General features: G+C 39.3%; 7 protein-coding genes across 9 annotated transcripts; 1 reads left to right on the top strand and 6 right to left on the bottom strand.

The window, feature by feature from the left end:
* Positions 1 to 6,124: 6,124 nt before the first annotated feature.
* LOC122651090 (pentatricopeptide repeat-containing protein At3g22690-like) lies at positions 6,125 to 8,122 on the bottom strand. The gene has a single exon (XM_043844424.1). The coding sequence runs from the start codon at positions 8,120 to 8,122 to the stop codon at positions 6,125 to 6,127; it is 1,998 nt and encodes a 665-aa protein (XP_043700359.1).
* A 685-nt stretch (positions 8,123 to 8,807) lies between these two features.
* LOC122649578 (trichohyalin-like) lies at positions 8,808 to 12,246 on the bottom strand. The gene is made up of 7 exons (XM_043842780.1): positions 11,973 to 12,246; positions 11,546 to 11,661; positions 11,311 to 11,429; positions 11,041 to 11,203; positions 10,734 to 10,960; positions 10,273 to 10,639; positions 8,808 to 10,182 (listed from the first exon to the last, which is right to left on the bottom strand). Exons 1-7 carry the CDS (start codon positions 12,129 to 12,131, stop codon positions 9,000 to 9,002), a joined length of 2,334 nt encoding a protein of 777 aa, XP_043698715.1. The 5' UTR covers positions 12,132 to 12,246; the 3' UTR covers positions 8,808 to 8,999.
* A 6,251-nt stretch (positions 12,247 to 18,497) lies between these two features.
* LOC122650291 (molybdate transporter 2-like) lies at positions 18,498 to 19,933 on the bottom strand. The gene has a single exon (XM_043843677.1). It carries the CDS (start codon positions 19,902 to 19,904, stop codon positions 18,501 to 18,503), a length of 1,404 nt encoding a protein of 467 aa, XP_043699612.1. The 5' UTR covers positions 19,905 to 19,933; the 3' UTR covers positions 18,498 to 18,500.
* Positions 19,934 to 30,444: 10,511 nt separating this feature from the next.
* On the bottom strand, positions 30,445 to 53,241 carry LOC122650293 (molybdate transporter 2-like). The gene is made up of 3 exons (XM_043843679.1): positions 53,236 to 53,241; positions 43,611 to 43,621; positions 30,445 to 31,200 (listed from the first exon to the last, which is right to left on the bottom strand). Exon 3 carries the CDS (start codon positions 31,038 to 31,040, stop codon positions 30,450 to 30,452), a length of 591 nt encoding a protein of 196 aa, XP_043699614.1. The 5' UTR covers positions 31,041 to 31,200; positions 43,611 to 43,621; positions 53,236 to 53,241; the 3' UTR covers positions 30,445 to 30,449.
* LOC122650292 (protein PARTING DANCERS) lies at positions 35,003 to 40,222 on the bottom strand. Its single transcript, XM_043843678.1, has 8 exons — positions 40,061 to 40,222; positions 37,218 to 37,342; positions 36,836 to 36,924; positions 36,658 to 36,753; positions 36,471 to 36,565; positions 36,345 to 36,385; positions 36,139 to 36,222; positions 35,003 to 35,260 (listed from the first exon to the last, which is right to left on the bottom strand). Exons 1-8 carry the CDS (start codon positions 40,125 to 40,127, stop codon positions 35,111 to 35,113), a joined length of 747 nt encoding a protein of 248 aa, XP_043699613.1. The 5' UTR covers positions 40,128 to 40,222; the 3' UTR covers positions 35,003 to 35,110.
* Positions 40,575 to 58,975, top strand: LOC122650290 (myb family transcription factor EFM-like). Of its 3 annotated transcripts, none has more exons than XM_043843674.1 (5): positions 40,575 to 40,579; positions 51,612 to 51,814; positions 52,027 to 52,731; positions 52,833 to 52,909; positions 53,343 to 54,083. In XM_043843674.1, exons 2-5 carry the CDS (start codon positions 51,619 to 51,621, stop codon positions 53,871 to 53,873), a joined length of 1,509 nt encoding a protein of 502 aa, XP_043699609.1. In that variant the 5' UTR covers positions 40,575 to 40,579; positions 51,612 to 51,618; the 3' UTR covers positions 53,874 to 54,083. The 3 variants fall into 3 exon arrangements, with proteins under 3 accessions (XP_043699609.1, XP_043699610.1, XP_043699611.1); XM_043843675.1 differs by lacking the exon at positions 40,575 to 40,579 and adding an exon at positions 58,965 to 58,975 and having other exon boundaries at positions 51,491 to 51,814; positions 53,343 to 53,872; XM_043843676.1 differs by lacking the exon at positions 40,575 to 40,579 and having other exon boundaries at positions 51,491 to 51,814; positions 52,027 to 52,224; positions 52,273 to 52,731.
* LOC122650294 (serine/threonine-protein kinase fray2) lies at positions 56,583 to 66,527 on the bottom strand. The gene is made up of 10 exons (XM_043843680.1): positions 66,350 to 66,527; positions 65,810 to 65,908; positions 65,210 to 65,643; positions 64,881 to 64,892; positions 64,026 to 64,080; positions 63,853 to 63,906; positions 62,609 to 62,677; positions 62,428 to 62,493; positions 62,267 to 62,335; positions 56,583 to 56,790 (listed from the first exon to the last, which is right to left on the bottom strand). Exons 1-10 carry the CDS (start codon positions 66,458 to 66,460, stop codon positions 56,737 to 56,739), a joined length of 1,023 nt encoding a protein of 340 aa, XP_043699615.1. The 5' UTR covers positions 66,461 to 66,527; the 3' UTR covers positions 56,583 to 56,736.
* Between the last annotated feature and the right edge of the window lie 4,197 nt (positions 66,528 to 70,724).

The following is a 70,724-nucleotide window of genomic DNA, read 5'->3' as shown; positions in this document are numbered from 1 at the left end:
GCAGCACCAAGAACATTCTCCCTTTTTTTATTTGTATCTACGATACTAATACCTTCAAACATGCCGCCCACCCAAAACTTTTTTTTCTCACCAAAAGATTGATTTGACGTAAATTGAATCAGGCAACACAATACTTGTAGTTGCTGCTTTACAAAAATTATTGTGGGTTGGTTATATTCCTCATGTCAATTCGTGTTTCAACATGGGTTGCTATCAATGTGTTTGACATGCAACATGGGAGCGTAACCCTTGGTTCGATAAATTGATGTAAATGTCTATGCACACATTCTCTGTTCTGGAGCACATCTGAGTGTAAGTTGCAACGAGACACATGGGGCAGAACATGGGCGGGGTTTAGGTCATTCAGGGGGTGGGGGTTGATCATTTCACCCACCCCATGTGTCAAAACATACCCTATGCCCCCAATGTAGAGAACTTTATCCTAATATTTTATTTTCGTACGATTAAGTAATATAAAAATTTAAAATCAAACAATAGAAATGCATTGTGCAAGTTTTCAAGAGTAAAACTGACAAAGAATCCTTCGATACTCTACCGTGGAAACTTACCACATGAGTAATTTAGGTAATTAGAAGTGTTTTAAATGTTGACATGGACATCATGTAAGGGTGTCAAACAGAAGAGTTCTAGGTAATTGGAAGTGTTCTTTCCAGGTTCTGGTCTGATCCAAAAGTTTTAATCCCAGAATACTCCCATATGTACTAAACAGTCCCAATTAAAACTAGGATCCAGTCACGTTTAATAATGTGATGATCTGGTTTCGATTCTTTAACGGTTCTCGATACTCAAGGCTCAAACATTCAAATATGAGTGTTTCTTCGTAACTACGATATTACACAGTTCTAGTTCCCTAATTGTTTTGGATCCTCAAAGTCTCAAACACTCAAATATAATTGTTTCTTCTCATAAAAAAAAAAGGGGAAAAGGAACCCTAACCTGTGCTGCAGAGCGACGTGTACCTGTGCCAAGACACAATCGCACACAAAATGACTGGCATACTCCTGGTTCTTTCCACCTTTCCAGGGGGTGAGCCAATTATTTCACATGCGGTCTCCCCCCCCCCCCGCGCATTGCAACACCGGTTTAGCACTCTTTCTCCCTAAAAAATATAATTGCATGTTTATTTGACACAAAACCATTCTTTTTTTCTTCTTTGTAATTTTGTCATACCCCTTATATAAGTTAGGGAAAAGGTTGGAACACTGCCCGTTATTCTTTTCTCCTGCCCACCCCCCTTCCCCCTTGAAATGATCTTTCTACCCCTCCTGTAGGGAGGCCCTTTTCCGCGCCATGCCTCCATTATAATGCCAGTCGCTAGCTTAGTGCACACGGGTGGTGTGCCTCTCCCACTGTCTTTCCCAATAAATTATAACTATCAAGTATAAACTAACCCTAAATAAGTAATATGCATCTTAAATGATCCTAATGGTTTCGGTTCAACTGGTTCCTAAATTGTCTTTCGGTTATGTGACAAGTTTTGTTTTGAACGAGTTTTTCAACTCGTTTCAAATTTTCAATACTATTTTTTTCCATTCAATAATTGATCCCAAAATCAGCTCCCAAAATTGTCCCATTCAATAACAAGATGGTCCCGATTTCAGTCCCAAATTGACTGCCGATTAAGATCTCACATGATAAAGAAATGTTATTTATCGTTTAAGGAAGATAGGTCATTGCTGCATAATTTCTTGGGGCCACCCGCCTGAGGCTCACTAGGGCCCAGAAGCTCCCGGTTTGTGCGTGGCGTGGGGGTCATGTACGAGTCCAGGGGGGATTTAGTCGGCCTAAAGTCGGATACCCCTCCTGTATCCAAAAAAAAAAAAAAACGATAGGTCATTGCTTAGTGAAATGGTAAAATTAAAATACTATGAACAAATAAAATAAAATTTTAATTTGGTAAAAGGTTTCATATAAGGCGGTACATGGTGCACGATCGATCTGCAACTATTGGATGAGGATGGCCATGTACCTGATCATACCTATCTAATTGTTGAAAGTATGACCGTGCACCATGCATCATGCATAGTCATATACGAAACTTTTCCCCTTTTAATTTTATATAATTATACTTATAAAAAAAATCCAAAAAATTATAGTCTCTGTCAATTGGTTAAAAAATATTAACTCAGGCTCTCTTTTTTGTTGATATTTATATTATTATTTAGTGATATATATATAATCTTGAAGGTGGTGGGGTCCATTCTTCTGTTGGTCCTGATTCTATGAACAACATGTGAAAGTGAGACAGGGCAGGTGACTGGGCCCCCACCCAAACTTCCAATATCTTGTAGCCTGGAAACCCCAATCATTTTACATATTTAATATTATTTTTGGTACTACTTATGGGCAAGATATTATTTGCAAACACTTACTTAAATTTAAGTTTTTAAGTATAAGAATAGTTCTTCGGATCCTTTTTGAAGGGGAAAAAAAAAAAAAAAAAAACTCTTTAAAACGGGTGTGGACCTCAGAAGCGGGTTAGAGGAGTAGTAGGCCCGCTTAAGTGGGCACAAAAAAAGGGACCCACCCGGAAACTGGAGAGACTGATGGGTCAGAACCGAAATAGAGGAAGTGAGGAAAGGAAGGGAAGGGAAACAGGATATATCATAGGATTGAAGAGACCCTTTTGATTCCTCACTTTCACGTGCACGCCTTCCCAGATGGGCATATCTTCTGACACGGTGGGGCCCATCAAATCGCACAAATCCGAATTATGGGACTAGGCCCACAACCTCACTGTCTCAAGTGGTTAGGACTTAGGTCTTAGGAGTTGGACATCTGTTCAATCCTAAACCTTTGCCTGCTTCAACTTTGAAGACGTTGATCGGTTGAGATGTCACATGAACTACTAGAGATTCTTGCCTTTTCCGATTGTTTCCTGATCAGACACCTCACACCCATGTTTGGCTGCGTGGATAGTCTAATTAAGGATCTATCTTAATTACATGATTAATCACTTTTGAGTTTCTCATTACAAAACTAACCACCCTGTTTTAAGTTTAGGTTTACAAAACTATCCAAATCAGTGTTTTATCCCTCTTCTTAAGATTTTCTTTTTGACAATTTTACTTAGGGTTGGGCGATAATTTTGTGCACTCCTATGTCTCGCATAGCGACCACGACTAGACAATGTTCTTTTCTCCATATTTCTATTTGAAAAAAAAAAATGATTGACACATTGTTGGTAATGTAGACCATAATTTTAGTTCATATTATTCGATCCTATATCAATCACTGTCGATACTAATGACCAATGGCAACAATACGAATTAGTATTATATTGATATTGATCACAATCGATACGCCTATCTATTACAAATTCCGAAAACTATTGTGGAAACTCTCTTACAAATTTTTACACTCTACAAGAATCATGAGCCACTGATTAATTACTTTGCCACCCAAATTTAAAGATGAATATTTATTTCATTGATGGCCCACTTAGGAAAGACTTATTAGAGGTCCTAATATCTATCATATGTCAGGGAGCACGGGGGCCCAACTTTGTGGGAAAGTAGGGCTACATCTCCTATACATCAAATTTCAAATTTTCTTTGATAAAGATAGGCCATGATTTGGACAATATTAGAAAATATTATAAAAAAAATGCACCTCCTTTCCTTACAATTTGTATACTTTTTTTTTTTTTTTTTTTTGTGAGGCCCACAATGGGTCAGAGAAGCATACACAAGGGGTCAGATAAAGACCCAAAATGGGGCCAACAAGGGGCCATAGGGCCACTTATTATTACACTACTACTACTATCTACAACTATTAGTTAGAGAGGGTAGAGGGTAGGAGGATCAAACACTTGACCTCTCTTTGAACTTAGACTGGACCTCCAATGGCTAGCTGCCGTCACTGAGCTAGAAGCTCATTCCCTATTCGGCTATTCGTATGCCGTTTGGGTTAGGTCAATCCTTACATTCCTATTCATCTAGGGCAATTATAATTTTGGCAATCAATGGGATTGGCACATTATTGGTGTATAATGAAATCTCCCATGCTGACATAATATTGACTATGATAGGGCGAGAGGCATCCCTACTATTCAGGCACCATCGTTGCATCACCCGCGATCCACTGCCACTCCTCATCCATCCACTGCTGCACTTAGAACTCACCATCGTTGTCTTCCGCTACGATAACTAGGATGAGCTGCACGAGCCCAAACCAAAAGCAAGGCCTGCTTTGGCAGAAATGTGTCAATTTCCTACCCTGATTTGCCAGGCTGCATGGCGTCTGTGTTCAGATACAGACCCTTGTGAAATGAAAAATTCCACCCGTGTTGGATGCCCCTTACACACTCTCATTAGCCTCCATGTTGATGCAGGTGCCATGCAGCCTGACAGCGATCCCCCTCCATTCTTTTAATTATAGCTATGTAGTGGGTGGGCTGTGTTAATCATAGAATTGACATCCCATAGAATAAAATTTTCAGCTTTATATGTAAATAGTAACCTCTATACCTAAAGCAAAGGGTGCCATCAATTTTAGCCTATTTATTCTCTGTTCTGTACTCTATAAGGCCTGTGTTTGGTCATTAGTCTATTATTTGAGATAAGAATCAGAAGATCAACATATATGAAAGATGTAAGACTGCTAACAGTAGTTGGCGTTTCCGTATAAGAGTTCTCATCAACTTTTCTTCTTGATATAACAGAAGGTGTAAACATGGCAATTAGGATTGATGGGAGAAGGTTCTGTTACTTTTGTAGTGGAAAAAGAACTGCCAATACAAGAGCTTGAAGCAGTATCTCAGGGTATTATGGCTTACCCTGAGATGCTTTCTGCAGTTCTTATGTTACTGTATCGATGGCTCCTCCTTGCACACAATAACATCGGGAATTTTATGTTGCTTTGATTGGGAACAGGGACAGAATTGACGGGCCACCAACTAATCTGATCAAAGTTTCTATATGTACGTATAATCGCTGTCTCTGATTAGAGCAGCACTTCTCCTTGAAAAAGATTAACCATACTTTTGAGGGTTTGTTTCCCTGAAAATGTTTGGTAACATAAATATAATCCAAATGCAACTTTAGGGGGTTTGTGTGATATCACTATCTAAACAAAAAAAAAATTTACTGTTGTGCGTTGGGTGAGTGGGTTAGTCCCACATCGGGTGTGTGTTGTGTATATCCGCCATTCCACTGTCCTAAAAGTCGGTTAACATTTTGGGATTGATGTATGGTTTGTGCAACATCACTATCACAAAAAAAAAAATGCGACTTTAGGCACAGATTAAATCCAGTTAAACTAGCCCAGCTCAGCTTCTTTCTAGTATCTCAATCTCTAGGGCCTATATAGCCATGTTCCCTGGATATGTCACCCCTCAAATTTAGTGGCTCATATCAACTATATGGTCCTCCATATGAAGGGCATTCCTCCCCCCCCAACCCCAAGGAAATCAACCAAAGGTAAGGGGTTTAATGCGGATTTTTCTCCTATTCATCTATCATAAATGAATCGACGGAAATCAGGTTTTACCCATGGTTAGAAGCCCCCCCCCCCCCCCCCCAGAATCCATTCATGTTGAGCTCTAGCAGTAATTGTTATTGAAGGCAACATCTTCTACACAACGATGTCGACACCCTTATTGAGATCAAACAAGACGTCGATTTAAGCCCACTTTCTATTCTCCAAGAAAAAAGATCATTCCCTCCAAGAGGTCTAGGAATAGAGGGGGGGCCACAAAGACTGTTTTTCTCTATTTAAGACAATGCAAATGGATCTCTCTGTATAGAAATGATTTAGTTTCTTTTAGACAATGCAAATGGATCTATCTGTACAAAAATGAATTTGACAAGGGGCTCCTCAAGTTAATAATTTGATTTTTCCTTTGTTAACAATTGAATATTTTTACTGAAAGAAAAATAATCATTTTGACATCCTAAAGAACAACAGTTACATTGTAATAATTTAGCAAATGCAGTCTGAATCTCATGAGACTGTATGAGTGCTGAGGGTGCATGACTGGGAAGTTTGCCTCTGAACATGATGAAGAGACTCATAGAATGATCTGTTTCCAGAAGTCCTGTTAGACTAAAGCAGTAGTCAGATACTTAATAGTTGTTAACAAGAAGTGAATGTAGCTGAGACTTCATTGATAGAACAACTCTTTTGATTGAAGCATCAATCCATTGAGAACTAAATATGTAAGACTAGATTTATCATACGCTATTTCCCCCACATAAAATTCGTGAACAACACCATTCACTTCAATTGAACTGCATCCAGGGGACTTCTCAATTCCTGTATTTTCCATCTTAGTTCTCACTCTTTTCGCATCATTCCACCTACCCAGGTTAGCATACATGTTTGAAAGAAGCACATATACACCCTTGTCATCAGGAGTCAACTTGAGGATTTGTTCAGCAACTTTCTCCCCAAGTTCAACCTTACCATGGAAACGACAAGCAGAAAGCAGAGATCCCCAAATGACTGAATTAGGTTCTATCGGCATGTTTACAATAAATTTCCTTGCTTCTTCTAAGAGGCTCGCTCTACTGAGGAGATCCACCATACATCCATAGTGCTCGATGCTTGGCGTGATGCCATATAAGCTAGACATGGATTTGAAGTAGTGATATCCTTCGAGAACCATACCTGTATGAGAACATGCACTGAGAACAGTTATAAAGGTGACATCGTCAGGTATGGTTTCCCCTATCCTTTGCATTTGGGTAAAGAGATCAATGGCTACTTTTCCATGCCCATGCATGGCAAGCCCTCCAATCATTGCATTCCACGAAAAAGTATCTTTACAAGACATACCATGAAATACCCATAATGCACTTTCAATGCATCCACACTTGGCATACATATCAATCAATGCATTTCCTAGACACAGATCTTGCTTCACATTGTGCTCTTCAATGTAAGCATGAATGAGTTTGCCTTGACCCAATGCTCCAATCTGTGAACAAGCTGATAACAAGCTAACCAAAGTAACTTCATTTGCTTTGACTCCACAGAGCTGCACCTCCTGAAAGATTGCCAAGGCCTCTTTGAACTTGCTTCCATGCACGTAGCCAGTTATCAACGTTGTCCATGAAATAACATCTGTGTCTGGCATTTGATGGAATACACACATAGCTCCATCCAAATCCCCACACTTTGAATACATGTTAATAAGAGCATTTCCTACAAAGACATCATGGTTAAACCTCTTTTCCTTTATGTACAAATGAAGTATTTTTCCTTGTTCAAAATCAGCCATTTGTGCACAAGCTGACAAAGCACTTACAACTGTGATCTCATTGGGTCTTACAACTGAGCACTCCATTTCTCGAAACAGCCTCATTGCTTCTGTAGGGAGGCCATTCTGAATGAAGCCACTGATCAAAGTATTCCATGTAACTGCATTTCTCATGGGGGTCGTTTCAAAAACTTCCAGCGCACATGACATGATTCCACACTTGGCATACATGTTGATGAGTGCATTAGCAATTACCGTTTCATGTTCCATGTTATTCTCCAGAATATAAGAATGGAGACACCGGCCTCTGTCAAGAGCTTGGAGATTCCCACATGCCGAAAGTAGGCTCATGATGGTGATGTTGTTTGGCTTGACACCTGTCCTTTCCATCTCATCTAGCAGAAGGAAGGATTCCTCAGAACAGCCCAACTGAGAATAACCCGATATCATTGTTGTCCATGCAACCACATCTCTTTCAGGCATTTCATCGAATATTTCTCTTGCAACACTGATTCTCCGACAACTCACATAAAAACTGATAACGCCAGACATTATACATACATCCGATTGAAACCCAAGTTTAACAATCTGCCCATGAAGAAGTTTACCAGTTTGAAGCGCACAAAGATGAGAGCAAGCTTTGGTTACAATTGGGTATGTGTAATTGTCAGGAGAAAACCCATGGAGAAGCATCTGCTTGTAAAGTAATAGTGCATCTCTTGGAGCTCGACCTTGGGTGTAGCCCCTGAACATGGAATTCCATATGAACTCGTTCGGGTGGTGTATTTGATCAAATATGTGACGAGCATAGTGCATATTGAGATACGCAGATGGATTGGTAAGAAAAGCAATAATCCGGCTAACCAAGAAGATATCTTGTATCAAACCAGTCCGGATCATCTGGGCATGGATTTGGTTCAATGACTGTATTTTGGAGCAGTTTTTTAGGAGGGAGATGATATCTTGACGATGTTGTGCCCATCTTAAGTTGGTTTGTGATGCTTGCCGAGGGAGAAAGTAGAGGTAGCGCATGAATCATGCTGGTCAAGGAAGGATCATGGATTTGTTTTTGGCTTGGGGAAAGAAAAAAAAAGGGAGGGGGTGTTCACTGGCTCACTGCAACGGCTTCTTTGGTGAATCAAGGAAAAACCAACTTTTAAAACCCCTGAAATGGTAACTAACCATTTAACTTACCAAAACACCCTTCAGTATCATTTTATTTTAGGAAGAGGAAAGAACTAACTTGGTTCCCCACCTCTTTTTCTATTCTTTTTTGTTTTTTTTGATGGTTTCTTTTTCTATTCTTTTACTAACATAGCTTCATTATCATATATTGACAGCAAGGAAGAAATAAAAGGGCACACCCAGTGCACAAGGCTCCAGCCACTGCGGGGTCTGGAGAGGGTCATAATGTACACAGCCTTACCCCTGTTTTCGCAAAAAGACTGTTTCCAGACTCAAACCTGTGGAGCAACCTTTACTATTGCACCAAGTAAAGAATTTGGAGTTTGGACATCCTTTGTCCAAATAAAGAAGTTACTAACTAGCATTCATTGACATTAAAAAAATCCATCATACAATTTCTTCATAGAGTTCATAGAACACCAATCTTTATTTACAGATACAAAAAAGAACATCCAAGTTTACAAACAGTTGCTTAACTAAAGAAGTTATTATTTAGCCTTCTAAATCAATTAAAGAAAATGCTGAACACACAATGTAAAATCACTTCTCATGTTCACTGCTTGATTAATTGAAAATAACAAATTCATTACTTTCATATCTTCACTGCTTTCTTGATTGTTTTGATGGATGACTTGATGAAGTTGTTTTTCACCACAGGATTCTCATCTCCATCTTCATCAGACCCAATCACCATGGGCTTCTTCCTCATGCAATCAACTCCTTTTCTAATTCCCAATATCACAGAGGGAGAAGAAGGAATTTGCCTAAATATTCTTGCACTCTCACTCCTCACAAGCCCCCTCTCCTTACCGCTCTTCTCTCTTCTTTCCTTACCTTCAAAACTCAAGCTACTTCCGATGCCTTTGCCTACATTACTCACTTCTCTTGCATCAGTTTTCTCACACATGTTTTCACCAATTTTCTCCTCACCAATCTGTTCTTTTCTCTTTCCATCGTCTCTCTGATGGATATTTTGCACCGCAATATCTTCCTGGACTGGTTTGAGACCTTTCTTGTTTTCTGATGCTGGAAACTGCAAAATCTTTACCTCTTTCTGCGGGTTCGTGAGGTTCAACTTTCTTACCATTTCCTCAGTCTTGCTTGTACTATGTTCATCTTCGGTTTGAGATTCCTCGGTCTTGCTTGTCCTATGTGCATCCATATTTCGAGGAGGTGAGTTCATGATTGGTCCTTCCTGGGTTTTGTCTAACAGCATTTTAAGCCACTTCTCTACATTCCCTTTCCCACGTTCCTTTCTGCGTTCTTCATCCTCCTCTCTTTCAGGGCTATGAAGAACAGAAAACCGCATGTCCTCCTTCCTGTCTTCTTCAATCTCTAATTTTCCAAGCTTTTCCTCAATTGGTATGTCATCAGTCTTCTCTCTGCCAATGCCTTTGATGGGTTCATTTTTTTCCTCCTCAACTTCTTGATTTCTCTTCTCATCAAGTGATAAACTTGCTTCAGATGTCTTCTGTTGTTCTTCCTTCAGAAACACTCTCAATTCCTTATGGGAATGTTTCCTTGGCATGATTCCCGGTAAGTACAGAAGAGTTTTATCGTCTCGTTGATCTAAGAGGGTATCATCCATCCTCGATCTCTTCCTCGCTAGCTCCCATTGAGGCCTGATCTGTTTCTCAACCTTGTTTTTTTGCTTGAATGTCATGTGTAGTTCCCTCTCAGAGGAATCACATATCGCATTCTGTGCTTCAAGTCTTGCTGTCAGAGCACTAGTTGCAGCCTGGTTCAATCTCATTTGTTCCTTATAAACAACACTCCTGCAACACATAAAAAGGAAAAAGACTAAATTATTTAGTTCGGGAGAAAATCTGATTGTTTGAGCTTCTACTTTCTGTAATTAATCTTACTGGTGCATAGCATCTCGAATCATCTTCTCTAGCACAGCTCTGTACGAGGATTGTCCTTCTGCAAGCCGCCTACACTTCTCAGCCCTTCTCCTACGTTTTATTAGCACCAACTCCAAGTCTTGAAGAGCAACCCTCTCCACTTCATTCTTCTGCTTCATTTCATCCAGTTCCACATCCAATTTCCTTATCTCTGCTTGCATCTTTTCTGCCTCTTCCTTCTGCTTCAGGGAGTCTCTGGCCATGACAATGGCTAGATATGGATTAGTAGCCATGTCAGGATTCTCATTTTCCTTTGACATACTAGGCCTAAATCTCTGAATTGAGGCGCAGCGTGATTGATTGTCGTCAGCCAAGAATTTCCTCGAAGCTGTAATGTTCAAGGAATAAAACAAAGCATTTTCACTAAGGAATTTAATGAAAAATGTGAACAGAGAAATGCTGTATATTTGTTCTTCCACTACCAGTTGCAGAGGAGTTTGGGCTGATTCGTCTATTGAGATCAAGGGATCTTAACGTTGATGACCCATCAGAATATTCTCCTCTAGATAAAATGATGGCAGCTGGAGCAAGGCCAATTTTCCGTTTTGACTCAACAAAATGTTTTGGAAAAGTATGTGACTGGGCCGTCTGTGAATCATTTAATTCTTCACTCTCACCCTCAGAGAATAAAAATTGGAATGCTCTATACCTGATAAATATTTTTGAAGTCATTGAAAAATGGAAAAGAAATGTAGGAGATAACAAATAATTAAAAGGAAAGAAACTTACCTGAAATCAGAATTGGAAGAAGCAAAAATGTTAAGAAACTGGTTTACAGAGATCCCCAACTGAAGATCCCACCAGGGAACGAGAAATTCCAACTTATCACGCTTCTTCTTACATACTTGCCATTGTAGTATCCTCAGATTGCAGGGAACAGTCCGTCCTCCTCCTGTGTCAACAAAAGATCCCAAATCCTCCACATGAGAGTGAGAGAGAGAGAGAGAGAGAGAGAGCAGTTGGGAAATAAATTTCAAGAAAGGTTCGGTAAACCCTTACTTGAGAGAGGAAACCAATGATCGATTTCCCAAGAAAGGGGAGAACCTGAATCTGAATGATAATACAGAACGTTACCATACGGGTCTACTCGAAATTTTTCAGGATCGAAGCCAGCATTCCTGGTAAATTATAATATTAAGAACATAAAGTTCAGAAATTAAGTTTCATCTCAAAATTCTTTTCCCCTTTCCGAAAGCTCTACGTAAGGAGTTGAGACCTGCGACTGGACACTCACCCGAGGTGGTTCAGTTGCTTCCAGAGGAGGCTAGCATAAATTCTAGGCTTTATGGAAGGTTTGGCTTCAGGGTCAATTACCGGGAACATCTGGTCTAACTCCCTCGCTCTCGAATCCTGTACAATTCAGAAAAACCAGAAAAGCTAGAAAGATTGTAATATCAAAAGGAAATGGAATCTAGTTGAACCCATAATTGAACTCATCTGCAACATATAAATATAATGGAAAGTAAAACCCCTGATATTCTTTGAGTTCCAACTTCAAAAACAGAACTTCAATCAGAACAAATTAACATGTTGGGAAATTCACATTAAAACCCAAATTTGGAAGAAACCCGAGATTGGCTAACCACTTAATATCCCGCCAACAATTATTTCCTCCATGAAATTCGAAACAAAATATCGAAATAAGACAGTGGCTTTCTTACCTCTTGAGGCTGAAAACTATACGGAATGAAAGTGAAGGGAGGGCCATGATTGTATGGAGTGAGAAGGGGGTCTCGGCAGAGCTTCGCATATAATCTGGGATAGCCGAGACCATCATCGACTACCAAGTCTTCTTCTTTCAACGACGATCTGGCCGCCATGGATTCTGGTGATCACCTTTCGGTAGAAAACCTGTGAGAACGGAGATAGCAGTAAGGATATAGCTGAACGAGGAAGACGAGGATGGCGTGTCAAAGAAGATTGTAACGATCGATTCGTCTTTTGAAAGGTCTAGGCCAAAAGTTTTTTTTTTCAAATTTATGCCACGTCATCGAGGGGTGGTTATAACGGCTAGCTGTGCTATCTCTAGTTCTCTATACTCCTTACCCTCGAACAATAAATCCTACCTATTCATTTTTAATGAAAGAGAAGGTGATTCTCTCGTCAACTCCATAAAAAAGGGGGTAAAGGTATTTATGTCATTTTGAATAGGTGTTTCCATTAGGGCTAAAACACGGTCGGGTTGGGCCGAGCTTTAGAGAACCTTAGTCCAACCCTAAGTCCCCTTAGCTGGCCCAGGCTCGATCCTGATTTAGGGTTAGAAAAATCCAACCTTGACCCACCCTCAGGGTCGGGCTGGGCTGACCCTGATTGGCCCTGATCATGGGGAGGGGAAGGAAATGCATGGGTTGGGGAGAAAATGATCAATTTTGCGTAAAATAACATTGTAATAAAATGTATTATATCACTTATTGTCTTCATATATAATACATTATATAACAAAATGTGGGTAACGTTTAAAGTGTATAATATATATATTATATCAATATATATTTTATAGTATATATTAAAACAGGGTCGGGCCGGCCAGGCTTAGCCCGAGGCCTCAACCCTAGTCCGACCCGACCCTGACTCAAGGCCAGAAATTCCAGTCCTGACTTGCCCTTAGGGCCAAATATCTCAGCCTAGGCTCTATTAGGGCTCAAGGCGGGTTCGAGCCGATAGGACCAAACTTGCACCCCTAGTTTCTATGCCAATCTAACTATATTTAATGCCGATAGTCGTGCACATGTACGGCTGGGCATGAAAATTTTTGCCCAATAAAGAAGAAAAAATATGGTGCACAACACCAGTTGACATATGTCATAAACGCCCCTATCCTACTATCAAATTCCAAAGGTAGTTCCCTCATTCGCCTGAAACTGCACTCCGGCAGTGTAGAGAACCCTCTCCCCAAAAAAGAAGAAGAATAAGAGGCATCTCCATGCTACCACACTTACATTGGGTTTTTACACATCAAAACAATAGCGAAGATTGAAATGGTATATTTAATGAGGAGGAAAACGAGATAAATATATTTAGGGTGAGCGTTCTTTGTGGGGGGGAGTGTGGCCCCCGCACCTAGAACCAGGGGGCGTGCAAAATGACCATCGTGCCTTGGTCCCCCTAATCGTTGCCTCCACACGATCCCATTATGTGTAGTGCAAGTCTAGAGATATCTGCATTAGAACCCAAAAAAAAATCTACTCTGATACCATGTAAACATCCTGTAACCATATTAGGTTTAACCCATTGTGCGGAGTGCAAGCCTAAAGATATCTGCATTAGAACCCAAAAAATCCTACTCTAATATCATGTAAACATCCTGTAACCATATTAGGTTTAACCCAATATCCACGCCGACGTGAGGCAGTTGTGGACCAAGTGGGTCCATTCGGCTTAGGGCATGAGAAGGGGGCCACTTGTTGGTCCCCACCTATACATATATTGGAGAAGGGAGGCTGCGATCATAAGCATAACCGCCTATCTTTGTCTCTCTTTCTCTCACGATCTCTCTCAATGTCTCTCGTTCTCTCATTCGCTACGTCCAGCAAGGTCTCTGATGATCTCCATTTTCAGCCCTAAACTTGGAGGGTGGACTGTTGTGAGAGATTGTCTTCACATAACCTAACGAGATTGCTACAAAACATGTGTCGTCAAAATTCGTGCTGATGGACGAGTCGAGTAACCAGATCCTTTTCTTTTCTGTTGTATGAAAAACATCGATGAAGTAAATCCCTAACCCATATTGTTTCCATTTAATACATCCATCCCAAAAGCCCGTTCTTTTAGATGGAGTGACTCACGGATATATGAGTGTGTACTTCCTTTTGTAAAAAATAATAATAAATCCTATTTCATACTGCAGATCCTAACAATCTCAAATTTATGCCCATCAAAAAAATCAAATCTACTCTGATAACAGGTACATGGAAGGCTACTCTTGAAAGACGGAGTTACCCTCGGAACATTTTCACAATAACAAAATTGCCCTTTGTCTTAACATTAGGAAGAGTTGCTTCAAATGGACATTATTTCCAGCTACTGGTCAAACTTTAAATTGCACTAACCCTGATCCCACCACCAAACAAAAAGTGGCAAATGATTTTCCTCCAAAAAGATTATAGAGAGAATAAAGGGAAGAGACAAAAAGGGTTGCTTGCATCTGATTCTTCTTTGGGGTTTAAACTTGAAAACTTCATAACAATAAGATCACCAGACCCTATAAAGGCCCTTTTGGGCTTTGGGGTCATAGAGGTTCAAATTTTAATCCATTGGTCCTTTTGGTGGGCCTTCCAAATGGACTATGGAGGGAAGGCTCTTCTTTCTTGTTCCAAACTCAAAATTTCTTATCTACTCGTTGTGGGCCTGTGTTGCCCAGTTAAACTTTAACAATGATGACTCCAAAGTCCAAATTAATGCCGCCTTTCATGGTTTCACATATGCTACACTTTGGGTATGTCCAACCCTAGCCTGGCCTGAAATCCGCAACATTTTAAGTCCAGCACAATCTTAAACCAACCCTAATTGACAATTGGTCCCATTAGCCTATTTTAAAGTTTCAATTTTCAACTAGATTCATTGGTTATAGTTGCAATCAATATGTATGCCACATAGGGGTGTCAATTGGGATGGTTCTGGGTGATCGAGATGTTCTTAATAGGTTCCAATCTCAAGGGGCTAATCTGAGAACCGCCCCGTTTATTAATTGGTTCCAAAATTAGGGTTCAGCTCCATTTATTAATGGGATGGTCCGGTTCTTATTATTAAAGGGTTTTGTGTATTGTTGCAATATCCAAAACTCAAAAATACTTTCTTAGGATGCAAATATTTGAATGATGTATATATGTAGGGAAAAGGAAGGCTCCCAGGATGTGAGGCCCCTGTGCCCATACACGAAGGACAAAATGATCGCCCACCCCTGAAATGAAAAATCACACCCTGTTGGATGCCCCACATGCTCTCATTGGCCCCCATGCTGGTATAGGGCAAGAGATCGTTGTTTGGTGGTCTAGCGCCTACACCAGTGCGGGGGCCAATGAGAGCTCGTGCAGGGGGATCTGTCTTACTGAAATTTTTATTTCATTAGCGGTTGAATGGTCATCCATTCACATAGTCCTATGTTTGGACACAGGAACCACGCGATGAGTTAACGTTCTTTTTTGGAGTGCCCCCTTCCTAAGCATAAAAATAAGTCAAAAATTCCTCACTTCCAAACTAACACCAAATCAAATCTCAAATCTTTAAATAATGGATTTTTTTTTACTTTTTAGTACGATATTCAATTTTTTTATGAGGGTAATAATGTCATTTTCTAAGTATACTAAAAAAAGTGGACCATATCACCATATGACACTTTTTTTATAATGACATAATGCTATGTCACTTTCAATTTATTTATTTATTTATTTTGATAGAAAGAAGACTATTCATTCATGCGTGTTCAACGCCAAGCTAAAGAAAAAATAGATAGAGTGCATGATAAACACAAGATACTTTCAATTTATTTTTGAAAAACCCTTTTTACATGCTTATTTTAAAGAATTTTTAAGAATAAGGTACGGTGCAATTAAAAGAACATGCCAAATTCTAAATACACCTATAAAGGTGTCATTTAGACACTCCCTTTAAATAAATATCTTCCATAATGGCATGACCCTTAAAACTAAGCTTATATATGCATTTTAAACAGGTCCTAGCAGTTTCAGTTCCAACCGGTTGTTTATTGGTAATTCGAATTTGGAATTGTTAAGAAACCCGTCCCAGAATTATCCCATCTTGTTTATTATTGAGTTCCAAAATTAGATCTCAAAATCGTCTCATTTATTAATGGTTTCATGTTTTTGGTGGGTAAAATCCAAGATTGTTCTAGTTTCTTCTCAAAATCTCTTCTCACATCGACTGGATTCAAAAAGCTATGGAAGTATTCTGGCTCCAAAAGTCTAGACTTTACATTAGAGATGGGGATAGAAATACAAAATTCTATTATATTATTTCTAAAATTAATCTTCCAAAAAAAGGAATTTAATCCATAATCAATGATAATGGGGAACGACTGGAAAACCCTATTGATATTGCTAATGAGCTTTTTTGTACAAACTCTCTTTTCCCTAGTTTAATATATTTTCTCTTTCCCATAAAAAAAAAAATAATAGACACCCTTAATGCCATGTGATGAAACAATGATCCAACTCAATTTATGTAATAATGTAATTCAATTAGTACTTATCTTTTGATTATGACTACCATTGTTATATAAAGTTGATGAAGAACTATCTTGTCCTAGTCCTTCACTATTGTAAATATTACGTTCACCGTTATAAACACATAATCAAACCAATGTTAGGAGATATTAGTGGGGCTGAGTCATGTCACCAGTCACTCTCCTAATTAAGACCTTAGTTCCCCCTTACTAGTGCAACCAGGTTGGTGTGAACTGGTTTTCCAAGATAAAACAACCCCTGAGTTCATGTGCACTTGCTGGCTAGACCCCTTTAAGATACTTTGGGGTTGTGCTCAACTTCATAAACGAAAAAACCAAAATAGAAATGGAGAAATTGGACTAAGTGTAGAACTGAGAGAGAGAGAGTTTTCCTTCACCACACGATAAAGGTTCACCACACTATCCTAGGGTTCACAAATCCCCATGTGGCTCTAGTATGTTCCACAAAATACCCTCCAAATACCCTCCTGCGTGTAGAATCATCTCCCATGTTGGCAGCATGGGAAACCCTCTCCCTTAAGTTTATTAGCAAGTAGCGACCTACAAGATGACTCGAAACTCTCCAGAGATCATTCATCTCCTTTTTGCTGATGACACTTTAATATTTTGTCATGCTTCGGAACATATTGCTTCCTCAATCAAGGAATTGGTAGATCTATTTCAAGTCTTTTCCGGTCAAAAAAATAATTTTAACAAGAGCAGTGTCTTTTTAAGCAAAACACCCAAGAGGATGTTAGGGACATAGTCTTTGGTACCATAGGAGTCTCATCGTGCCTGATGATGCTTTATATTTAGGGGTCCCATGGTTCCTAAAAACAGAAAATCTGTGATCTGGAATAATGATTTCAATCGAATGCAGGCTCAACTTAGGCTATGGAAAGCCCACCTTCTTTCCCAGGTAGGGAGGATGGTCCTTGTTCGGTCTATGTTACCTACTTATTGGATGTCTATCTTTCATTTTCCAAATTACATTTATTCAAAGTTAGATCAAAATTGTTTAGATTTTTAGAAAAAGGGCTGTTGGGGACCATAAAAAATGGCTTCCATTTTCATCTGATCATTTGTACTGTTCAACAAGACACGCAAAGACTGCCTTACCCCCCGCTCGGGCAAGGCGCTTGGGCAGGGGTAAGGCAGTCTTTGCTCGCCCCGTTGTGTGTAGGGTGCACACGGAAATAGGGGCAGATGGAAGTAGAGGATCTGGACTCTAAGATTCGTAATTTGATCTTAGTAGTCAAATTAGGTTGGCACATATTATCCAATTCTGACTAGTTATGGGTCTATGTTTTGGAACGACCTTTGTTATGCATTACCATTGTTAAAACAACTGATCTGCCGATCTGTTTCTATCTCTTCTACCTTTTCCATTTGAGATGAACCTTGGATCTCAAGCCTACCACTCTATTGGCTTCCATCAGTTTATAATGTCACTATTCCTTTTCATTCCACACAGTTACTAGGCAGGCAATGACTTAAAAACTTTCACTAACCCAAAAGAATCTCACCATAGAACTAGGCTTACAAGCCCCCAAGCTTAACAGAGATTTAACTAGAGTGGGCTAAGAGCCCATGGGTTGGGCTAATTTCAGCGCCATCACTAGCCCAAGACCAACATACTTGGAACAGGATCAATCTAAATTGACCTTAATTAGAATGGCATTACACAAACCAATGCAGAACCCTAGTCAATTTTGGGGAGGGGAGCAGACTTTAAGTGATTTTTTTACTATCAAGGACATGGTAGCCTTCCATTCTATAATGCTTCTCCAAATGCTCAATCCTTACAGATTCTTACATGGAGATATTAGGAAAAACAGAGCCAAATCTTGTCTGCATTATGGAAACTAATGTAGGTTTGGAACTTGGATTCCCAACACTTTTTTATTACAACTTGCTTCCCCTACCAATAATAAACTAATTAGCTCACAAAATTCTTATTCTCCCTCCCCTGTACCATACCCTACCAAACTGTAATAAAGGAGATCTCCTAAGAATCAAGACCAGTATCAGTATCACTAGAACCTTTTGATTGGTAGAGCCATGAAGAGCAATCAAATTCCCTCAATCTCAGCAGCAAAAACAGCACAATCCCGCAGCCGAATCCCAAAGCTGCGCTTGAACCAGTCAAGGACACAGCAGCACAAATCAACATCACAAAGGACTCCTCCTTGGTTTTCATGTCCTTGGAAGCCATTGCCAATTCAATCCCAGAGAAGAGCAAGAGCACTCCTAATATCCCAATTGGGAACTCACCCAGTATCTTCACGAAAGTGTTCCCAAAAACAAGCCCCAGAACTAGCTTCCCTATCCCCAGAAACAGCACAGACGCACCGCTTCGTCCCCCAAAACGGCACTGCCCTGCCAGCCCCCCTGCGCCATGGCAGACGGGCACTGCACCGAACCAACAACCCACTAAGTTCATGGCTCCCACACTGATGGAGATGGCCGTGGCCGATACCTCCTTCTCCGGAAACAGGTCAGCCGATAATTTGCAGACCGCTATCACAGAATTTAGAACAGAAAGTGGAATCTGAGGGATGGCTGCTCGAACGAATCCGGTCTTCCAGTCATGCCAGGATATCTTAACCACTTGGATCTTCGAAGGCCCGAACTTGAGATCCTTAACAATGGAAGGATCACGAACGAAACAAAGAATCAGGCCCAGGAGAAATACAAGAAGCGCTGATGGAATCGCCGTTAGGATACGTAGCCTTCGAAGCGGACGGCGACGGCGAGGGCGATCGGGTTCTCCCGAATCGAGAGGAAGTTCAGGTTCATTGACCGAGTCGCCAGAACCCGTTGTGAGGACAACGAATAGGAGTGCCGAGAGGGCAAGGATGAGACCATCGAGACCCAACCAGGGGCGAGCAGAGCCCGATTTTCCGGTGGCGAAATTCTGCTCGTGACGGATGTATTTGATGGCTGAGAAGGCAAAGGAAAGGCCTTGTGAGAGCTGGACGCCACGAACAACGGGCAAGGGGATGAAACGGTAGAAGAAGGACATGAGGCCTGTGGCGCCAAGGAGGAAGAGGACCGAGGCGGTTGAGATGCCAGCGGCCATGATTTGGGGGACGGTGAGATGGGTTTGGGACTCGGAAATGGCGACAGCGGCGATAGCTTTCATGGGTTGAACGGGCATGGGGATGCCGAAGAGGAAGCCTGTGATAATGTTGTAGAGGGCGGTGAAGATGAGGGTGGTTCCAAGGTCCAGGTGATTGACCAAGGTGAGGGCCAGAACGATGGGGATGTAGGTGCCCAGGTCACCCACGGATCCCCCTAGTTCGGACCAGACTGAGGTCTTCAGGCCAAAGCTGGTGGCGCAGGAGAGGTTGGGGAGGTAGCGGCGCCACCGTCCCGGGAGGAGTGGAGAAGTTTGGGTTGGTGACTCCATGGAAATTGGAAGAATAACAGCAACAGTCTCTCCGTCAACACTCAACAATTCAAGACCAGAGGAAAAAGGAAGCGAGGTAGAGTAATGCTTTTAGAGATTTTTAGACTTGAAAACTTCGAGAGAGCGACTTTAATGCTGAGCTCAGAGCCTCAAGAGTCTCAAGACTAAGTACACAGGAAGGAAGAGATACAGTTGAGAAATTCGATAAAAAAGATAACACTTTCCTATAAAATTGTAAACCAGTAAAAGTCAGAAACCGAGAAGTTCGATAAAAAAAAAAAAAAAAAGATGGGCAACTCCCTCTCCATTTGGCATATCGCCTGTGATGCCACGTGTTAGGATCTGCTTCGTAGACCCAAATAACAAATGTATGCGGATTACGTAGATGGAGGAGAGTAGATCGAATGTAAAGTCCGGGGTGCAGTGGAAGTCAGGCTGGGCTGGAATCCAGATTCCATTCCAAACAGAAATTCGGAACATGCAAATAAGGGTGTCAATTTAGAATCGAAATCGAAATTATCTATTTAAAAATGGACCGAATCGAATCGAAGTGAATCGATTTGATTTTGGTTTTCAAATTTGGAATATTTTTTAGGTTCGGTTCAGTTTTGATTTCATGCTTAAAATCTTTAAATCGAATCAAATTATCTTTTTCCAAATCGTTTAAGATTTTATTCTTTCTTTTATTTTTTTAATCAAATGTGGATGATAAATTAGTTTCTATTTTAATATTTGGGAAAAGTTTAGTGGACTATGATCTTAACAAATAAGGATTTTTTAAAGGCAACAGACTACCTAGCAAATCTGGCTTGTGAGTTGGCATCTGACTCGTTGTTTCATGGTGCGGCTGAGTTACCTCAGGAGCTTCGAGGGATTTCTCGTGAGGATGCTTGGGGTCTGCCAGTGTTAAGAATGTAACCTTTTTTCTGTTTGGGGCAGGGAGGGAGCTATTGCTTTGAGTGTTCGAGTGGTTAGTAATGTGTATCTTGGTCTCAGTTGGGTTTGGGGTAAGGCGGGAATGTCCCCCCCTTGTATTCTTCCCTATTTTGGGTAATTTTTAATAAAATCTCAGGGGCTGATCCGGGTCCCAGGTAAGATTCAAGGTAAAAAAAAAAAAGGATTTTTAATTGGTGAAGATATAAAAAAGTTGGTCGAAACATTTAAACTTGGACTCAAACCGAATATGAAACAAAATAAAAACTCACTAAGAAATTGAATACAAAACCGAATAAAAGCCTAAACCAAACCGAGTCAATTTAGTTTAGTTTTGAAAATATATTCCTATTCTAGGTTCGATTTGATTTTGATTTCTACATTTTGTTTCTTAAACCAAGCCAAAATCGAACCGATTGACACCCTCACATGTAATGAAATGAATAAGTCCGTTTACTTAATCACCCCAGTTAGGAACCGCTAGTTCGGAATGAAGAGAACTAAAACATATATAATCGATTCTACATTGGATAATAAAATTTAGGAATCCGCTAGTTCAAAATCAAGAGAACTAAAACATAATCGATTCTACATTGGATAATAAAATTTAGGGAGAGAGTTGGTGTCTTGGTTGGGAGAGTTTGAATCTCTCACACCACACCATTACTGATAAGAAAATAATATCATCCATATGGAACCCATACGTTCTTTTCTTTTTTTTTAAGAAAAAATAATCAACCTAATGGAAAACTTCTTCCCTAAAATGGCAAACGTCCAAATGGTATGACATTTATCCTCTCTTTTTCATATTTAACTTTCTTTATGTACCTATCATTCATAAAATCCTCTCTTTTTCATATTTAACTTTCTTTATGTACCTATCATTCATAAAAAACTGTATTGCTTTCCTATTCTTTATATTTCTCTCTATCTATTTTTATGACTTTGAAAATATGCCAATTTGTCCCTATCTTCTTTCGAACTTGAAAAGGGTATGGGTAAAGAAAGCACCATCAAGGATGGAGAAAATGGGGATTTTTGTGTGTTTGTGTGGCTATGCTTCATCGATAGCACTGTCCAAATGGGAGCTCGTTCACGTGCTAAACTTTGGTATCGTGTCAAAAGATGTCTGGCGTATCCTTGTGTCATAGAAGAGCTTGATCCATCTATAAGTTTTATAATTTAAAAAAAATCACCAAGTTTTCCTTCAACCACGGTGAATGAATTCAGATGCACGAAAATGGTATTAGAGGGTATTTTAGTGAGAATACTAAAACCTATGAGGGGTTGGAAACCCTAGGATAGGGGGAATCTATTCATCGGATGATGGAGGGAAACTTAATCAAAAAAGAAAAAGATCACATACTTGTGAAACCATTTGCTTTTTTTCCCTAGTTCCAAATTCTAATGTTTGGATAACTACCAAATTGATTGCAATAAATTCCAATCTAAATCAAGAACATGACCGTTCCCGTGCCTGATTTCAGGTTTTTAACTTTATTTCGTTGTTGGAATCAATTTACAATTTCTGTAGGGAAAAAGTTTTCAGTGAAAGAAAAATACACCTATAGGGTCATTTTATCCACTATATTACAAAGCCGATAATACTCTTTGATTATTCCCCGAAACCTTCTACACACCATCTGAACCCCTTGTCTCACAATATCTTGCGAAGTATAGCTCAGATTCTCGTATGAAAACCATTTTCATACGACCTTAGCCGCACAGATGGAATCCACTCTTGAAAGGTTCAATTACCCTCGAAGGATCTCAAAATAACAAGATTGCCATTTGTCTTAACATTTAGCCATATAGGTATTAGGTAGTCTGCTTCAAAGTTCAAACCCTGACCCCACCACCAAATACAACGAAGCAAATGATTTTCCTCCAAAAAGATTATAGAATACTCATCCAACAAAAAGATTATAGAATAAATGAAAGAGATAAAAAGGGTTGGTCGCATCTGATTCGTTCTTAGGGTCAAACTTGAACTTCACAACAGTAGGATCACCGGACCCTAAAAGGCACCTTTTGGACTTTGGGGTCATAGAGGTTCAATTAAGTGAACCGTTCGGTGGGCCTTCCAAGTGGACTAATGTGAGCCCCACGGACTATAGAGGGAAGGTTGTTGATTCGAACTCAAATTCCTCACCCTCAAAGTTAAAAGCATAAAAGACTATGAGCCCGCTTGATAACCTTATGAAAATTAGTTTTTTGTGTTTTTTCTTCCAAAAAACGGAAAAATATCCAAAAAGTCACTTGATCACGAAGTGTTTTTTGTGAGTGTTTTTGGAAACATAAATCAAAATTTATGCTCCATGAAAGACTTTTGATAGAACATGTTGGACATGTCCTATTGTTCTGTGTTGAAAATTAAAAGTTATGCCCGATAAACTGCTCATGCGTCTCACCTTTCTCTCACCTCTCACGTCTCTAGCCATTGAAACCTTGTACAACTTGCAACTCGTCTTGGGGGTAAGATCGACCTCGTACTCTATCCCTTTCTTTCTCTCACTCTATCTCTTCCTCTCTCTCTCTCTTTCTATCGCTCACTCTCTGTGCTCGATTTGGTTCACAGAAATCCTAAGAACCAAGGTTTCTGTGTTCATCCATTAGAGTGAACTGAAAGCCGTGATTATTAGGGTTTCCCACTTGAGAACCTTCGCGGTGAAATAGGAACCCAAGAAACCTTCATCGTTGCTACAAACTTTAACAAAATCACCGGTTCGATATGCTTTCGTCATTACTAGAAACAAGAAGACCTCCCTCATTGAAAGCCCAATCGAAGGAAAATTTTAGGGTAGGTATCCAAATGGACTACCCTCTTAAGTACAGAGTACTTATTCACCCAAAAGATCAAGTCGGAAATAAAACTAAGCCACTGAAATCATACCTAGTGGTAGAATAGAGATCAGATTTGATTTCAGATTGATATATGACAGCAGGGTTGGATTTAGGGTGTAAGAAACAAGGGCTAGGGTCGCACAAGAGAATCGATTTAGACCCTAGAGTTTGGGATGGAAAGATGAATAATTGAGAAGGATCTGTGTCTCTCTTGTGGAACCAGATCAAGCTAGGACTGAACAGAACAAAACAGGGATGCATGGGTAAGGAAAAAATAAAAAAGGGAAGAGATTGAAAGGAGGAAGGGAATCGTACTAAGAGGAGAAGGGAAGAAATACAAGTCGGCCAAGTCAGCAACTCACCAAGTAAACACACATAGAAGGTACAATCCATTGATAAAAGATTTAAAAGCAGGTTGCAATTGTAGACAAGACCCATAACCAAGAGAAGAAGAAGAAGAGGAAAGAGTGAAGAAAGAAAAATGTTTTCCAGAACAGGTTTACCAAGCGGGTCAAAAACGGTTTCTCAGCACAGAAAAAAAAAAAAAAACTGTTCTGCTGTCTCTCAGCACATCACTAGAACAGAAACAATAGTAAGGTTATAATGCGGGCACTATATTTACTACACCACTACTCGTCATTGACGAAGATTTGCTGTTACACTTTTAGCAGAAATGTTCTTGCTACAAGGCAGACCTTTATCCCCTGAGGTTCGTTGACCGGTACGGTTGTGCGGTTCCTCTCATAGGGGGGCTGAAATGACCATTCCACCCCTTGATCGAACACACTGTCCGGGGTGGGATCAACCCCCCTTTTATTAGAGGCACTCGGGAACCGTACCAGGCAGGGGAACCATAGGTGATAAATGGCAGCTAAGGACATGGGATCTTAAAGGGCATTTTAGAAAATACAAAAACCTAGGAGGAGTATTTTGCATATATTATTTGAGCGAAAATGAACGCTAACCGGTACTGTGTGTGGGTGTGTGTCTGCGCCCAAACACAGCCCAGCGCGAAAAGATCACATCCCTTGAAAAGGTGGAAAGATCCAATGGTGTGGCGGTCTTTTCGCTCCAAGCTATGTCTGGTTGTAGGTATACACCCACACACAACACCGGTTGCCTTCCCTTTCCCACCATCTCCATTGGGCACACAGCTGCTAGCTCCAAGAAAGTTAATGGCGTGCCCAACCCTCTCCCATTTTTTAAGTACACAAATAATCAAATATATATTTCTAAGCAGAAAAACACTCAAATATTCATTCATAAGTATACACATGAAATACTTTAAGAAGAAATCCCTACTCCTAAGAATACAAATTAAATCCAAAATTCTAGACTTCCAAATCACCAATATGTAATAAATCCCAAACCATTCAAATAAACATCTTCTATAACAACATAACCTTTAAAACTATGCTTGTAAATGCGTTTTAAACGGGTCCTAGTGGTTCAGGTTCATATTCCAGCCAATTCTTTGTTAGGATTTCGAACTCAAATTATAGATGTCCGATCAAGCTTCTTCCATACGTAATTCATATTCTGTTGTGTAGACACTTAAGTTGGTACAGGAATACGGTCACGTAGCCGGTCACACCCTCTTCTACTCATAGTAACCTCTAATACGATGCGATGGACGTTTGGCTCAACACAGAGAATTCAAAACTGTTTTGCAATCCAAGGTTTGAGCAAGCAAGGCTAGTCCCAATATGTGGTTTTGAGACCCAAAATGAAGTTTAGGCTATTCTAGGTTGAGCTTGGCACAACCCAAGCACAACATAAGGTGGTTGGCCAAGAATAGTTAGGGCGAAACATAAAATAAATGGTATTATAAAGTTGGGAAAAAGAACTCTGTCCGGGAGTGTGGCACACTAGCACTCCCATGAGTCTATCTCTCTCCTCATATGAAAAGAAACGTCTGCCACCTTGTTTTGAGGAGAGAAATAGACACATCAAAGTGCTGGTGTAGGCCACTCCTGGATAGAAAACTACTTCCCATTAAAGTTTGAAACTATCTACACCCCTTTTTTCTTTTTGGTAACCTATCTACACCTCTCTAGGTGTATTTAAAATTACACCTCCTTTAATTACCCCTTGGCTTATCCCCAAAATTTTTTAATGAATTAATAAAAAGGGTTTTCAAATATATTTGGGAAAATTACACTAACACCTCATGAGGTTTGTCTTAAATACAGTGTGATCTCCTATGTTTTCAAAATATACATCCCGACTCCTTGAGTTCAAGGTACTTGTTACACTCAGTCCTACTGTTAGAGTATTCCTGTTAGTTAATGACGTGTTGGCCATTAATGCCTTACAATGATAAATATACCCTTAATGGGGGTGTGAGCTTACCATTTTGCCCATAGGGCAGCCCAAACTTCACACCCCCTTCTCCTCAGACCATCTTCAAGCCCATCACCGATGACCTGCCTCAGGTTCTTGCTGTGGCGATCTGCTGAGGCCATCACCGACAATGGCTTGGTACTCTGCTTCGGGGATTCCAAGATGTTCATTGTCTATGTCCATTAGCTTCATCTCAAAACTTGCAATCTTATCTTGATTTGGGCTTTCGAACATGAAAGTAACAGTGTCGCTGCCGTCATCGACCTTAAGAGTGACGATATCTTCGTTTCTGGCACACTTGAGCATCTTGGACATGTTGTTGAGGTTCATCCCCATGGATAGATTCCGATCGCAACGGTAGTGGTCGAAGCCCTCAGATCTCAAGAGGAGTGCTACTAGAGCGATGTGGTTGGAATCCATGGCCTGGAGTGAAAAATTGGTGGCTGAGCAGTCGAAATTAGCATTGATCACCAGGTCTTTGATCGCTTCCAGCACCTTCTTAAACAAACTCCCCTACACTAGCCTCAGTTACAACATCTTCAAACTTCTTCTCTGCTCACCACACCTCTTTGAGTCCTTAAACTGACAGAACTTGTGAAAAAAGAATAGAAAGATTCTAGGGTTTGGAAGGAGAGAGAGAGAGAGAGGGATCTACTAAATGCTTTATCGTAGTTAGTTTTTCTTCTAATACTTCCTCACCTTCTACTCGACCTTCGTTTCTTCCTCTGTACAAGCCTTCATCCTCTGTTTCCTTAAAGGCTTCATTTTCTCGATCGCGATATACGATCATCATAAATGCACTAGAAACCCTAGAATCTAAGGGGATCTCTGAATCCAAAGGTGGAAGCTTGAAAGATCCGTCGTTGGGAACGAAACTGACTATTCTTGTCTCCTGAGGAGCTATGCTCCAAGATCTCGCTTTGTGATGCTTTGATAGTAAGGAGTGGGACGAAGGTTGCAACGGTGGTTGAAGAAGAAGAAGAAAGAAGAGGAAAAAATAGTGGTGGATCCCACTTTTTTATGTTAGAAAAATAAAATATTAGAATATGGTTATTTTAATTGAAGGGCAAAATGTCATTTAAATTTTATACTTAACACCATCCACTTAAAGATGTTGGGTGTATATTTTGAAACATAGGTGGTCGCATTGTATTTAGTACAAACATCAAGGGTGATAGTGTAATTTATTATTATGTCGATATCAAAATCTGCTATTGGTTTGCACATTTTTCTGAGTATATATGAGAAATGATATTGTTTGTTCTCTTTGAAAAGAAAACAAAAAAAAATTTGTGTTACATTAAAAATAGTAAAATGAAAGGTTATAAATTATTTGACGCCTTAAGGGATGTCAATAAAAAATCCCATTCTATTTATTTTTGAAATAATAAAAGAACATTAAGTTATAGGGAAATGGTTCTATAAACAAGCAATATAGAGGAGTGCACCAATGAGGTAAATGGTTTTGTACATAGGAGGACAGTGAGGTCAATTCATGTGAAGATGAGAGAAATAGAGAGAGGCTACTAGCGGAGAACCTTTTCCCTAAGTTATAATATAGGTTATATTATTTGATTTTTTTTTGGGGGGGATGCATTCTCTGTTCAAGAGTATGGCCACTACGCCAGCACGGGGCCAATGAGAGTGCGCAAACAAACATCACAATAGCCATGCTCCCAACTGAGTCCTTTCCCACATCTACATGCCACACAAAATAGGGACTAAAATCCTCTCCAATTCCTTGATCACCGAGTGCGGTGCATTTCGAGGTTGAGAGGTTGTCACCTGCAGGCACGACATCCAACGGTTCGAGATCGACTGAGTCAATTTTTTTATTTCTTCTCGAGGTTGGCACCGTTGGATGCCGAGCCTGTCAGGTGTCAAGCTCTCAACCCGAACTGCACCGCACCTACTCGTTTGTTTGACGAATAAAAAAGGGTGGGAAACTTATGAGGGTGGGTCCCACATATTGTGGGTTGAGTTGGCAAGAAAATGAAATAATGGAATATGCATTTTGTAGTGGGGTGGGATTTAGTGGGAGAGAGAAGAAATGGACATAAGGTGGGATTCCATTGGAAAGAAAGGAAATAGGAAGAGGAGAAAGATATGCTCAAAATTAACTTTTCCATGAATAAATGGACATTTTTTTTTGGTAAATATGAATAAGTGGACTTGAAAGTAATGGGGTGGGAAAAAGAGGGGTGCCACCTCTTTTTTTTTTCCATAGAAAGAAGGCTATTCATTTATGCATGCCCAACACCAAGCAGCAAAGGAAATCAAGATACATTAAACAGATAGAGAACATGATAAACATAGGGTATGGATATACGGTATCCAAAACCAAGGATTGGAAATTAACCTAGTCTCACATGCCATTGACTAGGTCATCTAGACTAAGGAAAGGGTCACAACCACTTTCCTAGATAAAAAATTGTAGACAGCTAAAATTAAGCGCATGCACATGTGTGCCAATAGAGGGCCCCCAACGCGTGTCGACACACTGCCACAACCTACTTTAAAAAAGACTTGCCGGATCAGCAAAGGTCTACTAGATCGACAAGTGGAGCTTCAACCAACAAGAAGAAGACCACCAGAATCGTTGCCACAACCTACTTTCGAACAAATCTAGAAAGATCTGTTGGATCAGCGAGTGGAGCTTCGTCTGACAACAGGAGAGGGATGGCGAAGATTGAACGACGACTGGAGCTTCGAAACCGACGATAACCTCGGTGTCACTAGCACCAGAGTCGGCATCATCTACAAACACACGAACAAAGAAAAAAGAAATATCTCCCTTGTTTGCGAGCCCCTCGACGTTGTCCACAAAGAGCGTAGAAACTGGAACACAAAATTGAAGCACACGAAAACTGCGATTGTTTGCCGACGATGGCTAAAGACCATAACCAACCACAGAACTGAAGCCCACAGGATGAGAGGGCAAACTGGAAAGGGCAGAACAAGGAGCTTCAAGGGAGGGGGAGGGGAAGAGGTATGGCAGAAAGTTTTGGTGGTGACAGTCATGGTGGGAGCGGGGCGAAAGGGGGGCGAGCGCAGATGACGGTGGAGTACCATAGCAGGCACGGAGGGCGGTGGTGCAAGATGGAAGGGGGGCGGGCACAGAGGGCAATGGAGCAAGGTGAAATGGGGGCAGGCACAGAGGGCAATGGAGCAGAGCGGAAGGGGGACAGACACAAAGGACGATGAAGCAAGGTGGAAGGCATGGTGGTGATGATCCATGAAAGGGGGATGCTTTTCCAGGCAGGTTCGTCGTCATCGTTATCATCATCAACGTCGTCGGCATCGTCACCTGTGGCGGTTCCAAGGATCATGACGGAAGGAGCAGAGAAGGAGAGGAGAAGTATGGATTAAACGCACTAAGGCAGAGATGTTACATGTGCAACGACAGAAAAACCCTAGTGTTACACGCACAACGACAGAGAAACCCTACAATCCACTCACCTCGATGGTCGCAAGAGGAACTAGACAAGAATAAGTGCATTTAATGAGCTTGTCTGTAAGTTTCCCATCCTACCTAACCAAACAGTCACATTTGTGGTCGTTTGTGAGAAATAAGTACAAGTTTCCCATCACTTTTAACCTTTGCCACTTTTCTCTGTCAAATAAACAGGGCCGGCCCAATTGGAGAGGATTTTTTTTTCCCACCAAATAGGGTTATGTAGTTGATCTTTGTCTCCTCCAGTCTCTCTAATAGGGGGTGGTGGACCCCACTCAAGCGGAGTGTTTGGGTGGGGATAGGGTGGTCATTTTAGCCTCCCTTATTAGAGGAACTAGGGATCTGGGCCGGGCAGGAAACTGGAGGAGAAAATTTTCCTTATGTACAATGGTTTCATTTATATGGGTTGGGTCCACATGGGACCCACATGATCAGAAAAGAAAACGTCAGTGTGGATCCCACAAAATCCTACTGTATGGGAAGGATATATTGGTATCTGCACAAGGGCAATGCATGCTAACCAATCGTGGGAAACGTAAAAGGATTTTGGCACTATCACAACCCAAGACCAACATGCTTGTAACGGGATCGAGCTAGGTTAACTTTAGCCTGGTTCAACCCAAACCAATGCAAAACCCTAGTCAAATTTAGGAACAGTGCAGGGTTTAAGCGATTGATTTTCTTTTCTTTTCTTGCCTTCCAAACAGAACCTCAAGGACATGGTAATGTTCTATCCTTCTCCCAACGCTTCAATCCTGCAGTTACAGATTACATGTAAATATTACGAAAAACAGAGCCAAATCTGTCTAAATACTGGGGATTATGTAGGTTTAGAACTTGGAATCCCACCATTTTGATTACCATCAACTTATTTACCTTCCAATAAATTAGTCCAGAATTTTTTTCTTTCTTTCTCTCTTCCTGTGCCAAACCAAGCAGTGAGGCGGATCTCTCAAGGATGGAGACCAGTATCAATATCCACCAGAAACTTTGAATTTGAAGATCATTGAAGAGTAATCCAATTCCCTCAGCTTCAGCAGCAAAAACAGCACAATCCCGCAACCGAAGCCTAAAGCTGCGCTTGAACCAGTCAAAGAAACAGCAGCACAAGTCAGCATCACAAAAGATTCCCCCTTGGAGTTCATGTCCTTGGAAGCCATTGCCAATTCAATCCCAGAGTAGAGTAAGAGCACTCCCAATAACCCAATTGGGAATTCATCCAATACCTTCACGAACGTGTTCCCAAAAACAAGCCCCAAAACCAGCTTCCCTATTCCTAGAAACAGCACCGATGCACCGCTTCTTCCCCCGAAACGGTACTGCGCCGCCAACCCCCCTGCGCCATGGCAGACGGGCATTGCACCGAACCAACAACCCACGAAGTTCATAACTCCCACACTGACGGAGACTGCGGTGGCCGACGCCTCCTTCTCCGGAAACAGGTCGGCCGATAATTTGCAGACCGCTATCACAGAGTTAAGAATAGAGAGTGGAATCTGAGGTATGGCAGCTTGAATGAATCCGGTCTTCCAGTCATTCCAGGAGATCTTAATCCCGTGCATCTTCGAAGGCCCGAACTTGAGACCCTTAACAATGGAAGGGTCACGGACGAAACAGAGCACCAGTCCCAGGAGGAATACAAGAAGCGCGGATGGAATCGCCGATAAGATACGCAGCCTTCGAAGTGGACAGCGACGGCGAAGACGAGGGCGATTGGGTTCTTCAGAATCGAGAGGAAGTTCAGAGTCAGGTTCGTCTACTGAGTCGCCAGAACCCGTTGTGAGGACAAAGAATAGGAGCGCGGAGAGGGCGAGGATGAGACCATCGAGGCCGAACCAGGGTCGAGCAGAGCCCGATTTTCCGGTGACGAAGTTCTGTTTGTAACGGATGTATTTGATGGCGGAGAAGGCAAAGGAAAGGCCTTGTGAGAGCTGGACGCCACGAACGACGGGCAAGGGGATGAAGCGGTAGAAGAAGGACATGAGGCCCGTGGCGCCAAGGAGGAAGAGGACGGAGGAGGTGGTGATACCAGCGGCCATGATTTGGGGGATGGTGAGGGGAGGATGGGACCCGGAGATGGCGACGGCGGCAATGGATTTCATGGGCTGGAGGGGCATGGGGATGCCAAAGAGGAAGCCAGAGATGATGTTGTAGAGGGCTGTGAAGATGAGGGTGGTACCCAGGTCCAAGTGGTTGACCAGAGTGAGGGCCAGGACGATGGGGATGTAGGTGCCCAAGTCACCCACAGAGCCACTCAGTTCGGACCAGACTGAGGTCTTCAAGCCGAAGCTGGTGGCGAAGGAGGGGAAGCGGGGGAGATAGCGGCGCCACCGCCCTAGGAAGGTTGGAGAGGAGGTTTGGGTTGGTGACTCCATGGAATGCCGTCAAGAATCAAGAGCAAGGAAGAACTGAAAAACTCGAGAGCTTGAAGGACTTGTAACGTTAGAAACGAGAACTCTTTGCTGTGCTGTAGTGTCCTTCAGATAAGCTGGACTATACATAAGCATTTGGCTCATTGACCGTGTTGCCACGTGTCACGATTTGCTTAGTGACATATATATAAATATATATATGAATTTTTTTTTTTTCGCAAACACCCCCAACCCCTCATACGTTTTTGTAGACAGGAGAGTACATCGAAGCTGAAGGTCCATCCGTCCATGGTCCAATAGAAGTCAAGCTGGGTTGGAATCCAGTCACAGAAATTAGAACTGGATTGGGAATAAACTAGTAATGAAATGAATAGGTCGTTTACCTTAAAAGGCACCCCACGGCCCCACCCCAGCTAAGAACCGTCAGTACGGAATCAAGAACAAAAAAAAATTCGATTCTACCATAAATAAATTATGGGGCGCTGTTGTCATCGCCACAGTGCATGGGGGTGGGTCCAATGATCACCCTACCCCCATGAGTCGCAGGCCCATGTGCCTCCCTGAGAACATTCTTCCATAAATTTTAGGCAGAAAACTTGCCACGGCCAATTTTAGGGGATCTCTCATTCCACATCCATGGCAATACAAAGAATGGTATCATCATTTACAAGGACCTACATGTTCAGGAAAAGACAATAATAAAAATAAATCTCATGTGAGAGGGTGATGATAGCATATTGGCGTGGTTAAAAACTTTTACCCAATTTTAGGTAAAAAAAACTAAAAAAAGAAAATCAACTTTTGTTGGTTTACAGATTTTCTTATCTATCAATCATTTTATTAGATTCTCACTGAAAGTGATATCAAAGTACTGGATATAGATATTACAAATATGATGGCGATCCTCCTAATGGTATGCATTGTTGGAATAATGTTTGGGTCAAGAATGTATTCTAAAGTGAAAAAATAGAGCAAAATCGAGCTTCAGAAACGTTTCAGACCCAAAAATCAATTCCAAAAAAATCAAGCGTGGATACATATATTCTGAAGTCTAACGATAAAATTTTGTTAGAAAGAGTTTTCTTGGATAGAGATACTCTGAGTTTACAGTACATGTGTTCATTTTCTACTTTGATACCTTCTTTTTTACTTCCTCAAAAAAAAAATCCTTACCCATTTTTTATTTGCAACTGTACAGCTTTTTAAGTTTAATGAATTCTTCTTCTAAAAAAAAATTTCTTTACAAAAGAGATTTTAAAAAGAAGAGTGGCAATTGAAGGAAAGAAAAATATACATTAACAAGTGAAGAAACATCGATCTTGTACATAATTAAATAAGGTTCATTTAATGGTCTTGGTTATCCTTTAAAGACTTTGTTATAAGTTAGAATATAATAGAAATTTTTGCTCAAAAGAGACATTCATAGCATATTAAATGGCATAACTTGAAAGGTCTATATCATCATTAGCATTAGCAAATTGATATTTTTTGTGTTTTACTAAAAGGGGGAAAATTGTTACACTTATTCTTAAATTTTTTTGGAAAGGAACTGTCTAAATGACCCTTTTATAAGGTTTTTTTTTTTTTTTTTTTGGATAACTTTTGTTTTATTCTCAAAAGTTTTTTAAGTCAAAGGTAAAAGGGATTATTAAAATTATTTAAAAATGAAAAAATCATTAAATTGTTATAAAAAATTATCACTGTCTAACATATTTTTGGAGGACACATGTTAAATGAGAGAATTTTTGTCCTAGTTGAAAAAAAAAATGTCATACTAAAAGGACAAGAAAGTAAGGTTACTGGCCCAAAACTCTGCTGTTTTTGATACTCATAAACTAATCCTACTTAATTACCAAAAAAAAAAACTAATCCTACTTCAAGTTGATTTTTCAAATGGATCAATGTATTACACTTCCATCCTCTCATGGACACAAGAGAGTTACATGATTATGGTAAAAGTTTCTCTAGATAACCTATCCATTATGGAATGTATGAACTACTTACAAAAAAAAAAATGTATGACCTGCATACCTAATTGTGCCATATAGAAAGAGTGATGGCAATTTCTATTCCAATCGTTGGACATCTAGGGAGGGTGGTCTAAATCGGCAATGTGTCAAATTTCAAAATGACATTCGATCATACCATTCCATATATTGGCATCGTCCCCTGTATATTCAACCAATCCACATATTTACATGCACCCCACTATAGTTTTTCAATATTTTATTTTGCCACTTGTTAAATTCTGTTTAACCTATACTACGTAGGCACAAAAAACCTAGTCTATCCAACCTACCATATTACTTATTGGTAACTTCCATAGTGGACAAACAACCAGCCCACCAAAAAAACAACAATATAGATATTTTTGCTAGTCGTTTGGGAATAAAAAAGAATCTCATCCACCACTACTTAACTATTGCAGAAAAGGAAATTAAGGAAAAGGCAAAGAGGGATGTCAACTTCTAACTGTTACTTTTTTTTGATAAAGTCTTCTAACTGTTACTTACAACTAAGCCAAAGGGAATTTGGTAATTTAGATAGCTACTACGAAGAATTGCTGCCTTTTCATATACCTGAGAATATCCTTCTACATTAAATCGGATGGCTTAAAAAAGAAAACTAAAGATAAACAACTCCAACTAATAAAGAATGGTGTGTCCACCGGCCACCGGAAGAGGAAATTAAGGAAACCATTCACAAAGAACATAGACAGCACGCAATATAGATTTAAGTAATGGTTGGACTCGATTCAGCAAAGAGTTCAACGCCCACACTGTTATATTCTATTCTATTCTAAAATATAAACACCACCAGTGTTCAAAAAGCAAGAAAAAAATCCAATGGAAAAGCAATGGTCTCAAGTTTCAAACGTATCAAGACAAGCTAGTCCCTAATTATGTCCCTTTCAATGGTAGCCCCGGTGTGTTTGTCTCCTAAGATCAATTTCACCTTTAATTGAATGTAGATTTGAGATTTTCACTTGATAGCAACAGGCAAAACATCTTAACGGCTGTGCCCAGTTTGTTTTTTTATCAATTTGCTACCTGTGCTGTGTCCTTGTTCAAGTCTCCTCCATGGCACAATTATTAGTTATTCAAGAAGAGAAATTATTGATTCAGAATTTTTAAATCCATCATCATTAGACTCCCTATAAAAGCACTGATGGGAAAATATCAAAGATGAACAGCTTGAAGTTGAAGAGATCACCTGATTGAGCTCATCTGCTATGACGTCTTGAATAGTATCCTCACAGACTAATTAATTTTGGGGCTGAGATAATAGTTTTTATCTCTAAAAAAACTTGAAATTATCTCTGCCTTGTCTGCTGAAAGATCTGTGTTCTCCAAAATATAATCCTTTGATGCTCTTGATAATGCTTGAATGGAACCAATAGTTTGATGAAGCTGGACAAAAGGAAAACAACACCACCATGATCAAGAATAAAGGGAAAAAAATTAACTAACTATTTTTCTAGGGAAAATGAAAGCATCCAAACAACCAAAACAATGATGTCATAACGAAAATCCAACAGTTCACCAAATCTAAATCAAAAAAATTTTTAGGGGGGCTACAAGCCTACAAGGTAGGATATTTTATTAGAGAAGAAGACACTTCAATATATACAGACCCAGTTAAGGCAGAGTCAACTATCCATTAGACTCAAACATAAACATGTGATAAGGACTTTTTTTACTGAAGAATGACAAAAACCTGTTTAGAGTCTCAATTTTTCCTACAGTTATACGAAATTAGAAGCTTCGCAAAAGGATTTCATGACACCAGAAGCACGCCATCACCAAATTAGGGTGGGGAAAAAATAAAAAAGATGAGGTAGCCTTAACAAGGTGGGGGAAGTCAATTTTCACTAAAATATATCATACCGGTGGCCCCTCGGAACTGGGAATGGGCAGACTAAATCCACATCAGTAGGAAAGTTCAAAATCAACATAACTGGATTAACATGAACACAATGTCTATGGAATCTTTCAAGAACCATTTCCAGAGTTCCTATAGACTGTCCAAACAAATTCAATATTTTTAAGATAATTTTGGATGTGTAAGGTCAGAATAATATGTTATGTAGGATATCTCATGGATGAGAGACCTCTTGCTGGTTACTGGTATTTTTCTATGCAAATATGTGAAGGTAAGAAACGAGCATCCCTGAAAAGAACATAAAATTTCCTCTATAGACAGGTATCTATTAGGGTTCCATGCATTCAGAAATCACCACTGCAGCATATGTAGGCAAGGTTACAAGGTAATGGTAAAAGTGAATTACCGCATGCGCATCATGGTTCTCAATGCCAGGTATGGACATTACAACTCTGATGAAGGCATCCATTCCCTGCACTGACTTCTCCCTCTTTACAAACAACAAATCACGTATCAGGAACTCTCCTCTCATTTTAGGATTAGGAGGGGGGGTTGGGTCAAGAAAGTAAAAGAAATAAGAGAAATTATAAAAGAAAAACTGAACCAACTGACCTCAACCTTCATCTTTGAGATGGCATCTTGTTGCTTACAAACTGAACCATGGATATTGATACACTTTAGTAAAAAAACCTGACAGAAAGGGTTACTTCGAATGAACTATAAATATAAGTTTCTTACCCCCACAGGCATGAGCGATCTGCACAATTTTCTCAAATCCCATTTCTAAGTCTCGAACAGGCACAAATGTCGGCCTTCCAAACTCCATACCATACCTTCACCATGACCCCAAAAGTATCCAGAGTCTAGACCAAGCCATGCCACAATATGAATGAAATAGTATGGGCACAAGTGTTTGACAACTCACTCAAAGTACGAGCGAACAAATGAATCATTTTGCTCCTTTGTTGGGAGTGTGACAACAGCATAAAGATGCCCGAACTGCCCCTTAAGCTTCTGTATTCTGCATAAAAAAGAGGAAATCAAAGAGAAAAATCACCAAGAGAAAGAGAGAGAAGACACAACAAATTCAAGGTTCAACCTACCTGCTAAATATGGGAGAGACATTGTTGCAATCCCAATTTGTCACAAAAACAAATGCTACAGAAAGTCCACCACAGTTGAAAATGAAATCCTACAAATAAATTTTCACAACTAAGTGACAAATTAGTGAAAAAATTGTTGGGGTCCCCAAACATTTTGCACAAACCATTCGACCAGCCATCTAGCCCCCAAAAAGGGTGGGTCGATTCCACAACCTGTTGGCTTATTTCCTAAATGATTACATTACCAGCCAGAACAGGTTGGGAGCAGGTCTGTCATTGATTGAACCATTCAAGCCATGACCCAGTCCCAAAACACGGCAAGGACAAGTAAACTCTTCGGAATACTCAATCAAACATTAAGGATCAGTAACTAGGAAATTACAGGTGCTATAGGGACAATATTGAGCCTAAATGAATTTGCATTGAGGAAGGAGGAAATGAAGTGAATGAAGGATGGATGTTGTTCATCCCTCCATAGGTTGCTCATCATACAAACCCCACCACAACCTGCAAAAACCAAAACAATCTCAATTACTATAGACCAAAGTTAGAAAAACATGTGGTTCCAAAAACAATGTTAAACTCACAGGATCACAGAGCTTTCAAAAATGCTAAAATCAGTAACTTGAAATGGAAACCACATAAATATGATTTTCAAAGTGTTGAATTGAGTAACTTCAAGAATTTACAAATTTAAAATTCATAGAGCAGCAAAACTTGAGAATCAGCAATATCAATCAACACATTCTACGTCAAGAAGTATGTCAACCAAATGGAGGAGCAGTCCTCAATCCTCATCTCCATGGAACAAATACTCTGTGATGCAGGAGGAGAATCTATAATAGAAACAAGCCGAGATTAAGTATTTTGATGCAAAGAAACACAAAATGTCCTTTTGAATTTAAACTAGAAATGCTGCTAGAAATACTGTATCAAGGATGTCAGTGGTCCCATAAAACCATCAACAAGATCCCAAATCACTCCCTTCCAACTCTTTCTTCAACCTGCCTTTGGTTTCAGTCCTTATCCACTATCTTCCTGAATAAGGCTCTAGCAAAAGTACCCCTCCCAAAAAAGTAAACCCAACTAGCTTGCTATCATACAAAGGGCTTTCCACCTCTGAATCTACAATAATATCAGAATCTTATCTATGAGTGTTCTTCTTGTTTCCAAAACCTGAAAAGCATCTTATATATTTAAATTCTAAATTGTTACTCATCCAGGTACTTGCGTGAATGGGCATAACAAAAACAAAGTACTTGTTATTCACCAAAATAAAAAAAAAAACAAAGTACTTGTTTGATGGAATGGTGAAGTCTGTGCAGGTTCTTCTATGATAAATAGTTTTAATGAGTTCCATCAGTCTCACATCAGTAACTAATATATAAGCTTAATGATTTCGATCTTAACCTTCAATACATCTCCTTTTTTATGAAGATGCAAATATAATGATTATCATCTCTCCCCACTAGAAGAGAAAAAAGAAGAAGAAGAAAATATAAACCATGTCAAACCTAATTTGCTAGCGAGTTTTGTGTAGAGATGGAGAACTTGGAGGTTTGCGCAGTTGTTCTCCTCTCAGATTAATTTAGATCTATATTGAAAATTCTTATGTGATATTCCTTTCTGACTGTATTTTCTCACTTTTCAGTTCACAGTATTATCATTCATCAAGAACATGTAATAACTAAAGGACAACAAAATTAAACAAATTTCAAAGGAAACAAAGTAGATTAGTCACAAAACAATATATGCTCAAAAGATTCCTGTAATTTACATAATCAGAAGTACCAAAAACTTCGTAGTGGAAGCACAAATCATTTCAAATTTGATTCATGAAGAAGATAGGGATAGTCACATTTTCCAAGTTTCCTTAATCCCATCAGAAAGTGAAGCCAAATTGAAAGGGAAAAAGTTGCAATCTGTTCTGTGGACTGATGATCCTGTAGCTATTTGTTTCATCTTAATTCATCACTTCCAGTCCATATTCAATAAAATTGTAATATTGACATGGTCAAATATGAATCTTAAATCCCCTCATTCCTCACAGGAAACGAGAACTGGAGTTTTGTCCAATTTCCTAAAATAAAATTGGTACATTTCTGTGCAAGTCCTCTTAAAGCTCCCGCACCAGAGAGATATCCTCCCCTCTGCTTCCAGAAAATGCCGACATAAATATGTTGACCCAATCAAGCATGTTCAACTCTTCTTTAACCAAGCAAATTATTGCCTCGCACTATCCAAGAGAGCTGGAATTTGATATGTTTATATCATATGTGATGCTATCAGAGCGTTATTCTATCAGGAGCAGAAGAAAGTTCCTCTAGTGAACACCAATGTGCAATGTATCTCAGAATCACATGAATTCCATGAAAAATCTGGTTGCAAAGCTCAATACAGATCTCTTTATTTGGCTGCAAATTTTTTTTTTTTTATTTTAAGAATTTGCAAGATAATTGCATACTGCAACAGTAGTGTACTAGTGTTAGTGGAATGTATATCCATAGATCAGTACAGTGGCCACCTTCTGGCTCCTTGGAACACTCATCTAGTGACCAATCATCCTCTTATCTTTAAACCGGCATCTTGAAGCTCAGAAAGGGTTTTGCAGGCTCATATAATGTAAAATGGTACATTTAGGGACAGAAAATTTTAACTCAACACAACTCAGTAAGCTTTATCTCTGCACCATTCTTTTCCATAGCTCCAGCCTATCTAGGGCTATAGTTGTCGGTTACTTATAAGCATTGTAGTCATTTATCACCATTGCAAATCAAGTGGTTTCAGCCAAATCCAAAATACATGGAAAATAAAATAAATCAAGAGAAAATTGCTCAAAATATATAGATCGATTAAATGGCTTTGGTTGAAGCAGCTTTTACTTTGGACATCTGTAATTCAATATGTGAATCCCAGCAAAAAGAAGTCTCGACTTTCAGAGAAATTTCAGTCACAGACAACGGTAATTCAAACGTGATTTTCTCATTATAAATAAAAAATCAGAGATCTAAGCGACAATAGTACCAGTTTTTTAGGATTCTCAGAAATTTTAATGGATTCAATTTGAAAATATTCCATGCAGAGGATAATTGCAGTATCAATCACAGATGCTGTGAACTGTTGGAATCTGCAAGTTTTGAGGAAAGAAATCGCAACGAGGAAAGGAAACCGATGAAGCAGGAAGAAGTAACAAAATTCTTAAAACAGACGAGCTTAGAAATATACCTGCATTTGAAACGATTGAAGGAGCTTTAGCAGGTGATTGTCTAAATTTGGATCCAAAATTCGACATTTTCCAGGAACTTCTCAGCAGGACTTCTGTGTAGAGATTCACCACCACTTGAGATTTTATAGAACCGAAATGACTGGGGTTTTTCGTTGGCGGGATTTCTTATTTAGTTGATTTGAATGGAGTGCAAAGAAGATTTTTGCCACCGTCAAAGAGACACGTGGCATCAGAAATATGCTAGTAAGTGGGCTCCATTGTTGGGCCTCACTGCTGCTGGGAAATGGACCCTGAATTCTTTGCGTACCCCTCTCCTCGGTCCTCAGTAGTCTTCACCAACCACTCTAAGGGTGTCAACTAGTAGGCGGGTCTGGCCCGGTCTGGCATTATCAATCCCCACCACTTCAAGACCCTGCACTGCACTGTTTAGTTAATTTGTCCTCATAGGCTAGACATGGATCTACTTTATAATTGGTTGGTCCTGTTATCGGTCCACAATCGGGGTTCATACCAAACATGTAAGGGATCCTACATGTCAATATTTAAAAATCGGATTGGATCAGAAGATTCTAGTCGATCTCAATTTCAACGAAGCCCGATCGGACCGACCCTTGTATGACAATTCTAGTCGATCTCAATTTCAACTAAACTCGATCGAACTGACCCTTGTATGAAAACTAGGGTTACGGATCTACACACCGATTCAGAGTCCAATCCAAACCAATTTTGATCAGAATCGGCTGAAACCCTGGTTCTAGTCTAGCTCTCATAATCCATATTGATGGTAATTGGAATGACACATCCTATGTCTCAACGTAATTTAAATGTCAAGCTCACTAACAGAGCTCTCAATTTTTTTGAATAAGTATACACGTCCCATTTATGAGTGCCTAACATGATCCACTAACCCGACACAAACACAACCCATGAAATGTGCTCAATTCGGGTACTTCCTGGATACAGTTAATTTCAAGGTAATGAAAGATAAAATAACACCGAATTTAATTTCAGTAAATGAGAGGGTGGACCTTGGTGCAAGAGCAAGGTTGCTCCATTGTCACCAAGTGGTCATGGGTTTGAATGTCTGATAACAGCTTCTCCGTGAAGTTGAGATTAAAGGTGTGTACATTATGATCCTCCCTAAACCCCGTAGTAATAGAAATATACTGATTAATCTTTTTTTATTTGTTTCAAAAAATGCTCACAAATGCATTTCTTCAAAATATAGCCAGAACTAAGTTAGGATTAGACAATACATTGAACAGTACAACCGTAACATTCTCTCTACAGGTACAATATTCTTTCTCATTGTAAAAATGTGTAATGTGTATATCCATCATTCTACGATCCTAAAAGTCGATTAACCTTTTGGAATTGGTGTGTAGTTTGTGTGATTATATTTTCTTCAAAAAAAAAAAAGATACTGGATCTGATAATTGGATGGGTCATATCTCAGGACCAGCCACTTCCAAGCCTAAACCCATCTCTAATGCGGCAGGCTCACAAGCTGGTTGGAGAAAGATATCTAACGATTTTCACCGGCCCACTGCCATTTAGAGCACATAGAGGGGTATTAAGAAACAAGTGTCGATCACTGAAGTGGTGGTACATGCAACGAGCACGGACATGTGCAGAACCAGGCTTTTCCAAAGTAGATTTTGGATCACCTACTTGTACGTGTATGAACCTTAAATAAAGCTCAATTTTGTGGACAAGTAGCCTGTGAGGACCCTTTTTGACATGTCAAGTTGTAACCTAATGGAATTGCCAATTAGAATTTAACATCTATTAAATCCCAACCATTTCCTAAAAATTTATCCGGTCAAAATTGCAACATCCTCTCTACAAGACGACAGTGGTGTACTATAAAAAGTGTGTACTCAATGGATGAGGCTCTAACCATTATGGTGCTATGGTGTCTGGAGAGTCATAATGTATGCACCTTTATCCCGAATTTTTATTGTATGCAGTTCTCTGACCGGTGCGGTTCCCCTAGTGCCTCTCACAAGAGGAGGGTGGACCCCCATCAGGGCAGAGTGTTCGGTCATGTGCCCTGGATGGGTCTCACCCCCCTCTTGTGAGAGGCACTAGGGAACCCCACCGGTCAGGGAATCGTAGACAATAACGATTCCCCTTACCCCTGCTTTCATAGAGAAACTGTTTCTAGATTCAAATTCGTATCCACTTGATCACAATGGTGCATTGGCTTAGAGCTTTCATCTAGATTTATTGGTCTAAAAAAATTGAAACAATGAATCCTATTGATGAACCCAATCCGTTCATGATTGGGTCCCATTATTTTAGTTGCTGGGATCCTCTATGTCAAGGAGAGTAAGTCTAGCAAAAATTCTTTCAAGCAAATTCCTTTCTTTTGAATGAGAAAATAAAGAATTCACTTTACATTTGAATAAGAAAATAAAGAATCCACTTGCGAATTTTAATTACTATTTTTGGTAAGATTTTTAAGTTAGTAATAGTAACACAATAATGATAATGAAATTTTGCATTTGCATTCTCTTTTTTAAATTAATTTCATTTCTCTTTGTTTCCATCCATTTGCAAGTTGCTACCATCCAGAGCCATTGGAAGGAAATTCCCTCGCCCTCCCCTCCTCCAATTGTAGGCCCATTCACCCAAAATAGAAGTTTTGAATTTCTTTCTCCAATTTATTTTCATCCATTTGCAAGTTGCTACCATCCAGAGCCATTGGAAGGAAATTCCCTCGCCCTCCCCTCCTCCAATTGTAGGCCCATTCACCCAAAATAGAAGTTTTGAATTTCTTTCTCCAATTTATTTTCACCTTTTGACGATCTAGATTTAGAATGATTCTTTAGAATATCAATTTTTGTTTTTTAATCTTTATAAACAATTCTTATAATTAAAAAGATATGGGAAAATATTTCTGGCATGGCGGAATGATAATTGATCATTCTAGCCATTGTAAAATGGTAGATAGATGGAGAAATTTAAAGCTACGTTACGTAGGTATATCGTCTATTCCCCTCTTGTGTTCTTTAAAAATAAATAGATTTTTCAATCAATATAAAAAACCATTATATTGACACATGATAATAAAATTAGACTAAAAGAATACTAAATAATGTTGTGGACAATACTCTGTATCTTGTAGGTTTCAACGCTAATTGAACTATCATACTAAAAGGTGCCAGCTATCACAGCTAATAATGGCAATGACTTATTGTCACCATATCTAGGGATTTAACCATCTTCACATTAAGGGAGGTGGGGTTTCCTTTCAATTCGAAACCAACCATGCTCTAATTCTACTAAATATATGGTTTCGAGATGGCAAGAGACCATGACTATGGAAGCAGAGATCATGAGTTCAACTCTCCTACACCTCTTGGGACCACCCGCACGAAAATGGCATCATGGTTCTCATGCACCTCAATCTTTCTCGATTCATGTGGGTTGGTGGGTATTACATGGATCCGAATTTACCCTCTTTACCCTAGGATTCCCCATTAAAATAAAAATAAAAATAAAAAGAGAAAGAAAATTTTGGGCTTAAAGAGCCAATTACTAGTTGGTTCTGGTTCCTGGGCCATGATTTGTGAACTAAAGAAGCTTCCCTTGACCACTTGGGCCACGATCCAAACTTAAAGAGTCAATACACAAAGCAGAAAAGGGGAGTTTGGGAGGAGAATAGGTTTTTGATATAAACAACTTTTGGTTGACACAGCTTATAAGACAGTAACATTATAGATGTGATTATCAAATTTAACTTAAAAAGAATTCCTTGCTTCTTCGACACTCTAAATACATCTTTATGCAGTAATCTTCTTAGAGGCCGACCATAGTGATTCACTGATTCCATTCCTTCTTCCACTAATCTGCTTCTGATTCCTACCCATTAAAATGCACTCTTTTAGTCAATGGTTGAAACTGAAAAGAAAGACAAAGAGAGAGAGAGAGAGAGAGAACAAAGAACACTTTGAGATGTTGGCTTCTCCTCTTGCATTGCATAGCTGATTCATATATCCTTGACTACCACTTACTATAACATAACCTAAAGAAATTCCCTATCCATTTGTACTTTTTTAATTAAAGAATCTGTAGGCTTAGCTCATGTTTGGCTGGAATTAATTTGAATAAGGATGATGGACTCCGATTCAAAACCGGCGGGCGCGGCCCATTTACTGACCCATAAAAACCAGGTCGTAGGTCACCGGTTCAACTAGGTTGGGTCGATACAGATGTCACTTTTGTACTTATGTTATGTGTGAATATAAGGGGTTTAACTGTCTAATTGTTGAGATCATCCATTAAACTGAGATAATGCATACCCACCAATAAGAATTTTTTTTTCTTTTTTTTTTTTTTATTTTGGGAAAAAGTTTTCCGCGCAGACAATATATTGTACGTCTGCTCACATTGTGATTTATTTATTATTATTTTTTCCCTTTCGTTGAGTATGTGAGTCTCATGTGGATGATAACATTCCCCCCTCACACGGGGGAGTGGGGAAACTGATTTTGCCCTCCTTTCTAGGAAAAAGAAAAGGGAGAGCTTTGAGCAAGCGGCAAGGAAGAGTGCATCATTGAGGTGTGACATAATGGTTTTGTATATAGGAAAGCACTAAGGTCATTTTATGTTAGTGTTTGGTTCTATTTTCGGTCGTCCAAACAATCGGTCTACCGTCTGATCAATCAACAATAACAGATAATATGTGACAAAGAGTGCGGCCGTGCCAGAGTCTGCAAGACTCAAAGTTTGAAGGATATTGTGTTTGTGACTTCTACCACGAGATGTGGATTTTCCTCTTGCGTTGATTCCTCTAATTAAGGACTTTAAATTATAAAGACCAAATTGCAATGCGCGAAGAAAAGAAATCACAATACTAAATGATAGATTTGAAAGATAACCAAGAATTTCTGTTGATTTCAATACTAGTACATTAAAAAAACATACCGTTGAAGGAGAATCAAAGAAGAACTTGACAGATAGAATGACCGTGATGGTCAGAGAGAAAATTACGCTAAGGAAACAAAAATTAAGCTAAAGGAAAGTAAAGATAAGAAATATAACAAGTTTTTGATTGATCGAGAGATCTCTCTCCCTCCTTGAATTTTGACATTTATACTTGTGATGGTGGTGTCTCTGTTGGAGTTATTCAACTACCCCTCTCTGGAGGTTACATAACTGCTTAATTCCACGTATGACGTATCCCTTGATGGTTCCCATTCCTACGATAGTGTTAGCAATGGGCACTTTGCGCTTACAATCGTCCTGCCTCCACTAATTCTCTTTATGGGGAATCTGAATTGCTGACCGATCTCTTTTGCAGCTTGAACTTAATCCGTCTATTATTATTTGATAATCTTAGGGTATAAACAATTAGAAAAGAGAAAGATAGGGAGAAAGGATGCTAGTGTATCCTCCCTTGACGGCTCAAAGAATCTTACTGCAAAAAAAAAGCTAACAATAACCACACCATAGTCTAAATATTCCTCAACAAAACAAAATAATTTTTTCATTACTCTTTTAGGTTAAATTCTTACCCATTAGAATTTCTTTTTGATAAAGGGTTAGCCATTATAAACAACAATCTTTTGCCAAATTGATCTAATGGGTATCGGTCAAAAGAAAAATTATTAGGTGCTGCTACCTTCTATTGCCTATTTCAGGAATCTATTCTGAATGAATGAAAGAATGAATCAAGAATTGATTTTGAATAAATTTAAAATTCCTTATCGCACCCAAATTGAGGATTCCTTTTGAAGTGAATAAGAGAGGATTGAGGTGAGGAGAGCCTTACAGCCCATAAATGTATCCATCATTGGGCTTTCCAAAAAGCTTATCGAATCTTTGCGTTCGTGCAAATTTAAACTATCAAGTCGATAACCCAAAGAATTTTCTTTTAAATACAAAATTAATAATTATAAATAACAATTAAGTAAAGTTTAAGTGCTTTTTCTTTTTTGTTCCCTCTGTGCTTATCTGGACAAGTGTCTAATGTAAGAACTAAGAAGGATGGAAATTACCCACCAATACATGGGCCTCTTTTAGAGATTGCCCAGCCCAAGTCTCATTCGTGTCAATCTCTGTGTATTTTGTAATTTAATTAAGGGCAAGAGAATGCTAAATGGTCGTGTAGCCCCTGAACTAGCATTGGGCTAATGAGAGTACACAGAAAAGCATTGATTTAAATGAAATTTTTTATTTCACTAGGGGTTAAACAGTTTTTTCCGAACTCCTGTGTGTGATCACAATAATCACACGACCAATTAACAATTTTTTTCCCTTTAATTAATTAAAATGGTCTCTTTTTAAGAAAATACTGTATCCCGAAATACAGCCTTAATAGTTTGAGTACCACCAAGTGAAAGGCAAGGAGAGAATGACGTGAGGAAATAATTTCACAGGATCATTGATTAAGATTGCTTTTCTAAATTCTTATTGCAAAGAGAAATATTTTTGGAGGAAGAGCGATCCCCATGCTGTCAGTGTAAGGAAGAATTTGTACGCCACATTAATAGGTGTTCAGAGAAAGATCATCTATATGGGATCAACATTTCCAAAAGCAACTGAGAGAAAATAATAAAAAATCTATTTGAGAGGAAAACTGCACGCTAGCAGCATAGCAATCTTTTTTACAATTTTATAATGGTGACAATTATGTATAGGGAAAAAGATTCCTATACCGACAATGTAGGGATGCTTTTCTATGTCCTTTCAAATCCTAACCATGTGGTCCTATACTGACATTCTCTCTCATCCCTCACCATATGGGCTCCTTGAAAGAATCGTCTCCCCAACACTGTGAATGGTATAGGGTAGCCAGCCGAATTTTTATCACCTGCGGTTTTCCTGCCCAGTATGGTTCTCTAGTGCCTCTAATAAAAGGGGGGTGGACCTCACCCAAGCAGTGTGTTCGGTCAGGGGGTGGAATGGTCATTTCAGCCCCTTGTGAGAGGAACCGCACAACTGTACCGATCAGCGAACCTCAGGGGATAAAGGTCCATAGCCAGCCCCTCTCTCTCTCTCTCTCCCTCTCTCTCTCGTGTGTGTGTCCACACGTTTGGTAGAAAGAGAGAGAAACTTGTAAGAATACTAAGATTTGTTGTAGTCTTGTGGTGGCTGATGACCCTTGGTCCAACCCAAGGGTCTGCTCTAGGCCATCGGTGGAAACCACTGGATTAAAATGGATCAAAGGTTGGCTCAGGATCATTGAGACCCTTTCAAAAAACAAACAACTAGATTGGAATCTTGGGCATAGATAGTGGACTTCGTTAAATATGATTCAAGACTAAGGGTGTTAATTTGGGATCAGAACTGAGAACCATTCCAGAACTATTCGGTTAAAACTCGATACTGGATCGTCTCATTATTAAATGCGACAATACTAGGATTTGATTTTGGTACCAAATAATAAATGAGACATGATAGTTCTATAACGGGATTGCTAATGATACCAGTACCAAAATAACGGTCAGGTACTGGATGGGAATGGAACTACCAATACCCTTTCAAAGGGTATATTTCATGTTCTTTTTTTTCAAGTTTTATGGCTGGCATTTGATGTATTTGGGTGGCGTTTTCTCTAAATCTTCAATTCTACTTCTATAAATTTGTGTAGTGATAGCACTAGAATGGTATATAAATTTGTTTATTTCGTCCTTATTAATTTTTAGTCGTCGTTTTGAGAAGCTTATATGTGATCTTAAGGAAATTGAAGAAATAAAACCATGAAATTCAATTCATCATGGTTTCCATTCGAAGTTGTTTTCAAAAGTAAGGAATTTCATATTCTAAGTTACTTCCAAAAGTAAGGAATACCTTAAATCTCATAAAAAAATGAAAAGATTCACAACACTACCAATGAAACCATCTTTTTAGAAACCGTTAAAGTTCTTCTCCCTTTTTCTATCAAGCTTAAAACCGTTTAAGAACCCCTATTTTATTGAAAAAAGATTTTCTTAAACACAAGTTTTTAATACTCGAAACAAGATTTGGGATCAGTCTCTAATGTTTCCAATTCAAATAGATCAATTTAATCAATTGTGATCCAAATTTTAAAACCTTGCTCATACCCTCGTGGGGAAGACATGAAGAATCAATAATTGAATGCCCATATCTTCTTTCAGGGTCACTATCATCACTATCATCATTATCATCATCATCATCATCCGGTATTAATCACTTGAGGAGTTCAAATTCATACTTTCAACTATTAAGAATCAGAACCCCAAAGATAAAATTTGAATGAAGGTGATTGATCAGAAGAAGATAAGTCATGGACCGAAGAAGCGATGGAGGCAGGTGGAGTTTCAAGTTCAAATTCCCAAACCCAAATGGATTTTTAACCTTAAGCCCCTCTCCTCGGTTTCGATTTTTCACAGTTGTCAAATCCAATCAAAAGGAATATTCCCTCGTTATTGGGTTGCAGACAAAAGGGATATTCAGAAGGACGATATGGGGAATATCACCACAGGTGTCACCAGGAGAATCTTTTCTTCAAAACTCTCTTATGAACACACACAGACACAGTATATAGTATGGTGGGACCTCCCAGACAAAGTAAGAAAGACTACTACTTCAGAGAGAGAAGAGAGAATCTGTAGAAAAAGGTTTGGGTTGGAGTCTTGTAGGTGAAGACTGAAACAGAACAAAACCATCTCTCCCTCATTATTGCACAGGGAATTCGATGCAAATTTTTGTTTCTCTTCTTCACCCTTAGTTCCTTCTCTCCTTTTTCTGTTGTGGATAAAATTTTTGAAAAAAGAAAATAAAAAATAAAAAATAAAAAAATCTATGTCTCTCTCCATTCGAAATTGTTAGATACTTGATCGATACATCAAAAACTCCAGAATTGATATACCAAATCGATCCCCACTAAAGATCTTGTAAGAGATTAGGGTCGAACCCATAAACTTGTTACTTAATCTGATCATAACTATGAGACTGAAAAATGAAAAACAAAACAAAACTAAACTAAGGTGGAAAAGCCTTCAAACTAAGGGAGAATCTTTGTTACCTTCCTACCCACTTCACTAAAGTTAGTAGCAGAAGAAGATTCCCACCTAATAGTCCTCTTTTCTATTCTTTTTGGTGGGTTTCCATCTTTAAGCTTTTCTTGGCTGTCTCCTTGTTTTACAATCGTAGAATTGGAACTATGATATTCCTTACTTGGATGCAAATATATTATTCTGTTTTTTTTTTTTTTTTTTAAAAATTAAAAAAAGAAGAAGAAAGAAAGAAAGAAAGAAAGAAAATATTTCTCAGCTAGTTGATGAGAGGATTGGAATGAATTAGGAGATGGAGAAGATGTCAGGTTGAGGTGAGGAGGTTCGAAATTCCAATTAGATATTCTAGAGAGGTACATAAAATGAAGCATAGTTATATACCACTTTTTAAGATAAAAAAGAAAGCTGAATGGTGAATAGATTCTAATCCAGATTTGAATATGTCTCAACAGCTCTTCTTTTGTCGTAAGCTAAATATATGGTATATGCCCTTTTTAAAGCTTTTATTTTTCCTCTTTTTCCTTCTTTTCTACCTTTTTTATTTAATCATGGCAGGAATCAGTGATTTTATAATTAATTTATACAGGAAATCCTAATACTCTTTTAAGCTTTTTCTTTAAAAAGGATTTTGTTATTTGTACCATCTGTTGGTTGTTGAGGAAGAGATCGAAGTTTTTACAACCATTACTAAATGGCCCTTACACGTGTCAAACGCCCACAAATTCTTGCTTCTTAGAATTTCACCTGATGGAATGATCACACCCGTCCATTATATCAAAGTTGTTATCAACGGACTACAAGAAAAGAAAAAAAAAACCATTTGATACTATACGTATTGTTGGGAGATTAAAGGGTGTCAAAGTTGAATCAAAACCTGATCCAGACCAAATAATCAGAACCAAATCTAATAGAATTTGATTACAATCCAAAATTAGGAAACAAAATTGAGGTGGGACTTGGTTACTTTCCAGTGCCAACATAGAAACCAACGGTTAGAACCAAAACCAAATCGAATTTGAGTATCAATATATTATAGTATATTAATATATTATAATATATGTTACTAATATTAGTATTAGATTTTATAATATTACTATATTATAATATAATATATTATAGGCAAGAGACCTGTACATTGGTCGCATGGTCTCTACACAAGCATCTAGGTCAAATGGGTGAGCATGCCTAGGTATCTACCGAGGGGGCAAAGGCGTCATCTTACGGTACCTGTGAGAGGGCGTAGGAAACACCACCAAGTAGAGATCTTTTTTTCCATATATTATACTATGTATTATAGTATAAACCTAGTATAGGAACCAAAATCAAACCGTGTATAGTAGGAACTAAATTTTAGAACTGAATAGGCACAGGAATCGAACAAGTTCGATACGAGTATTGATTAGAGCCGAAGTGGGACTTGATCTGATTTCTAATCACACAGGCCAATACTCACTAGAACCAACCCGAAATTGAACCTAATACCCAATTCCGAACCAATTTACATCTTTATGGGAGAATAGTCTCACATCGGTTACCCCTATATATGATATTCTGTCCCTTCATTATATGTCATTGAGTCCCACCACCCAATAGTTTGAGTTTTTGGATTGGATGGGCTCACAAGTATACGAGGGGACAAAATGTCTCAGGGTATCTGATGTGAGATTATCCTCGCAATACGTAGGTATATGCATGGTAGAAGAAGAAGGTATTAATTTCAGCTAAAAAGCCTATTAGTTGTTTTGAACATTTTGACAGTGAAAGTGGTGGATGAATTATGGTGACCCACAGGATCAACCATCAAAGTTTGTAAGATCTAAAGATTATAAACAAAATTTACCTTTTCCAATAAGAAGATTAATATTAATTTGAAGATTAAAAATAAATTAAAAAAGGGTCAAAGAATTATACTTTCACTAATAGACTAGACCTAAATTTCAAATTTTGATGAGATGGTCAAAGAACTCCTAAGAAACAACAAAAGGATAAGAAAATAGCGAGGACATGCAAGGAGGGAGAGGAGTAGTAGTAGTAGTAGTAGTAGAAGAAGAAGAATCTATCTTTTTTTTTTTTTTTTTTTTAATGGAGGTTCGAAATCATACAAAGATGGAACTTAAAGGGTTCTAAAACCAGAGTCTAAGCACATGACCGCTTCTTCACTGTCTACCCTTGATTCCTTCTCAGAACCCAGGAATTAGCTTTTCTCCTTTGTTCTTTGCAAGAAGTTACCATCCCTTTGCTTTATCTCCTGCTTTTCCTTTTCCTCTCTCAAAACCCTACTTTATTCCCCTCCACCCTCCCTCCCTCGAATTCAGCTCTAAAAAGAAGGTGATCCCCTCACTTGATCCTCCTTGTGTTCACAAACCCTCTCTGATCTCTTTCTATCTTCCCCCAACCCCCACCACCAACTTCACTTCATCAACTCTCCCCTCCCTTCTTCTTCTTCTTCTTCTTCTTCTGTGCCCACCACAACATCTCTACTTACGCATTCCATCTTTCTTTGGAACATGAACGTTGAACCTTTATAGAATAGAATAGATTCAATAGAGAAGAGTTTATCAAGAATCAAGATGGGTTCCCCTGCGGATCTAAGCCTAGATTGCAAACCTCACAGCTGCTACTCTATGGTAGTGAAGTCATCATTTGGAGATCAAACAGATCAAACCCAGAAGCTTGAAGACTTCCTAGCTTGTCTCGAAGAAGAACGACTCAAGATTGATGCATTCAAGCGTGAACTACCTCTCTGCATGCAACTTCTCACCGATGGTAAATTAAAATCCTAAATTTTCTCACAAACCCATATCCTCAAATGTATTATAAATCTAACCTTTACCTCAACCAAGTTTCTTCTTTAGATTCAATCCCTACCTATTTTTCTTTTCTTAATTTGCTTTCTTTGCTTCTCTCTTTCTTTTTCTTGGGAGAAGTGAGAAATTTATTTGCGAATCCTAATGAATCTATATGATTTTGGTGTTCAGCTATGGAGGCATATAGGCAGCAACTACAAACCTTCAGGACAAACCAAGGGCAGAGACCAATCCTTGAAGAGTTCATACCAATTAAGAATTCAAGCTCTGAAGGATCAGATAAGGTATCGAATGTATCGGAGAAGGCTAGTTGGATGACGACGGCACAGTTATGGAGTCAATCAAACGATGGGAATAAGCAACAAGGTGGTGGTGGTGGTGCTACAACAGTAGTAGTTGCAACAGCAGCTCCGAAAGAAATCGATCATGGACTTGTAATGAGTCCCAAGTTAGCTTTAGACAATAAAGGAAGGAATGGAGGAGGAGGTGGAGGAGGAGGAGCTTTTCTTCCTTTCTCTAAAGATAGGAACGTCACATGTACTACCACTACTACTACTACAAGTCCTACTCCTTTAAGGGTTCTTCCAGAATTAGCTCTTGCTACAACCGAGAAAGAGATGGAGGATAAGAAATGTAGTGAACCAGATAATGGTTTGTCTTGCTCATCTAGGAGAGAGAATCCCAGTAAGGGTGGTGGTGGCAATGGAGCAACAACGACAGAACAAGGAAAGGGAGCTACTACTACTACTACTGCAAATCCTTCTGAAGGACAAGCAACGAACACAACACAGACTCATAGGAAAGCTAGGAGGTGTTGGTCCCCGGAGTTGCACCGACGCTTTGTCAATGCCCTTCAAATGCTTGGTGGCTCTCAAGGTCTTCTTTCTTCTTTCTTCTTCTTCTTATTATTATTATATGATTATTTTTGTTGTACTTATTGGTAATTAACTTTGTTATTGGGTTATTTATGAACACAGTTGCCACCCCAAAGCAAATCAGAGAGTTGATGAAGGTTGATGGTCTCACTAACGATGAAGTTAAGAGCCATTTACAGGTAATTTAATTATTTTTTAGAACAAAAAAAAAAAAAAAGAAAACTCTTCTTTGTATTTGAGTTTATATAGTACGATGAAACATGCAAAAGAAAAGATGCATGAAGAGGAGGGCTCACTGGTGACCATGGTTCCTGCGGCCATCGTCCCACGCTCAACTCTCAAGTTACCACCTCAGCACACATATGCCTATCCAATGGTTGAACATCAACTTTGTTTCAAATTTGAATTTTGAACAGCATGGGCATTAATGCTAAGGTGGTGAGTTGGGAATTGTGCGCAGCACGATGGCTGCACAACACCAAGCGGCAGAGGATCCAAATCTTACACTTTCAGTTTCAGTTCGTACTTGGGTTTGTACCACAAGTCCTAGTCTAGTCTTAGGGATTGTTTGGATTTTGATATTAATTTTTGGTGTTTTCAAATCTGAAACAGAAATATAGACTACACACAAGGAGGCCAAGCCCAAGTCCACAAGCAGCAGGAGCGCCAGCACCGCAGTTGGTTGTGTTAGGAGGGATTTGGGTCCCACCGGAATACGCAACGGCAGCAGCTGCTGCACACGGTGCGGGCCAAGCAATCTACGGAGCCCACCCAGCTGTGTCTCATGCTTCCACTCATTACTGTGCTCCCGCTGTGCCCCAGGATTTCTATCCTCCACAGCCACCTCCCCATGCTCAGTTGCACCACCACACCCTTCAACCTTACCAACACATCTATAAGGCTTCATCTCAGACACATAGCTCGCCGGAGTCTGAAGGGAGACCGGCTGGAGACGGGTCTGAAAGTATCGAAGACGGCAAGTCGGAGAGTAGTAGCTGGAACAAAGGTGACAGTGGTGATCAGAATGGTGGTGGTGGTGGAGGGGAGAGAGAGAGGGAGAGGGAAAGAGAGAGGAAGGGTTTGGCTTCACTCAGAGACGATGGAGAGGAAAGCAATGGCAGTGAGATCACTCTCAAGTTCTAGTTTTTTCACTTCCCTTGTTTTTATTATTTTTTATTTTTGTCTTATTTTCCCTTGGACTTTGGAGTCTCAATCTCAGTGGAGCCTGAGGGGCAGAAATAGGAAAAAGTGAGTGTTTGTTTCTTGGCAAAAGTTTTATTTTCCATCTTTTGGTAGACTCGTCTGATATTCTGACAAGCAGTGTGTGTTGGATGAGGAAGGAAAACTGAAGTTTGGATTTTGTGGTTTTTGGCGTTTTTTAGGGTTTTTGTCATTTTTCTTAGGTAAGCTTTTGGAGTGACGGATTTGCCCTTTCCTTCATTCCTAATTAATTAATAACCAACAGAAATTGGAAATTTGGAATACTTATTTGTCTTTTTCTAGTTTATTCTGTCTTTTTAGGAAGGACAGGTTCATGGGAATGTAGTTTTGGTATCGGCGGCTTTATAAGAAGTTGTAAACTAATCTACTCAGAAAGTAAAAGATAATAAAAAGGAGTGAACCTGAACCAATTGGAAAGAACCTGATCCAAAGTTGACGAGCTCAACTGTCACCCTCACGTTACTAAACTAAAATACCTCGAGGAAGTTAGAAATCGAATGGACAACCTTGAACCGTCCAGAGCCAATCAGGGTCAGGGACCTGAGCAGTGAGTACCTCCTCTATCCAAGAGTCTCAAACCCAGGTGAGATCAGGGTTTCAAGAATCAGGATTGCCGATCCGATCCGATCCTTGTACGAAAAAACCCTAAAAGGGAATTAAAACATTGATTCCGAGCAAATCTAAGCTGATCCGGTTGATTCCGATTTGATCCGATCAGTGTTTTTAAATCCTATGTAAGTTGCTTCAACCCTAGAAATTGGAATCAGAAAAAAGAAACAAAGATTTCTATAATTGGAAGACTAGAACCAGTAAGCAACAGAGATGGGTTCAACAGGCGAGGACTGAAGAGTGAGGACCTCCCCTCTCAAAGCCCAGTTAGCATAGATGAAATCAGCTCCATTAATTGGAGTAGATCAATGATACGACCCTACTTGAACAAGGTTTGTTCAATAAGCTTCTAGTAGTACTTCCATCCATTCCAGGGAGCAAATCAATCACCAATTTATATGAACATTTCCAACACATCCAGGACCTGTTGTGGCCTTGGTAGCTTTTATTACTACAACTTCCATTAACCATGCCTCACCTTTCCCCTTCTCAACCATTCTGAAGATCATACAAAGTTCCTGAAAACCAAAATCTAGGTGCCTCAAGATGTGAGGACCCTAAATGGGCAAAATCTTACTGATCTTCAGCCAATTAATTTTGGGAGTAAGTTTTCCTCTACAATGGGTGAAGAAAAAATACACCCTATTTAGGTTCATAAATACTTTGCCCCCTTATTGTACGAAATCAATAATGTTCCTTCCTTCTATTCCCGATGCCATCCTTAGACATCCAGACCCCTCCCTTTGTTGGCATGAAGAAACCCCAACAATGAATGGTCCAAATTCGAAAAAGGTACTGGTCAGCGCAGTCGAGAAGGGATCCAACTCCTCTCTAGGGAGCTCAGTGCCCAGGGAGTGCCTAGGGGCCATCCAAGGGTTGGGTTGTGCCGCACACATCTTGGCACACACCTAGGGATGTGTGCGGCACAACCCAACGGCAGGATACTCCCTGCGGACGAGCTCAATCAATTGAGAAGAGACTCAGCTGGTTGTAAGGAGGTCTAGGAATCTAATCCAGTCTTTACTCGAGGCAGAGACTGGGGATTTTTAAACTGAAGGGAAAAGGGCTAGGAATTTAAAAAATGAAGGGAAAGTATCTCTAGACCGCCAGGTACATCACCCCTCAGAGATTTTTGTATTTGTTTTCTTCTCTCCTTTAAAAAATAAAGGAGTAGATTCCCTCAGACTTCAGTGTGCACTTTCAGGCGAAGGAGGGACTGGAAAAGATGACCCTGGCCAATAAAATGTGTATTTTAAGATACTTCACTTCGAGAGGTAAACTACAGTATTTTGGATGGAGTTATGCAGTTTTAGTTTTGAGCTGGCGTTGTAGGAATTTTTCTCCAAAAATAAATAGAAAAATCACTGTGAGGGGGCATCGGATACCCTGGCAGCTCAAAGAATCGTTGCCCTGAAGGAGAAAAACAAAGTATTAGTTCAAAAATTGTTTGATGAGGGACATCATTAATAGCTGCTATAGCAAGTAAGTCTTTAACGGACGGTTAACTGGAGAATAGATTATAGGGTTTCATTTAACGATATCTGTTTTTCTATCACAGGAGAATCATGAGTCGTTCCAATCTGCCATTCTAACACACGATAATTTTTAGTAAATTTCATTTTTAGATGAATACTGAAGGTTGATTTGAGGCCCTGTTTCATAATGAGTCTGTCTGTCTTCCAAGGAACCCTGTTTTGGTCAATTACTTCTGCGCCTTGTGCACAGTTTGGTAGTATTCCAACAAATGTGAGGTGTCCAGTGGGTGAAATCAAGAAGCAGCAGGGGTCCAGTAATATTATCCGTATTAAAAAGATAGGACTGAACAATTAACTCACAACATGACAGATGATAACAGCATTGCTGCTGGAATGGTACCTGGATCCTTAAAATTATCCCCATTAAAAAAAGATGCCATAAATTCAGCCTTCGAATTGATTTAGATTTAACCAAAAGAACTTTGTTCCTAAGTTAAAACATTCAATCACTCAAACTGATCCAAGAGCTGTCGTAGAGTCAATAACAAGACTGATAAAATGGTTCAAAAAATCAAGATATGTACAAGATATCACACAGCTAGGCATAATCGCACGATGCATCATACAGCACAGATCATTCAACTTAAGTTGTCATGGCATGCCATGGCATGCCTTGCAATTTGTGTGAAGGATAACATCCTTCAAGAAGCATCATCACCCATACTAACTTCGATCATTGTCGTATCAAGAAGAGCCTGTTTCAAATGAAAAGAAAGCATATTATTTGATGCCCGTACATACATGCATGCGACCTTCTCGTCGTGGGTTTGAGTCAGGAAACAGCCTCTCTCGCGAAGAGGGGGTAAGGCTGCATACATTATGCCCGCAGTAGTGGGAGCCTAGTGCACTGGGTATGCCCTTTATATCCATGCATGCATCTTACCCCCTGTAACATTTTTTCCCCTTTTTAAACAGATCAGGGAATATTTTATTGAATTTAGGGTGTAGAACATACAACCGAAAGGATGGCAATTATTATGGTATTTCCCATTCAGGTGAGGTTAAAGTAGGTAGAACATACTTATAGATGTGATTTTACTTTTATAGGAAGTTTTTTAACCCCAGAACTCTAGGACCCGCCAGCCCTTCAGAATTTTATTAAATTCCAAAAACAAATAATAAGTACAGGGGGGGGGGGGGGACTTGCAGCCTCAGAAATCCAAACTTTAAGCTCTTTCTGATGCAGTGGCATTAGAATGGCTGGACAGAAACAAGACTTTGGAAACCAAAGCCCAAAAGGTCCAACCCCATCATCAACACCATTTGATGTGATCCTGGGTTCAATAACCTTGATTATGGGTACGCTATGGGCCCACAAGAAGAGTAAATAACTCAATTTAAGGAGGTTCTGGCAATACTGTAATTATAGGGAACAGTTTAAGGTCTTTTTGAAAGAGGAAACAGACTTGGGACAGAATGGTAATTAATTTAAAAAGGAAGGACAATATTGGGAATTCAAATGGCTGGTAATAAGGTTAGAACAACTTGAAAATGGAAGGGTATCCTAGTAATATCTGCACTAAGGGCTTATCTGTAAATTTGATGCACAGTACCTACTTCAATAATATAGCTATGGCTGGGGTAGTTACAGGTTCAGTTCTGGTTCAGGTTGGATATCTCACCACAGGAGAGGACTTTGGGGCTGATAATCTAGGCTTTGGGTCGCCCTAGGGCAATAATCATAGGAAATTCCTGTAACTAACCTGGTTGGTAGTTACAGGTTTAGTTCTGGTTCAAGTTGGAAATCTCACCACAGGAGAGGACTTTGGTGCTGATAATCTAGGCTTTGGGTCACCCTAGGGTAATGATCCAATCCCAAAAAATTCAAACCGATTACCCACTACATAGTTCGAAGCAACACTTTACAACTGGTACTACCACCAGTTGCAGGAACAAGAGCAAAACAGAGCAATAATAAGATAGGAGAAAAAGAATTGAAGGAATACTAAGAAGAGATAAGATTGTTAGCAAACAGAAGAAATAAAGACGATAAAGAAAAAAAATTAAGGAAATGAACAGACCTAATACAGAGAGGAAGGAATCGGGAAATAACGAAGGAGGAGGAAGAAAAAAATAAGAAGGGGGAGGGATAGAGGAGGAGGGGACGACAGCCAAGCTGCCCAGGCCACTCGGGCACACACTAAAACCAGAAAACTAATATTCAATCTTCAATCTGTCCATTACGTTGGGTTGCTTACATAATTATAAAAAGAAATTGCACTCAAATGCGGAAACTTTAAGTAAACTTCAACAAGGGAACTAGAAAGCCAGAATCTCCTACGTATCCAACTCCTACCAAAGTAAAACAGAAAAAAAAATAAAAGATTTCAATATCAACCCAAATTAATGCCTGAATATCCTACTAGACAAAAAATACATTTGGACCTGGTTCTCGGTCTGGGTCAACAAACGAGTATCAGCAGGTCCACGGAAGTGCTACTGCATCACCATTGGATTCAGGTTTGGGTCCAAACAACATGCAATAGTAGGATGTTTATTTAAGTTATCACGGGTAACTTTGTAATTTTATTAAATATATTTGTTAGGTGGGGCCCATTGTTAAGTAGCAGGATAGTCTTCTAGATAGAAGTTGAGTCTGGTTAGGAAGCTTATTACATTGAGTACGTTTAACAGGTTTAGGACAGTTATTTCTATTAGGATTCTAATTTCTATGGATTTTATATACTTGTAATCCCCCCCCCCAACACACAAATCTTAGAATGGAATAGACTATTATATTCTTTGAAACCAAGAGTGTGGCGTGTGAGCCTCTCTCCCTTCTCATTGATCTCCCTATTCTCTCTCTTCTCACTTATCTTCCTTTGATCTTCTGTTCTACTATTCTACCAAAAAAAAAAAAAAAACAAAGATCTTCTATTCTTCTACAGTTTCTTCTTCCTACTTCCATGTTCTTCTTCAGTTTTCAGGAGGTAAGGCCGCGTTTGGTAACACTTCTGTTCTGTGGAAGTGTTTTTGAGCCGGAAGTCTTTTTTATTGTTTCTACTCTCAGGAACACTTTTCCAGGATTATTGGGCATTTGATAACACTGTGTAAATGTTTCTGAAACACAAAAGAAGCAGAAATATGTTTGGAAGGCACTTTAACGTTTAAACAAGACATTGGAAGCACTTCTACGATACCAAATATACCCTCATTATAAGTTGAACTACTATTACATTTTAGGGATAAAAGACACTTTTCTCCATGTTCTTCCCTGATCTTCAACTCCTACAGTCTTACTCCTTCAATGTCCTTGCCCCCTTTCTCTGTACTTGTTCCTAACCACTACAACTTGAGCTCAAAGACATTGATTGATGCATTGCAAATATTATCATCATTGTTGTCGTCGTTGATAAAGTTGATGGGTCGTAGTATCCCACATTAAGGCATCAAGTGGGGAGTCATGATAGAACATGGCTCAATGTAATCCAAATTCCAACACCAGAACTGGTTGAGTTGGCTAGGATTGATGGGTTATGGAAGAATACCATGGAATCGCAAGAACAGGGCGTGTGAATGGATTGGCACACCTCAATCATAGGTGCAAATGAATTGCTAGGGATGTTCACCATCGAAGCATTTGAGCTTCAATGTCACTGTTAGATAGGCTCTTCTGATCTTGTTTCTCCTTCTGCAAGTCCGGAAGTGATAGGTAATGAAAGAAACCCATGGAACCACAAAAACCATGGTGGGCCTCAAATGGTAATGGTCTCATACTTCTAGGTGAGAACGAAATGTTCAACCGCCTGCAAAGGGCCATGGTTTGTACTGTCGGAGTCCAGGCGGACACTCAAGGATCCTTCTTGTCCTTTAACACTGAAATGGCCGAACCAAGTGGGGTTGCTGTCTTGCTGGTGGTTCATCGTTATTAACTCCTCCTTTGAAGAACGTACTAGAGAAATCTAGGGAAAGGGTTTTGAAACCCAGCCTCATCGTAGAGGTCTGGTACTCTGGTCGGAGAGATCAGAGAGAGAGGCCGGGGGGTTTAATATGGGGGAGAGAGAGGAGAGACGTGTACATACCAGAGGTAGGGTGATCGGGACTCTTGCCACCGCTCTCGGGGGAAGAGGAAGTGCTGAGACAATGGTGACTCTCGGAGAAGACGAAGTGCTGAGACGAGACATGTAAGGTCGAGAGAATTGGGCATGGTGGGATTTGTTTCTGGAACAACAATCGGGCATCGGGCTGATCGTGTTTTGGGGTGTTCCATATGTTCTTTGGCAGGGTAGAGAAACAAACCGGACTTACCAAACACTTCTCTATTCTTTTAAACACTGGAAACACTTCTTCGGAGTGTTACTAAACACGACCTAATATTCTACAGAAATCCAGCAGAAAATTGCTAAGTCGAGTGTTGCTCTGCTCTAACCAGTAAGTGACCTGCAACTTAACAGATCTGAGAGTTGGTATCTACTATATTATGATATCAAGTAAGTATTTCAGATCTGTGTTAGCTATAGGTATTCTTTAATTCTGTATTTCTGATATAAAACCAGTATATTAGATTCGTCTTCTATGATATATTTTCTAAACTATCTGTTCTAGTCATCACAATCTGGTTCTGCTTGGTTCTATTATTCAAAATCAGTTAAGCCCTTTGCATAGCTATCACATAGACCCCCTAGGCCACACATACTCTTGACTGAAAAATGTGGAACCAGACTGGTGTAATTTCTCTTGGTAAATCTGAACATTAATATCTCTTCGGCAAAACCTGCATTTCATATTTTTATATTCAATCCTTTATAAAACTGAATCTTGTCAGAGGAAGTGCTGATTCTATTGAACTTCTATTGATCCCATAGTTCTCAATACTATCCTCTGCACACAGAATTTTGATTTTAAAATCTGAATTAAGGGGCCTTTCTGCTTATTCTATAACATTTAATTATCAGTGATTGATAACCTGAATCAGAACCAACATATTTCCCTAGACACATTCTACAATGCGTTCCATTGATTATGCAACCACCACTAGTACTTGACTGAACATAAACCTTTGACATAGCTGAGCCATTAGTGGACTAATCACCTAGAGTATCCTCATATATTGTGGGCTAATTGAACAGACCCGAATTTGTTACGGGAAGTATAGATATTCTAGAATGCAACCAAATCAATTTCAATCTCTTGCCCAAAAACCTATTTGTTGACTATTTCATGAAATCAATCCGAAATTGAAATCATACCAAATCAGCCCCAAGACCTAGGCAACTGGCCACCAAGTTGTCTAGGAAAATAGGTCCCAACTATCCATTGGAAAAATGGGAAGGTAGAAAGAGAAAGGCAGGGAGGGGGGGAATCGAGGAAAGAGGGAAAAAATTTAGAAAAAGGAGGAGAAACAATAGAAGCTGCAATTGCCGGAAGACGAAGAAGAACTACCTACCAGTCCCACTGCAAGCCTGCAACTGTCACCTTGTAGGAAGAGGAAAGAGGAGGAAGAGGGACTCTCTAACTGTAATGAGAATGGGTTTCCCTTCTTAAAATATTAGGTTAATAAAATATATTTTTAAAATTTTATACATTACTTCCCTTCTATTTATAAGTAAAAGGAAGTTTTTTTTTCATATAACCACCCCCCCTAAAAAAATTACATCTTAAAAGGTCAAAGTCTGATATTTTACATCCAACCCCCCACTTCTGTATATGGACACTTTGATCACCTAGGAGTCAAGGCGCCTTGTCACCGTCTGCGCTTTCCTTGGCAACAACAACTATGCTAGAATGAATTTCATTTTTAGCTCTACACCAGAATTTATTATTTGGGCCACTACGAGTTAGTGAACACCAACCTTTGACATACTTAACAATTAACCACATCTAGAATATCTTTATATATAGTAGACCATAAGGACAATCTCTAAACTTTGAAATAAATTAAATTCTACTTTTCATTTAACTGAAAAAAAATACACCAAAGGTGGGGGACTTTGAAGCTAATTTCAGTATTTTCAGACATCATGTTATAATTACAATCTTCTGCTGAAACAACATGTGACTTCATGTACCCATGCAGCCCATCCATAATAAATAGGCTCACATATGAATACACAATTACACCATTTAGTTCTAACCTGTGTCCTAGAGATGCAAATACCCAATACAGTCACATTGCTTAGTTCTGGAAACATTAGGAATTTACGATTAGAATGCTGAAGGGAAGAACCTAACCTGAAGCTCCTGTTCACTAGCTTTTAGCTTCCCAGTATAATCCTTTACTTGCAAAAAGCATCTCTGCAACTGCACAAAAACATGAGGATGGAAAGAATCATCTCTGAGAAATGGACCATAAAAAAGGGTAAATCATGGAGACATGGAAAGTACATAGTTACATTGGTCAACTGCATCCGTCGGTGAGAAGATAGCTTCTTTGCAGTTGCCAAGACATCCTCCACTTTCTACTTCCATCATCAGACAGCTTAGTTAGAGCATCAAATAGTTATCTAAGAGTTTAAATAAAAAAGCTACAAATAAAACAAAATTGTAAAGAAATAAGAACATGAACAAGCTTACCAGAGATTTCTTCTGCAAATCTGACACCAGCTGTTCTTTCTCTTTTAATTGCTCTTCAAGTTGTGAAATCTGATAACGCAAAACATTTTGTTTTCTGTTATTCCCACAATTATAATAAGACGTTATTAAACAAACACCCAAACATGACCATAACATACAGGTTGCCAGTTAATGCTAATTCATTATCACAAAAAATAAAGGGGAAACAGAACGCTACCCGGTCGCATGCGGTGTGCGGCCCCTGTGCCCAGACACAGGGCCGTGTGGAATGACAGCAGCACCCTCAGGGATTTCTGCCTTTCCATGGTGGCGTGGCGGTCATTTAGTACAGCCCTGTGTCTGGGGCGCAGGGGCCACCCATTGCACGTGACCAGGTAGCGTTCTTTGACTTCTTTCTCCCCAAAAAAAAATTAAAATCAATTTCTGAGGTGTCCTAGCAAAAAAATAAAAAAAATTTGACAAGGTGGGATTCATCGATCTAAATTAAGCATAGGCTAGCGATACAACAACATCAACAAGAAACCTAATTCTACATAAAGCTTAACATCCTACGCCGAGAAGCTAAGTATTCTACAATTAAAAGTCTAAGCACTTTCTGTTGGCAAAACTCTAGAAGACGAAGAATATTTTGACAGTCACTCCAAATTTCAATTTCAAGAATCACAACAGATTTCTGTTCTCAGAATGACTTCCTTGTGCTAAAACTCACCAAGCCTCATCCCAACCATTTGGAGTCAGTTACATTCACTGCTTTGATAAGCATTAACCCACGTATACATGTTTTCTATCGCCACTTCAACCCAGGTAGTCTTTGTCCTTCTCCTTGTCCTTTTACCACACAATTTGAAACATTTCTCTTGTCATGATTCATGAAATGGATTCACATGAACTAGTCTGAACCAACTTAAATATCTCTCTCATCCTCTACTATTTTTTTAAATAAAGTTATTTCCACCTCAGTCATCCCTACACTTGTCATTCAGTAACAACCCCACTTCAGCTAAACTCATGTATGTATTGTTTCTCCATTGCAGGTTATCTTTGTACCACTCGACCCAAATTCATTGCTCTTCGTTGTCATAGATCTAAAAAATCTGGAATTTTGTGGTGCATAAATTTAGTGGCTTTTAAATGCAAATAATCAGGTCAAAAACATTGCCACCAAAGCATCAAAATCTCTCATCATCCTTTAGTGAAAAGGACAAGATATTCTTCCTAGGCTGAGAGTCAAATAGTAGCCAAACCTCCTTTTGGAGCTCCTCGTGCCTTTGATTTGATATCTCCAACTGCTCCTTTACCTAATAATACAAACCCATGGTAAGGAGGGTGGAAAAAAACAAGTGTCTAGTGTCAACAACATACATGTATATCTATATACCTTTGAATCACTAATAATGCATGAATATGTAGAGCCTACCTGATCATGGTAATCATCGCTGGAGTTTGACGATAGCTCCCTACTATGTCGATCACTGTCAAGCAAAACAGGAAGCATAGTGAAGTAAAGGTATACTTCATGCTGAAAACTGATAAAAATAAAGCAACAATTTTTTTAAGAGAATGAAAATAATATTGAAGTTTCACAGCTGTCATTACAATACTTAAAATTTTTTCGATATACAATTCATGCTGGATAACAGCCATAACTGGCAGAGTTCTTGCTTTTGACATCAAGTCATAATGGACATTAGCAGCCATCTTTTTGAATAAACAATACAATCTCAATGGTTCTTTTTAGAAGGAGGTGGAGGAGTAATCAAATTATCACTTAAAAGATTTCTGCTCAAATTTTATAAAAAATATGAATGGAATTTTAAAGACAGCAAAATTGAACAATAGATCCTTGCGCTTTTCATTTTTAGTTTTGAATGGCTAGGAGCTTTGCAAATGAAATCTAAGATCACCCATTTATGCAATGTGTTTTGGGGGGTGGGAGAAGGGTTAAACTTCTACACAGATCTCTCTATAAGTGATTCCTATTCAAGGTATGTTAGCCATTCATTCGATGAGTTTTGGGGGGTGGAAGAAGAGTTGAACTACTACCCAGATCTCTATAGATTGATTCTTACTCAAGGTATGCTCATTTTAATCAGAACTTCTTGACAGTTATATTTCGTCTTTCTATTCTGGAAAGATAGATCATCATTTCATAAGAGAAAAGACTGACAAATGACAAGACAACAAGGGAACAACTTCATCATTTATTGCTTTCTTTCACACCTCACTCACCAGCCATTAAAGTAAAACACCAATTTGATAGCTCTAGTTGTACCAAATCTTAGAGCTTATCCTTTCAGTAAACAGAGATGCTAGTTCAGAGGAATAGAACAATAACCTCTGAAAGAGTACCAATTGATGAATTATAAGCATAACATGGTAAATAAATTTCATAAAAAATGATTCAACAGAGAACCAATCACTTGCACTGTCTGACTTGATGAGCCATAGTACCTAAATTCAGAAGAATTCTTGTCAGAACAGTGGCACTCAAGCAAACTGCATCTATTATTTATGTTGTTTAGATACCTCAACTATTGGGTCGACTGAGACTGCCTTCCTCCTCTCAAAACATAAGCAATGCAAGACAATAAACATGCTTACCCAGTCCGAATCCTTGATTGCAGGTCTTTATCTGTGTCCTTGCTTCTATCATGGTCATCACTATCCATCTCCCTATCATGGTCCCGATCTATATCATGGTCCCTCTCCCAATCATGATCACGGCTCTTGTTACGCTCCTGTTCATTGTCTTCCAGATCTCGGTCACGATCTTGATCCAAGAAATGGTCTCTCGTTCGATCATGATCACGTGAATCCTCATACTCTCTTTCCCGGTCGCGATCACGGTCTCGAGACCGATCATTGTATCGATCACGATAACGGTCCCTGTTATTATCATAGTTCCTGTCTCGATCTCTGCCTCTGTCCCACTCCACATCCCTCTCAGAATCCCGACGGAAATTTTCACGATGAAAATTTGGTCTTCCACCTCGGGCCTTCACTTCATTTACTCTTACAACCCGACCACCAATGGTCTAATCAAAAGCTCCACATAGTCACAGGTCTAAAACTCAAAAACAAGGGATGAAATCGAGAATTTGCTTTATGTACCAGCCTATGCATCAATACCTCAAAGCAGAACAAGAAGGTGCGCCAAATGACAATACATCATAATCCAATCAAGGAAAAAGAAAGACATACCCTGCCATTCATTTCATGGATGGCATTATCAGCAGACTTGGGATTTGTAAAAGTAACAAAGCCATAGCATTTTCCACCAACTTCACGATCATTAATTATCTGCAAACGGATTAGTGGCAAATAGTTTAATGCAAAAATAGCTAAAAAGCAAGCGTTTCAAACACCGAATATGTCATGTCACTATGTTTCAAGCATCAATGAGAAACGCATTACACCACTTGAAGGATAACTATTAGGTCTGATCTTGAGTAACTAAGATTCAGAGCACACAAAAACACCATATTTCAAGATTATCACAGCGGAAATTATATCATTCAAGAGCCTCAAACTGAAAAGAAAGATAAACCCTCAGACTCCAGCAGATAATGAGAGATTCAAGTTTTGAATTCTTGGATAAGGAGCTATTATTATCGGAACAACACAACGATGCACAGAAAGTTAAAAGAAACCCTACAAAACCTAAAACCCTAGTCAAGATGTAAGAAGCCAAACATTGGGAAACCTTAAAAAAACCAAGAAAGGAAGAGAGAAAGAACAGACCTTGATGGCCACGATGGAGCCATAATAATGGAAGGCCTCGCGAAGGGTTTCCTCGGTGGAATCGTAAGGTAGTCCGCCCACATAGATGGAATTCTCGTCGTCTATTGTCATCTGCCCTCCTACCCAATGAAACCCTGGTTGGTGTGAATGTGAATCCGAAATTTCACGAGCTCCGCTTCCTTGTTAACTTGCTAACGTTTCATCTTCCTTCTTCTGCACGAGACGAGATAACGGGCACGCACAGACGCCCGTACTGTATCTACTACTGTACAGTAGATACGACGATGTAGGCGTGCGCGTAGCTGGAGAAGCGCAGAAAGTATAAAAATAGGTGTCCTGTAACTTTACACGTGGCAACAGTTTGATTAAGTTTGGCTCCACCGTATCGTGCTGGCAAGCCGACTAGCGTTACCCCCGTTCCGTGAGGAATCGAGGAAGAAAGCTTTTCGTTTCTGTCCCCAACACGGTTTTAGTAATCCGTATCCATATTGATATCGGTATCGGTCTCTGACAAGACCGATCCGGATCAATCAGATTTACTCCAAGGGTGTTAAATATTTCGGTTTTGGTTAAACCGTTTAATTAAACGATCTCATAACTGAGTCATTTATTAAACGATTTTACGATTTTGGTTTAAATTGTTCAGTTCGATTTCAATAAACGTTTCAATTTGATTTTGACACCCTTAATTTAACTCTTTTTTTTCTTATAAAATGTTAGATTTTTTAAACATTTTTGCCCTTGTCTGTACCAATCCATCGATACAAAGATCTACCACGAATCGATCAATGTGATACCGATTCCTCAAACCATGATTCCCAAGAGCAACTCTATGTCTAATCTATGTAGTTTTAATTTGAAACACGGCAAAAGATCCCTGTCTAGAGTCTCGACCAATGAGAGCACACAAGGCATATGATAGGATTTTTATTTCATAGGGTTATGATAGTAATTTTACATACTCCTATGTCAACAGGAAACCAAAACTTCAGGCAACGTTAGTTTCCCCTTTAAAATATACGCCTAAATTACATGAACTATATATAATGAAGGCCTTGCACCATTAGGAAAATTCTCCCCTCTAGTTCCCTGTTTGGCCCAATTCCCTAGTTCCTCTAATAGGGGGGTGGATCACACCCGGGCAGAGTGTTCGAGCAAGGGTAGGGTGGTCATTCCAATCCCCCATGTTAGAGGAACTGGAGAACTGGGCCAGGCAAGGAATTGGAGGAGATAAGATCCTACATCATTACACTGGGTTTTCATATTGAATAGTTATAAGATCAACTAGCATTGGACACGTGCATTGATCAAGAATTATAAGGAAAATATATAATGAAATAATTAGTTGCTTTTAATAATGATTTGTTTATGAAAATGGAAAATATGCATTAAAAGGAAAGATAAATCATCTACACACAAGATTAATACAATAGCAACAAACATCATAGAACAAGGTAAGATGCTTTTCTCCATAGGATCCTTTATTTTACCATTTGGTAGAATGATGTGGAAAAATTTATATCTTTTGATAGAAGGGGGATGATCTAAATAAATCACATGTCAAAATTTAGACTCAAATTTAACCATATAAACCATTGTCTATTGGCATGAATCCCCATATATTTTTATCTATACATACGGTACTTCAATCGCTACTTTGTATTCTCCCATAGTCTTAGATTTTCGGGTTAATTCCAAATGCCCCCCTGAAAATGGCCAAACGTACGGTTGCCTCCTTGAACTTTCACTAATGCAACGTGCCCACCTACTTTCCAAGCTAAGTATTAATATAGTCCATCCCGTTAGTCTAAGACGTTAAGTGATAACAGAACCTAATTTTTGAAAACTTATGGAGGATTTTGCCCCTTGATAGGATAGAATGACAAAAATACCTTTATTTGAAAGAAAAAATAAAAAAAAAATAAAAAACCCTACAACTCATCTTCCCCAAATCGTTCAGGGTTTGGGGAAGATGAGTTTTTGAATCTGAAATGAAACAATTTCCTGCACAACCTAAAGAAAGAAGTGATTTGCTGGCTTGCTTGGAAATTCATAACAACTCAGTCTTCCACGCACACACACACATGGAGCCCATAAAAACCTTGGCATCTACTTTATTGGCTACCCTACTAATTTTCCAGAACCCATTATTCTGCAAGCTCCCAAGAGCAATTAATTAGGAACAAAACAGGTAGACTGCACCGTTAGATTGTTGTATTATTATTTTATAGAAGCACTTTTGGGTCAAAGCACTTGTTTCAAAAAGCACTTTTTCAAATGTGTGTCAAAGTTTCAAAATTGTGTTTTGTTTCATTCTCTCCTGTTTTGTTTCCCTTCTCTATTTTGTTTGAAATTGGTTGTACTCTTTTGTGTGCAAGAGGCTAGAATTGAGCTTAAGAATAGTCCCACATTGATTGTGGGAGAGTTACTTGAGGGGTATATATATAGGATTGTTTCCTTAAAGTGTGAGCCTTTTGGAGAGGAAGACACCCTACTCTCTACTGTGTGGGGGATCCTTGGGGTGCTTTTGAATCGCGCACCGAGCCAAGCCGAGTCGGGCCGTGGCCGAGGTCGGGGTCGGGGTCGGGGTGTGGGTGTGGGCAAAACCTTATAGGAGTTTTAATGTTTTATTTAAAACTCGATTTAGTTCATCTATACGATTGAACCACACTTGTCTATTCGTACATATATATGAATAGTTACACCCCCTCCCTGTACGTGGAGGTATACATATGGTTACACCCCTGTACGTATATCACATGTATTCATACGGATGTATCCCTTCATGAAAGGGTACTCCAGCATTATATATACACCATGTCATGCCTGCATTTTATATAGACAACAGAAACGTATTGTCCCTGCAACAGTCCGTTCCAGAGACAGATACTTACTGTATTTTCATTTAAGTAATAAGAGGGTGGTATAACCGTTTGGTATCCTTGGTACTCGTATTAGGTTCTGCAACCTATACGTTTAGGAGTTGTATTTATCATGGAGGGTAAGGTGCAAGGTCAACCCCGTTGCAGAAGAGGAGGCATCTAAATCCTTAAGGAAAGTATCTTTCAGATACGACTCAACTCGGTTGTCCGTGCTTCTTCCTTTCTGGTTCGTTTCACTCTGCAACTGGTGTGCGATAACAGGTATTTCTCTATTTCTGTATATCTGCTTTGTCTTACAGTATATGTCTAGTATAACATAGATAATTCAATTTTCAGACATCTATGTTCCATTTTAAAAATTCAAATCACAGATAAGAAAACAAACAATCAATTAAGTGAATAGATTTAAGGGGAAAATTCATCAAACACCCAATTAATTGAATAAGAAGTAAAGGTCATGGGAAAGGCAAATAACATATTCAATTCGAAACATACCCATTCAATCTCAAAGCTGCCTTTCTGCAGCTTCTGCAACAAAGGGCAAGCAAGGAGTTCTACCCAGAATACAAAAACCTATGCTATACAAGAAGCAAGCCACAATGAACAGAAAGATCGCATTATTACCCATTACCAGAAATCGAAACCCTAGCCCTTTACCCGGATTAATGATTCTTTGGACCAGCAAAGGAAGCACCAAAAGCACATCCAACACGACTGCCTGCATCGAATTGAACCTCACGTAACTGCTAAACCTAGGGTTTCTCACAACGCCCAGGTACAGAGCAAAGAATGCGACAAAGCTCCCGTAAGGGATCGATTTGTAGAAGCTCAACAAAGGCAAGATCGGTTCCAGAAGAAACCCTAGGTTAGGGTACCTTGAGAAGTTGGTCGTGGGAAATTGTTTCATTTCAGATTCAAAAACTTATCTTCCCCAAACCCTAAACGATTTGGGGAAGATGAGTTGCAGGATTTTTTTTTTCTTTCTCAAATAAAGGTATTTTTGTCATTCTACCCTATCAATGGGCAGAATGATCTATAAGTTTTCAAAAACTAGGTTCTGTTATCACTTAACGTCTCAGACTAACAGGAGGGACTATATTGGTACTTAGTTTGAAAAACAGGGGGACACGTTGCATTAGTGAAAGTTCAGGGGCAACCGTACGTTTGGCCATTTTCAGGGGGGCATTTGGAATTAACCCTAGATTTTCAAAACTCTATTTTTGATATTTTTTACAAAATCCATTTTGCTTGACATGTAAGCAAGGATCTAGGGATCTATCTATCCACAAAATTTTGGCTTCATCCAATCATGTAACGTGCAAAATAAGTGACCATGAAGAGAAGGCTCTCTCCATGACCATTAAGGAACAGTTTGCCCTAGACAAATCATTATAACATAGATTTTGATAATAAATTAATGAATAAATTACATAACCCTTCCCTGGACTATGGCCCTATCGCAACCCCCTCCTCTGGATTCAAAAAACTTGATT

The sequence above is a fragment of the Telopea speciosissima genome, chromosome 2 (genome assembly GCF_018873765.1).
Source record: "Telopea speciosissima isolate NSW1024214 ecotype Mountain lineage chromosome 2, Tspe_v1, whole genome shotgun sequence".
Taxonomy (NCBI): domain Eukaryota; kingdom Viridiplantae; phylum Streptophyta; class Magnoliopsida; order Proteales; family Proteaceae; genus Telopea; species Telopea speciosissima.
Note: the sequence above shows the minus strand (reverse complement) of the source record. Positions and strands in the feature narration are given on the sequence as shown.

Coding starts and splice junctions, on each gene's coding strand:
- LOC122650290 (XM_043843675.1), top strand. CDS start 51,619: ATGGGTTCCCCTGCGGATCTAAGCCTAGATTGCAAACCTCACAGCTGC. Junction 52,732..52,832: donor AATGCTTGGTGGCTCTCAAG/GTCTTCTTTCTT, acceptor TTATGAACACAG/TTGCCACCCCAAAGCAAATC. Junction 52,910..53,342: donor AAGTTAAGAGCCATTTACAG/GTAATTTAATTA, acceptor AATCTGAAACAG/AAATATAGACTACACACAAG.
- LOC122650292 (XM_043843678.1), bottom strand. CDS start 40,127: ATGTCGAATTTTGGATCCAAATTTAGACAATCACCTGCTAAAGCTCCT. Junction 36,754..36,835: donor GTCTCTCCCATATTTAGCAG/GTAGGTTGAACC, acceptor TTTTTTATGCAG/AATACAGAAGCTTAAGGGGC. Junction 36,566..36,657: donor TTTGTTCGCTCGTACTTTGA/GTGAGTTGTCAA, acceptor GTCATGGTGAAG/GTATGGTATGGAGTTTGGAA.
- LOC122650293 (XM_043843679.1), bottom strand. CDS start 31,040: ATGCACGGGATTAAGATCTCCTGGAATGACTGGAAGACCGGATTCATT.
- LOC122650291 (XM_043843677.1), bottom strand. CDS start 19,904: ATGGAGTCACCAACCCAAACTTCTCCACTCCTCCCGGGACGGTGGCGC.
- LOC122651090 (XM_043844424.1), bottom strand. CDS start 8,122: ATGATCCGGACTGGTTTGATACAAGATATCTTCTTGGTTAGCCGGATT.
- LOC122649578 (XM_043842780.1), bottom strand. CDS start 12,131: ATGGCGGCCAGATCGTCGTTGAAAGAAGAAGACTTGGTAGTCGATGAT. Junction 11,204..11,310: donor TCATTGGTTTCCTCTCTCAA/GTAAGGGTTTAC, acceptor TTGTTGACACAG/GAGGAGGACGGACTGTTCCC. Junction 10,961..11,040: donor TCTTCCAATTCTGATTTCAG/GTAAGTTTCTTT, acceptor AATATTTATCAG/GTATAGAGCATTCCAATTTT.
- LOC122650294 (XM_043843680.1), bottom strand. CDS start 66,460: ATGACAATAGACGACGAGAATTCCATCTATGTGGGCGGACTACCTTAC. Junction 65,909..66,349: donor GCTCCATCGTGGCCATCAAG/GTCTGTTCTTTC, acceptor ATCCGTTTGCAG/ATAATTAATGATCGTGAAGT. Junction 56,791..62,266: donor CTAGTGAACAGGAGCTTCAG/GTTAGGTTCTTC, acceptor CATTTGAAACAG/GCTCTTCTTGATACGACAAT.